At 32.4% G+C, this 72,089-nt stretch overlaps 2 protein-coding genes across 4 annotated transcripts; both read right to left on the reverse strand.

Moving 5' to 3' along the window:
• Positions 1–31,301: 31,301 nt before the first annotated feature.
• On the reverse strand, positions 31,302–34,095 carry LOC121115110 (uncharacterized). The gene is made up of 2 exons (XM_040709275.2): positions 33,739–34,095; positions 31,302–32,987 (listed from the first exon to the last, which is right to left on the reverse strand). Exons 1-2 carry the CDS (start codon positions 33,748–33,750, stop codon positions 31,950–31,952), a joined length of 1,050 nt encoding a protein of 349 aa, XP_040565209.1. The 5' UTR covers positions 33,751–34,095; the 3' UTR covers positions 31,302–31,949.
• Positions 34,096–34,436: 341 nt separating this feature from the next.
• LOC121115109 (protein hunchback) lies at positions 34,437–48,818 on the reverse strand. 3 transcript variants are annotated; one of them, XM_040709270.2, is made up of 2 exons: positions 48,665–48,818; positions 34,437–36,358 (listed from the first exon to the last, which is right to left on the reverse strand). In XM_040709270.2, the coding sequence occupies exon 2, from the start codon at positions 36,336–36,338 to the stop codon at positions 34,659–34,661; it is 1,680 nt and encodes a 559-aa protein (XP_040565204.1). In that variant the 5' UTR covers positions 36,339–36,358; positions 48,665–48,818; the 3' UTR covers positions 34,437–34,658. The 3 variants fall into 3 exon arrangements, with proteins under 3 accessions (XP_040565204.1, XP_040565205.1, XP_040565208.1); XM_040709271.2 differs by lacking the exon at positions 48,665–48,818 and adding an exon at positions 37,960–38,245; XM_040709274.2 differs by lacking the exon at positions 48,665–48,818 and adding an exon at positions 36,687–36,745.
• Positions 48,819–72,089: the final 23,271 nt, after the last annotated feature.

The following is a 72,089-nucleotide window of genomic DNA, read 5'->3' on the forward strand; positions in this document are numbered from 1 at the left end:
AGAACAAAAAAATTAAGAGGTCAAAGTCATTCCATTTTTGTGGAGAGGAAGACTCACAAAAAATATTTCCAAAATCCACACTTATTCTCAAAAAATTAATTTTTTTGGAAATTTCTTTTCAAAATTAATTTTTTTGTCAAAAAATTTGAAAAATTAAATTAAATTGTAAATATTAAATTTTCTAACATATAGCGAAAGTTCCCTAATTCCAAACTGCCCTTGCAGACGCACTTGTCAAATGAACGGACTATTAAATGAAGAATAATCCCAATGTCGGGAATAAAGGTATATAACTCCCAACTGATTTTGGGCCGTTCTTTCTGTGTCTTTTTGTAGGAAGTAATGGTATGAGATGCAATAAATTTCACATCCTGCCATAAACTTATAATGCTAATTGATCATGTACTGATTGATGTCCCATAAATTATTTTAAAAGGGAGTATAACACTAACGAACCTACTTTTTATAAGAAGTAACCAAAAATAGATTATCACTTTGATTTTATGGTTCTCTTAAATTAAATGCTTAGACATTTAATTCCGTAGATTATCTTATGAAAATGAATGAATGAATTTCAGGACTGGCCTTAGCTATTGTGGGGCTCTATACGAAAAAGAGTAAAGTAAGGCGTCAGTCTCAACTAGGTAGGCATAAGGATAATAATTAATAGCTATTTTCTTGCTTTCCTTTTTGAAAATTACATTTTTTTAGCTAACATATTCACCTTTTTTTTAAACTAATTTTTTCCAAAGGATGTTTTGTATTATATACTTTTCAGGGGCATTTTTTAATAAACCAACACATATATTAAAGGTGAATGTCTTTGTCCTTCAATCACGGCCAAACCAATGAATTGATTTTCCTAAAATTATTCATGTAGGTTCTTAACTCTCCAAAAACGGTTCTGGTAAGTTTTTTTTTTTTTTTTGCTTTTAAGGCCATGAAATCTTTTAGCACTTTACCTGTACAATTTGAGGGTCAGGGTGTATGTTGGATATTAGAAGGGTTCTTTTATGCTCAGGGAAGCAACGTGGAAGAATTTAACCTGTCTCAGGGCCACATAACCCGTGGGGGGGGGGGATTTTACCATAATATAAGGGGATCTTGATACTTACAAATGCGTTGGGGGTGTAATTTAAACTGCCTTGAGGCCCAGTACTTCACCTCTACAACTGGAGAACTGGGGTGTATTTTGGGATACTAAGAGGTTCCTTGGTGCTCAGGGAAGGGATGGCGGATAAATTCGACTTGCATGGGTGTCCACCAGTTCAACTACACAACCAGGGTGCATTATAGTTTATTAGAAGGGTTCCTTAGTGCTTAATGCATGGCGGTGATAGAGAAAAAAACTGTATTTTTTATATTTTTGCCCAGCACTTCACCTGTATAACCTTAGAACCGGAGTGTATTCCGGGATACCAGGAGGGTTTCTTGATTCTCTGTGAAGCGGTAGTGGATAAATCTAATTTGACTCGCCCCCGCATTTCACATGCACAACATGTGGCCTGAGGTGAATTATAGTATATTAGAAGGGTTCTTTGGTGACTAGAAACACGGCAGCGGTAGAGTTTGAACTGTATTTTGGCCTAGTACTTCACCTGTATAACCTGAGAGCCGAGTGGTATTTTGAAATATTAAGAGACTTACTTTGTGCTCAGAGAACCGGCTGTAAGACTGTGAGTTGGGCGTCTAACACAGAATAAAGCAACTCCTTCCTCATAGCGTGAAAGAGGAGTGTCTTTATAATGCCCATATTTTAGTATACTCATACTCATAAAACCAACATCTGAATAATTCTTAAAATTTTACGATAATTATTTTTTGTTTTATATTAGGCAGAAGAGCTCTTAATTAAATTTAATTTCTTAATGTCCCTATGTAACGCTAGGTGAATCTAGTCTAGTAAATAGTTATTTATCGAATATAATTTACTTTATTTTTAGAAAGACCATTTTTAAAAAGATAAATTCTCCATTTTTCTCAAATGGCCTTTTCTTGGAAAATTTATTATTTGTTTGTCCAATCAGCAACAGTGGTCCAAGTCCCTTCTTATGAATTTACAGTCTTGGGATATTAAGGATAGAATTGAAACACTAGTCCAATTTTTTGAGCATTTTAGTTGTCAATGAACTTGCCCTTTTTAGTTTTCTTTAAATACATAAAACAATATTGATCTAGTTTGAATCAAAGCTTTTACCAGATTTAAAATTTTAATTGGCGGTCAACAAATATTGAACATAAGAATACATTTCTATTTCGCTCCAGACATATATCTTATTTTATTATGATCTTTCTTTGACTTATAGAAATTTTCAAGTCTATATACGTTTGTATTAGGAATATAGCAATAAGGGATGGGCAAACTACTAACATATATATTATCCGCAAGGTGGTGTGACAGTTTGTAGTTTTTTTTTTTTTTAATTGCACATGCACAGAAGAATTTTGACATGCGTCCTGTATGACATATCTCTATTTTATATTATATTAAATGATATCCTTATTCAGGAAGTTGTATTATTTTGCCGCAAGCGGGAGCCACTATCTGTTGCTTTGTTTACAAACAAATATAATTAAACAACGCGTATACCTTATTTTTTTGCTTCAAAAACATTTTTAATAGGAGATAACCAGAGGTGGGGACTTGGACTGGATACCTGGAACGCGTCTTCATCACACAATCTCAAGACTTGATTTGGGTTCGAAAGCTAATACTCGATACTTGAGTTGGACTCTCAAGTCCTTTCAATTCCTCCATTGGATATAAGTTATCTTTTATTGTCTGAGGATTTGAACAGGAATTGGACCTATGAGCAAAAGACTTGAGAATCGACTTGAACTTGCCGTACAGGAACTTTTTTCCAAGTCTGGATAAACTAAAAAAGCACTCAAAAAATGTGATAGATATCAAGAAAGTTGAAATGGTTACAGAGGATTGAAATGTGGTAATTTTGAGCTAAAAATGATTTTATTTTAAAGCTAAAAGTACCAGAGCCTATCCAAAAATGGCTTATTATTAAAAACTTTGATACTTTAATTTTTTCAACAATACCATAATACTGTCTAAAAAGTATGTATGCTGGCATGCATATTGTAAGTCTTACAAATCAAAAAAAATTTAATTTTTTTTCATAATTATAGTGCAGAATTAAATTTTTGTTAGACACAGTTTTGAAAATCAAATCAGGTAGGTGACGTTCTCATGGTACATAAACCAAGCTTTGGTATTTTAATACCAGGTAATTTTTTCAATTTTTTGTTTATTTTTATATCACTTTTCATTAAAAATTTTTGGAGGAACAGTTATTTAATACGTAAAAATGTCAAATTTAACAAGTGACATACTTTTTTTATAATTGTAGATGATTAGTTGACTTAACAGTTAGTTATTAGCTATTTTGTAAAGTTCTTAAAAATATAGTTTTTTCCAGGATACATCCGATTCCAATTTCCTAATTTGGACAAACCGAACCAATTTATAATTATATCATGAGTTATTGACGTTCAAGGAACAAGAAGTACTTGTATGTATCGAACTACTTTCACCCTTGTCCTCCAAATATATATATATATATATTTTATCCAAGAATCAAACTTAACCCATGTTGGGAAACAACGACTATGTGATAATTTTTTTGGCAAAATTATTTTGATTATAAATTACTCTTTAACTAAACCAACAACGCAACTTCTATTAATCCACAAGGGGAATTTTGTAAAAAGAAGATATAATTTCCACCGTTGCTTCTTCTTTTGGATACGGATCCGAAACTACCGTTATCTTGTCTCTTTTCTATAAATTTAAAAGTATTAAGCAATCTTCTCCCACTCCAAGGGCTCTATCTAAACCACCTCTGAGCCTTCAATCGTTGTTGGAGTGTTGAAAAATACTGAATTTTGTGTATCTTAAAAACAAGGATATTAAACTAGCGTTATTCTCACACGTATCTCGGACCGTTCATGGACCCTTCAAGAACGGAGTGATCTTTTAGGATACACCTTTGAAATTGCTGGGACGGTGTATCGGTTGAATGCATTAAACTTATCTTTCCTTCCTTCAAGGACTGTCAATCCAACACTGATCTAAGGACTTTGACTATTATGTTTTAGCCCTGACTCAGACTTATGTGGTGGAGTGGGGTGGAGTGTGCATTTTGAAGAGGTTTTTTAGTTGCAAGTTACAGTTCGTATTTTTTTAGTGCTATATGATTGATTTGTTATAAATATATATAGTTAGTATTCTTAGATAACTCTTTGAGTGTAGCTCTTCATATATAATATATATATCCTTGGAATCTGATTTGGCAGGTAAACTTCTCAACAAAAAAGTATTTCTTTAATAATATTAATAAGGGAAATAACGCCCCTTTTGATGGCACCTTGAATACTGGATTCTTCACACGATAGATAGCCAAAAACTTGATTTATGTGATTATTCAAATTGAGAGTCTTTCTTCTTCATTCAGACCTATATATAAATATATTATTATTTTACTGTTGTAGTTGACCTTGAGAAGAACTATTTGATAAGCGGTACTTACGAGTCACAACAGATCCAGTTGGTTTAAAAAAAAAAAAAATAGTAATAGTAGAAAAAGTGTTCATACTATTTAATTTCCATCATGGACAATAAATAAAGTGTCTTTCTATCAGGGTTGGAGATTGAGCTGGATATGAGCGCCATTCATGGTTTTGATTCATTTTTGAGCATCTGAGTGCTTGAACCGGAAAAAAGTTAAACAATTTAAGGAATTTTTTTCCTCTAAACCTTTTCATTTCTTGCCTCTTTTTCATTATTTTCCAAAGATATATTTTGCCGAAGGACAAAAGATAACCCAAAGTTGCGAAACAAAAACCCCATGATTAAATTTTTGAGATTTTTTTTTTAGTAACGAGAATACTTTTTTGTCTGTTAGGGGATGATGAAGGTATCATGAACTACTCTTTAACTAAACTAACAATTCAACTTCCATGAATTCGCAAGGTGAATTCCGTAAAAAGAAAAATAAATTATGTGAAAAAATGATAAATTTACGTCATCTGTGCTCCCTCAAAAGTATTCCCTTGAGTGGACATATTTGTAATGAAAAAATTACGTTTAAAAATTAGAAAAGGAAAAACGGTTGTTGCGCGTGCTCTTTCTTCTTTTTTGTTCATTATTTAATAGGTCGTCGTGGAGTTTACTTCTCCCTCCGAAGTAAGCAGTATTCCCTATCTTTGGTGTAAACTGTTTTAAAAATGCATAATTAAATAAATATATATGAATCTAAATAAAATTACATTATTTTTCCTACTCTACTCCTATTTTAAATGTAGACGGTTCTCCTCTTTATAGCAGTAATTTGTTTTTGCCCCCAAAAAGCAGGGGGCTGATAGGAACAAGTGACTTAATTTCATTAGTATCATATTTCTCCTGAAGCTCTTTTTTCCTTACATAAATATCAACTCTAGTCATCGTGCAGTCGTCTTTGAGTCTTAAAAAATGACTGCTGAACGGAAATAAAAATTTAAATGAGCTACCAGTACATAAATTTTTAGCAAAATAACGTATGAACGAAAAAATTGTGAACGGTTCCAAGCCTGATCTCAATAGAGGAAGACTTGAAGCTATAAACTTTTGGATGATTTTCAAGGATCGATGAAAGGGACTGGATGGATTTCAAGTGCCATATTAAGGACCAATAAAATCTTACAACAAAAAAAAGAGTAAATTTCGTGATAACTAGCCCCTCTCCCGTCCTCCCGACCCCATCTCCCATGTCATTCTTTGTCTCCTCACACAGCAAGAAATATATCTCCTTGTATACAACATAATCATAGCAAACTACATATTATTATTTATTATAAAACCCCATCGACAAGAATTTTTATGAGATATAAAGCAAATAAATATCTCAACTATATTTATACACACATATATATGTGTATTATAATAAAGATTAATCGTTTCTACACAATGTATCCAGACGTTGGATGGTTGAAATGACGAACAGAAGCTTCAAAAATATATATGTATAGAAATAAAATACAGCCTTAAACATGTAGACAACTACGTACTTTCCAAAACAAAGTTTCAACATCATGTAGATTCTCCTAACGTTCAGTTAAATGAATGTAGGAAGAGTTCAGCCGTAGCGTTGGATCGGTCATAGGACAGATTTCCTTATCAGTCTTTCAGTCTATTTTTATTATAGGGTCCTATTTTTTTCACAATATATCGGTCCTAAGGACTGATATATTTGTCTTTTAATCCTACAGTCCTAGGCTATCTTAATAGCTATTCTTCCCTTCTCGCTAGAATGTTAGCAAAAAGATTATATCTGGTCACCCTGATAATTTGAAAAATACGTAGAAGGAGAGTAGCTATTATACAAAGGAAATAGACAATAACCCCACTCCGTATCTATCAATGATATAAGCAGGAATTACAGCGATGTCGATCCTTAATTCTTCGCCGAGTCCAACAAGGACTTTTACTTATGACTATACAACAAATCTTCCAAGTTTATCTTGGTCTTTCATGCAATAGGGATTACTTTATACTTATTGTTCTCTTTTCAAGAATAATAATAATGATAGCTTTGGCACTATCTAAAAAAAATTTAGAAAGCAATTACAAAAAGTGGGGATCTCTTTTTTATTTTTATTTTTTCATCTTTGAGTACAAAAAGCTATATTAAATGATTGATCAAAGTAACAAAAAGCAAAAGCAAAGTTTGTCTTCTATTTGCTGAGGCCTAATAACTCCGAGGAATGCCGGATACTCCCGCTAGTTATAAAAATAATTATAAGATAAAAAAATAATATAATAAGTTAGTATTATATTGCATTATTATCATAAAAATACGAATATTTTATACATGATATTTGAAATGCTCATAACTCAAGTTTTATAGTTCTTATTTAGCTCAATAAAACCATCCATATATATATGAAAAAAAATCAAGGACCAATAGTTAAGACCCGGTCACGAGAACTGACAGTCCTAAGGACCCTTCTTAAGAATTGAGAGCCCTAAGGACCGATAGAACCAGTCTTAAGACTGAACTGGACCTAATAAATTGGATTCGATACAACACATGAGATCAGACCGTTACCTTAAGTTGTTTCACAACCTTTAATAATAAAAAATCTAGAAAAAAAAGGTCCAAAATTGTAGTCAAGATACCGAAAAACAAGGTATATCAGAGAAAAGTACGCCCAATTATGTGAGATAGTAAGTACCGAATGGTACATTAAAATCTGAACACTTTTAATTTTAATCTTTAACAAGATATAATTTAATAATTAAAAATTTGAAATAGAATTTCAACAAAATTAATACCTTAACTAGATGTGTGCCTGAGCTTTCTTAATCATTAATGTAGGCTCCCTTAGCGGCAAAGATGGGATTCCAGGGGGAGAAAGAAGACCTGTTAACGGCGACGGATGTAGTCCTCTGTCATGGGGTCCTAGGGCTGACTGACAGTGGATTTGAGGGCCTCGATGTTTAGATGACGGCCACTGAAGGCCTTCCCCTTGACGTTCACGCAAAAGGTGTAGTCGAGAGGGTCAGGGCTGTAGGATGTCAAAAGTGTCAAAATGAGTTCAAAAGAACACAAAAAAACTAATTCAAAACTCATGCAAGATTCTTGCAACAGAGGATATGGGTTCCTTTCATTCATTATGTCAAAAGTGGCCTCTCAACCCTTCAAAAGGCTATTTCTACCCACTTTTTTATAGCTCTCTCAACAGTCTGGTGTGAAACCCTGAGATCTCTTGTCTGGGGGATCATGGACTTGAGGGGATTGGCCTGGGCTGCTTTCTTTAACTCCTCCGGGTCCAGTTTGGCCTTTTTGACAGAGCTTTTCTTTCTCTCCAACGTTTTGGACTTGCTGACGGCGTAGACGGTAGTCCTGAAGGCGTTCACTGTTTGGGGTGTGAAAGATATCGATCACGTTCAAGTGTCATTTTCTCAACTTGTAGGTAAGCTAAAGAGCTCTGAACTAATTTCAATCTCTCAACCTTCATTAACTATTGAATTTGTAAGTGTTTAGATTTCCATGGACCACTCGGTATAAATCATACAAATATGGGAGAAAGACTATATATGCTGGTATATCGCCGGCCATGGGACACTCAAAGCAGGATACGGTGTTAAATTACTAACACCAAAAGTTTACACTCTATTTCATTATAATCTGTTGATGTTTCTGTTTCTTTTCCGTTAACCTATGTCTTGAACGCTGATAGTATTATTGGAATTAGCTCTTGTTGTTAACCTGTCAATAATTTCGAACAATTATTGAAATTGTAAAGTAGTTTCAAAGTTGGGTTGTTAACTACCATCTGATTTTGTGTCATTCATCTCTTTCTTTTGGAGGAAAGGTTGGGAGATACAATGAAGGTAAAAATGAGGGAGAATTATATAATATTTATTTTCCTTACGCCTGGTGTGTTTGAAAAAATAAAGATTGATATACACTGTCTCTAAGAAGCTTGGTAGTATTTAACTAAAAGAATAAAATATGGAACTATTTTTCAATAATTGTTTGGAATTATTGACAGTTTAACAGTTCAACTTATAATAATCAACCTCCAGAACACTTAAGGCAGGAAAATAAGTGTAACGTTACTGTTTAAAGGGCGTCATCGATCAATAATAACATTACATATCTTTTAGTTCAAAATGCAAAAACATGTTTTTATCTTTTTTTACTTATGGTAAAAACATAGGTAAAGTTTCTGGGTCAGAGGAGGGGGGGAGGACCTGGCCCTCCTGGGTTGCAGGATTTAACCTATCCCATAAAATATACCTAATATGTACATATAAAAAAATATATATAATTCGACCACATCTAGTACCGAGGCCATCCCATTTCTGAGGTCATCAAGCCCCCTAATGTGTTCGGGAGGACCATGTTGAACGTCCAAAAACGGCTGAGGGATGGTGAAGCCTGGAGTAAAGATCCCAGGACATGTAAGCAGCCTTCAAGGCCAATACAAAGATGACGACTTTTAACAAAAAGGAAAAAATGGCAAACTCACAGTGTCCAGGGAGGTGACAAGGCTGGTGCTAAGCCTCTCAGACATGTGGAAAGCCTCTTCTAAGTCAATAACTACAAAAAGTCCACCTTGAACGTTATAAGTATTCCAAACTCGGCTTATTTCCTACTTATCTATGCTTATAGTGATTTGACAACAAATTTATTGTGTTATTTTACAGATATTAGATCTAAATATTATCATATATTTTCATTTTACAATAAATAAACAGACATGAACTATCATTTGCTAAAAAGATTATGTTTACTTAACCTATTGATAAAAATTTATATTAAACTTAAATAACACATCCGCAATTCTAAAGAAATAGAGAGCTCAAATGATATTCATAGATATTTATTGGCTTAGGAATTATTATTCAAAGAAAATGTGTTTAATTTTTATAATAACCTTTAATAAGATGATATTTTTATTAAAGCCCATTAGAAGACGGTCAAATCCCTTGACTATTAGTGGTCAGCACACTTGACCGTCATTGCCAACTCTCTGTCCATTGACACATCGAAGTATGTTGGTTACTTGGTTGTATTTTGCAAACTTTAAACAAAAAAGAAACAGAAAAAATGCCTAAAATCAATTGAAAGTTATCATTTTTAGTTCCTTTCAACTATGGAATTATTATTGAATAATTGTTCGGAACAAATTGTTTGGAACATAAAAAGAGCTAATTCGAATTCAACTAATCAACGTTTAGAAGACTGATATGAGAAAAATAAGTAGCAAAATGTACAGCTGACAACCACATAAATACTTCATTTTAATGTTTGTGAGGTAAATACGTTAAAAAACAGATGTAAGCAACACTTGGCTTACTACAAACTCATTTTTGGCCAATGAATGTAAATTATTTAGGAAAGAAGTAAAGAAAAAAAATACATTACGTATATAAAAAAACAGACTTTGTAACCATAGACAGCTTCTCTTTCGACTATGAGTGTATTTCATCTCGCAACCTATATTCCCTTAAAAAAACAGAAAAACATTTACCCAAAATCAATTTTAGTGAATTATTCCCAACAATTGAATTATTCTTCTTCTAGCTGTAGAAATCCTTGTGTAATCTCCTCAAGAATCAAAAAGAATAATAAGAGTTTTGATAAAAAAAATATAAAGTGGGATGATTATGGAACAAACCAGTGTTCTGCGTATGCTAAATACAAAATGCCTGTGGGAGTTAATTCATAACAGCGTTTATACTTATTCAAATCCTACCATATACTGTAAATACGCATTAATTATGATATATATAAGAGAGCAATAATAAAAACAAACATAAACTGTGCAAAACAGGTTTGCAATATTTCATTAATACGAGTACATTTATTATTACTTAGACTGGAAATATGTATTAGATATATATTATGGAGTACTATATACAGTACACCCTGTATACACACTCGATGCCATATACACACGCCTGCAATAGTTCATTAATACCAAGGTTAATAGAAGTACATGCCATCATGTAACCGGACTTACTAGAATTTTCAATTTGATGAACCGTGCTGAATGCTGGGCAAGACAGACAGATATGACGCCATTGATTATAACAGCGGTGCTCTAACAGTAACATTCAAGGAAGGTGATGTTTGGCTTGTCTTGGTAACAATTATACTCTTTGACATTACCATTCAAAAAACCTGGTGGAAGTCAAACATTTGTCAGAAAAGCGTTATGGTATAACCTTGTAATACTATTAACCTTGATTAGTACGACTAAATTCTTATTTCTTAGTTCAAAATGTGTTTATAATATACATCAGGGAGCACTTTATACAGTGTATCCTATAACTGTTTTTCTTGGATTCATACTTACAGATAAACTTTGCTTGATTAATAAGAAAATATTTATATAATGGTTCACAGCTTAAGAAGAGCTAATTAAATCAATTAACGTTTATAACTCTGATACGAGGGAGAAATAGAAAAATCAACGGCTGACATTTGTATATTGTTGAGCTAATGTCATATTTGAGAGAGAGAGAGAGATAATTAATTATTATTAACAAATATGAATGAAATTACGCACTACACTAAAGTGATGATGTCTCTAAGCATGACTTGATAAGACATGCTAATTCATCAATGCAACTCTGTGTGTTTAAGACACATCCTAATATGAACACGTATACAATATAGTATGAACATTGCATATACAATATTTTATAGAATAATTTTTCCAACTACGTGTTAGAGACACAAAACATAGTGTCGTTTTAACCGGATTCAAAAATGATTGAAACTTTTATAGCTTTGAAAACTGAAATGAGCCTTCATTCTTCAATCCCTAATACTACTTGGAGTTATTTATAATGTTGTGTCGGTCCTTATTTAGGACCAAGGACTGTGGGCTAGTCCGGTCCGGTCTCACCAAGTCCATTCTTCCTTGTTGAGGTCCAATCTCATCCAGTCCAGTCCGCCTCGTCGGTCGATAAAGAAGGGAAAATCGATCCCTTGTGACGGGAAAGATGGTGTTTTTCATTTAGTTATTTATTTCGATACTGACATTCCTAAGGTTTGATGGTCTTAAGGACCGGTCCTAAGACCGACCTGGACTGGACCAAATAAATAGTTACTGACACAACACTAGTTATCTACACTTCAAGATCACTAAGGAGGCAAGGCACTACATCTGTCCAAATCATGTTTTTAATGGAAATCCCTACGACAAAGATACATAAATAAATAAGACAACGCTAAGGATTTATAGATATGTACATACTAGGATTCAATGACTTAATCCTTCTTACTTATGGTACTAACTTAGGGTGACAAACCGTCCTCTTTTTCATGGACATGTCTTCTTTTAAAATACGGGGCTTTTTATCACTTTATAAAAGGCAAAATGGTGCATGTTAGAAATTGACTTAAATACAGCGTGCAGCAAAATACATTCCTTCTTTCAAAAGCAATAAAACAGGTTTTATTTGTGTTTAATAACGTAATACACTTTTAAAGTTTTGTTTAACAGTTTTGAAAATCAGTTGAGATGGGTGACGTCCCCTATTCTCCATAAACCAAACTTTGGTGTTGTAATAGACGGAAATTTATTTATTTTTAGGTTTCTCTTTAAATAGGTTTTAGATGAACAATTATGTTAGAACTGCCAGTGGGATTTGTAATGTTTTAAAACAAGTTACACCAAAAATAGACGAGAATACTTACTTCAGAGGGATAAGTCAACACCACGACGATCTATTAAATCAAAAAAGAAGAAAGTTTGCTGTTAAGTCCTCCACATCAGTCCTAAAACTGATAAAGTTTGGACTTTTATGACGTCACTATATACGCATATTTTTTTTAATCAGTTTCTAGTACTTACAGTCCGAAAGACCAATGTTTTTAAGGACTGATAGGATCAGTCTTAAGACTGTACTGGACCACTTAAATAAGCTCTGACACAACGCTATATATTTGGACAAATATTGATCACGAGTTCTTTGTTTTACTACTTAGTTTATAACTTTAAGCCACCCTAACTTACTATTAACAATTAATTCATGTTATTTACTTGTGATATATCCAATATTTTCCATTCATTATAAAGTATTTTTTTAGCCTAGTATAGTTGTATAAAATATCAAGGTCCGTCCTAGTGGACAGTAAAATGTATCTGCTCAATATTTTTATTTATTAGTATGAATAATTATTTTTGTTTTATGGGCAAAACTATCTATGTACCTACAAACAAACAAATATTACGGACGTACTAGAACTTCAAGGCAGACAAACGAAGTAAGACCTATTCATAAAGCAACTACATCAGTCAATTGAACGACCTCGTACTGATTATTTCAATTATTGGGGCAGTGAGGTAGTATTTATTACTAATTAATTATTGATCTAGTTGTGATATATGTACAGTCGAATACAGGTATTTAAGACACATAATATCTCAGTTGAGGACTTGAGCCCATACTTTGAAGAATAGCTACTTGACTTGATCTCACGATAAAAGACGTGAAACTTGAGTTGGACTCGAAAGTCATTTGAATTTTTCCACTGTTTAATTTTTTGTTTTCTAAAAACTTAAATATTTTAGAATATGATCTGCTGAATCCCTTAAATTAAGAAAATCAATATGGTAGTCCTAGTAATTTGAAGAATGTTTGAGAGATGAACAGCTATATTAGCTATTATATTATATTAGCTCCAAGCAACTATGTGAGGAAGGAAATAAAGACAAATCCTACTCTGTATTCTGTAAGAGTATAGGCAGGAATTACACGGATGTCGATCCTAAACTTTGCTCCCAATTCAACAAGGACTTGCCCTTATAACTGTCAAACCAATCATTGCTGTTACTTCTTGTCTTTCTCTCAATTGTTACGACTTTATATTTGGATATTCCCTTCTCAAGAATGAATAAATAATGATAACAGTTTTGGACAATAACAAAAACCCTGTTCAGGCTCCAACTACAAAAAGTTTTGTTCTCGTCTTTGTCATATTTTTTCCAACTATAAAAATATTCTCAGACTGAAATGTATTCGCAAATACTTGATAGTCGACCTGCAGTTTTTCCAACGCCTGCAACACATTATAGCAATCTTTATTGTATCTCTTAAACTTTCCACCTGCCTCGTAAATTATACAAATTGACTCAAAATCAGTTTTAAAGTCAGCCAATTCTTATATATTTGTAGGAAGTTCCACACAAAAAACCAGCTAATTCATGTCTACCAAATCAAAGTTTCAAGAACGAATAAAGGGACGAGGCAGTAGTAGAAAATTAATAGCATCCAAAAATACTAAAAAGTTATTTCTATTTTGAGAGGAACCACTTTGGGGAAGATCGAATCATTTTGCAAAGGACAGTGCCGGTTTTAGAAGGGACATTTGATATACTTCCTTCCGGTCTTTTAGTTTAATATAAGAAAATGGAGGCTCCTTTTGCAAACATATTTCTATTTATAAAAAAAAAAATATTCGGAATTATTTACTTAGAAAAAGATTCAAAATTAAAACAAAATTTGAAATTCCATTAAAATTTCAAAAAATAAAGAAAAGGTCTCTGCACATCTGAAGAGTGTTTTTACTATTCCAAAGCTGACATAAATTATCATTATTCTTCCATTCTTGAGATAGAGCATCTAAGTATTAAAGACGAAAAGTAATACATAAGGTTTGGTGAAGAATTGAAGATTCACATGGGACTTATTTCTATCTATGCCATTACAATATACGGAGTGAGTGGGATTTGTGTTGATTTCCTTCCTTTCATAGGCAGAGATGGTTTTTTTTATGAGTGCGAGGAGAGGGCGGGAGTAAGAATTATAGTAAATCTGAATTAGGACCCTTGTTGACATCAACTGCCCTGTTAAATGATTTTGGAGGGAGAAAATGAATTACTGCTATAGAGAGGAAACTTTCTACATTTAAATTAGCATTAATGCAGATAAAATATTGTAATTGTATTTATATTCATATATATTGTTTTTATTAAACATTTTTAAATCAATTTACAACAAAGATAGGCGGGAATTCTTCTTTTAGAGGGAGATGTTAACACACCCACGAACTATTAAATAATGAACAAAAGGAGGACACGTTGGACCGTTTTTCCTTTTTTAACCACTATACTTAGTTTTTTCTATTCATACATACGCTCTTTACTCAAAGCTGTTTGTAGTTAATCTAATAAAACGTCACGACCCAAATAATCTTCAAATTGTTAGGGTTACCAAGTCAATCTCATTGGTTACTTTCTTACGACTCTGTACAATCGGAACAGAATTTTTATTTTCTAAAACTGTCATCATTATGTATTCAATTCTTGAATACATAAACTCTAAGTATAAACAATGAAGTAATCACTAGTAATTGCTTTCATGAATGAGGGAAAGTAATAATGAGGGTTTGCTCCTTGAGACTTATACTCTGAGTCCTTGTTGGACTCAGAGTATAATTCTGTAGTGTGTTGAGAAACTACAAAGGCTCTTCTTTCCTTCCTTCTTCCCCTCATTCTTATTCTTCCTATTATTTAATAAGTAAAGTACTGTTTTAGTTCTATCTTAATAGTATAAAAGCTGTAACTCTCATGTATTTATCAGAGTAGTATCAAGTAACAAAGATGTCTATAATATAATTGTTTATATATAACTCCTTTTAGTCTCATTCCTCTACGCATTCTTCTTGTTTCTCTCGGTCGTCCTGGATTCCCCTGGTATTGAATAGTTTGTGTCTTTCAACTTCGTGCAGACACAACAAATTCAGAATCAGGATCGGAGGAATTCGACCCTATATGTCCTTACTATATTAGGAGTTGGATTTGTTTGTAGTTATTCTAATAAAAAGGTATGACCGTTATGCTCAGTGATGAAAATCCAGTGTATAATAGGGATGTTAAAAAAAGAATCCGGACATGGTAACCCTGACAATTTGATAAATGTTTTGAAGGAGATCAGCTGTGGCAAAGGAGGAAGGGGAGAAGGAAAATAACAAGGAACTTACTAGAATTACTCCAATGTCGATCCCCTATTCTACTCCGAGTCCAACAAGGATTTACAATTATAGCTCCACAAAACATTTTCAGGGTTACGCTCCGTCTTTAATATGCACACTCAAATGATCAATCATGTTTTGAATGTAATTTAATCTATTTAGGAAAGGATATTCAGGACCTAAACAATAATGACTACTGCGAAAGAAAAGAAAATTCATTCTTCTGATTACGAATTCAAAACAAAAAAAACACAGACCAGTAAAAAAATTCACAAGATTTACGTCATTGGTAAGCCTGTTCTCCCCTCTTCTCCAATATTCTTCGAATTATCAGGGTTACCATGTCAACTGTATGTTTTCTTTTAACATACAGACAAGATATATATTTTTATACAGCTATCTCCATCTCTCACTCGTTTCGAGTCTCGGTCAAAGACCGATATATTTTCCAGTAATATTTAAATTGATTTTTTCCACACCGATCTGGAATCATATTATATTTATTTTTTTCGAATTTCAAATGTTTTTTAGGTGACGTCGGTTTCTTTTGTGTAGACAGATTTTTTAATACAAAACCAATCCAAACCTAAGGTTTACGGAATTAGTTGAAATTTAACGGTCTCAAAGCAATCTATCATTTTCCGGCTGAACCCCAACACTACGGCTCACATTGTTATTATAATATTATGTAGGTACCAATAATAGATTTATGTATATAAAAGTATAAATAGTAAAGCGAATATTCAAGCATATACATATGTTAGGTAGACACAGTTCCATAGCTAAAGGTACACTTTTTATTTTCTTGTTATTTTGCACATAATGTTACAACCACCTATGAATGATACCACGACAACAACAGCGGATGCAGCAGGTTTGTTCAAAGAAAACAACTGTAATGAGTAAGTTTTAAACGCCATTCAATATATACGTTAGGGTGAGACTAATGCCCAAATTTTTTTTATATTTTCTTGGATAAACTTTTCTAGTACTGGGTTAGGGGTATCCACAGGAGGTGGGCTGCAGGAACTGGAGCCCTCCCAAATTTTTAATAGAAAATTTAATATTTAAAAATTTAATTTTTGTCATTTTTTGTTAAAAGCTCTGGATTTTTGAATTTTTTTTCCAAAAAAAAATAATATTTGAATTTTTTTTTTATAAAATTTAATTTATGAAATTTAGTTACAAAAAAAAAATTTCTCGAAATTTTTTTTCAAAAAATTTCTTTTCGATTTAAAAAAAACAAAAAAATCAAAAACCCAATGCAATATATATACGTAATACTGCATATATCCCTGTGTGTATTGACCAAATGTATAAATCATAACTATATATATTAATTTTGGGCACTTACCCGATGAAATTTTGGAAAAAGTTACCATAAAAAACAAAAAACAAAAAAACTGACTCATTCAAAAATATAATTTTAATAGTTTTTATTAATATATATTAGGATTAAGGTACAATAATTAGAACTTATGTATAAATATATTTTTTTCGAAAAGCTATTCGAATTTATTACCAAAAAAAAAAAAAAAAAACAATATTTATGTACTTCATTGTCTATGCCCAAAATAAACATATTAGTTTGACTTTCTTTTTTACTTCATATTTAAAGTGGGTACTCAAAAAATGCATTGCAATTAATTACGATTTTATCCCCATTATTTTTATATACAAGTTTTTCGTTGCACCACCAAAATGACAGCTGAAACAATCATAAACAAATATTGTTTTTATCCCATATCTCTAAGTGTACAAATGTCATAGTAACAACAAAAACGTAACTTATGTAGGATCTCCTGCACACCTGTGTCACTGCCGAGAAGGCTGCAGAGACCATTTGCGTCTTCATCCAGACTGCAGACTTCTGCAGCAACAATATGACTGATTTCTGGCCTTCCTCCATCCCTGACCTCAACTCCCGTGACTTTGCAGTTTGAGGTGTTTTGGAGAATAATGTTTGCTGCATTTATCATCCAAATGTGGATTCGCTCCTCCCTGCCATCATGACAGGATGATAGGCTATAGAAACATTATAGGAATATTCAATAGCTCCCAATCCATTCGCTAGAGTGTCCAAGATCTTGTAGCTTGTGAAGGAGGACATATTGAATACAAAGTATAGCTAAATATATTATTTAAACATAACCAGAAAAACACAGACATAAAAAAAAATTAGGTTGGTGAGGTAATGCCTTGGGATCTTGTTACGAAATTGATGGATATAATGCAATTTAGGGATTCCCAATGAAAATTGTTTCTCAAAAATCAAGAAAATACATTTTCAAGAAGTCAAAGACCCACATCCTATGTGTGAATACAATTTTTTTGCCGTAATATGTTGCATATATTGTCTATTATTGAATGAAGATTAGTCACACATTTGAGAAGAATTACTTGACCGGGAGTCTTCCTTTTTTTTTCTGCCTCTTTTTTTGGAAGAGGAATGGTTATAAGAAAGAAAGAATACAGTAGTGATGAATTCGAGTAATCATCGAACTCGAAAAAACGACTTGGCTTTACTAAACCCAACAGTTTCCTCCTGCCAAAACAGTATTGAAACTTCGGCAACTGTATCACTATCCTACACACAGGCCAGTCTGTAGTTTAAAATGTAGATGAAAGCTTGTAAACCAGGATAACAGAAGTTGACTTGGGCAAAGGAACCAATGTCAATTCTCCCCATGTTTCCAAAGTAGTCGCGATTCTCCACATAATTGAAGAAATAATTTACTCCGTCAAATGCCATCAAGTTCCGATTACAATACTTAGAGAAAAAGTCGTAGAAAGAGAGCTCCATATTTTGGGAAACTTTACAGAAAACCGACAATGTTTACTTCCTATCTAAGATTTTCAACATCAAAGAATCAAGAAATAGAATGAAGAATTTCAACGCTTTAATACCTAATACAATTTTATAATTTGTATATAAATACCTTATTTTTTCCATCGATATCCATATTTGAATATTAATTATTACATTTAGATTATTTTTTAATACCCATTTATGATATCATGTTTATTATGTTGAGTTTAGCTAAATTTAATTGATAATTTATTTTCTTTTATTCAGTGTACCCCGCATTGCCCGGAGTAATTAAGGGCTGGTTTAAAGACAAATTTTGCTAAAATAATATACAAGATACCTCTCCTGTGTTTCACGAGCACACTCACACTTAATTATCCAATACTTATATCAATTAATATCACACATGTGTCCTCTCCTCATTAATGCAAGAATAATAAAAATATTTTTGAGTAAAAAATTCATATGATTTAATGTACAAAATGCATCGTTTTGTGGCATTTATTTTAAAAAATTGAAAATTGACGTTCCATGAAAAAAACATCCATTTATATGGGTCAAATTTTTGTATATACATACAAACGAATTTCCAGATATATTTTCACAAACTTTATTTGATCTACGAATTCAATATTTCATTGGAAATCCATTTTTTTGTACCTTAAAAAAAACAAAAGTGCAATTTCCATCGATTTTCTTATTTTGCCGTTAACTTTTTTCATTTGAACCAATTTAGGAAACATTATTATTCGAATCTATGTTTTTTAAGACGCCAGTCCCTTTTGATTTATAATTGTACATCCTATCTAGTCTCCTTAAGCTCCAAAATACAGTTTTTGTGTTTTGAATGTAGGAAAAAAAATTTCATATTCGACCCCACCCACCAATATATATATATTTTTATAAATATATCGGTACCCCCGTTCATGTTTGGACAGGTTTAAAAGAGGTATCCATGCAAAATTTTAGCCTCCTAGGTTCAACGGTGTGGGCAACCATCAAAACACACAGACACACACTTTTTTATAAATATATACATACAGATAATACTCGTACACATCAGAGATTAATAACAAAAATAAAACGAAACAGTCTCTTTGTACACACATTCGATGCAAAATGCACACACCAACGATATTTCATTAATACGACTACATTGTTATTTCTTAAAACAAAAATATGTATATGATATACAACAGGAAATACTATATAAAGTTCACCTGTGACTGCTTTTAATGATTCAGACATACATATAGATAAATTTTGCTTTATTAATATGCAGATATGTTGGTATTAGTTTATTTGAAATACTTATTTTTTGTTTAAAAAAATTAATAAAATTGGCCGACAATTTTCTAAAAAAATTAGTCCAACTCGGCTGAAATACTTTTTGGAGAAATTAAACTTTATTTGAGCTTCAACAATAAATACTCCAAACATTCAAGTTATGATTAGTCAATGAATTTTCTAATATCACTCAAAATGACAGTAAAAAACTTCTAAAGTTCCTTTCTTATCAACACTTTTTCAAGAGTAGATGTATTAAAAAGGAGAAACGGCCTTACATATTATTTGGAAATTCACAAAAACTCGAAAAATGTTATAATGCAATGTTAACTTCGTATTGTCTTATCAAATTTGGTCTCTTTTTTATTTCATCATTAAAAGAAAATATTTTTTTTTGTAAGACGAAACATTCAAAATATGTTTTTTCTTGTGCCTTCGTCTCATCATCGTTATTCAAAAAGGTTTGTTGATAAAAACTTTTCGTCAAACCATTGATGACAAAATTAGAACTAATACAATGTGACAATATTGTGCTACAACAAACTCAATTCGACGCATAACTAAAAAAATCAAACTCAAAAATATTGAGTAGAATCCAACACTACAATATTGATAACAATGTGGTTCATAAAATGTGTAGTGTTGGATCGGTCCTAAGACGGAATTCCTTGGCTATCCTCTAATGAACTTCACTCCTAGCTATGATTGAAGAATATAAAAACGACAAAATAATTAATGATAGCTAGAACAAATAAAGAAAAGTTCTAGCCACACACCTCCTACTTCAAACTTTAGTAATCTTGTCTTTTTTGGAAGAGATTATGATAACACTTCAACAACTGAAATAACATAGTTAGTAACCATGTCATTTCAGCTACCGGGCGGTGCAGAATTATTTACCGATTTTTATCAGAACATATCGCGGACAATAATGACATTTCGAATGACTTGAGAAACAATTTATTCATACATTTTTAGAATAACAAAATAGTTTGTGATCAAATTTAATCAATGTAGCCACCATTTGTCTCAATGACACTGGTCAGGCGACGTTTGAAGCTGCCACAGACTTGCTGGATGTAATCGGCGTCCATCGAGGCCCAGGCTTTGTTGACAGCAGCCTTTAAGGCATTTATGTTCTTGTGTCGTTTTTTGCAGGCCTTGGTCTCCACGTGCGCCTAGATAGAGAAGTCTAGTGGGTTCAGATCTGGGCTCTGAGGGGGCCAGTAGTCCTTGGGCCAAAAGTTCATGTTGTCCTTGAGCCACTCCTGAGCTTTCTTGGAAGCGTGGGCGGGTGCTCCATCTTGTTGAAAAACCCAAAGAGAGTTGCCGACTATGGATTTGATCCACGGAAGGACCTTGGACGCCAGAATCTTCACATAATCCTCCACTGTTAATCTGTAGCCAGTGGGGAACCATACCGGCATCATGGTTTTCCCGTTGGAGGCGACGAGACCCAGCATCATCACCGAAGCAGGGTGCTTTTTTGTTGCCACATAGCTGTGCTTATCTTGCACATCTCCAAAGCTCACAACACGGTCATTTTGCCTGTTGAAAACAGGATCGACTGTAAAAGTTTTCTCATCTGAAAAAATGATGATGCGTCCAGATGAGCTCTTGATATCATTCAAAATTTTCTTGGCACGCTCAAGTCTGACTTCTCGCTGACGTTCAGTTAGCAGAGGGCGTTCAGTACGCCTCAGGGACTTTCCTCCAGCCCTTTTCAATGCCCTTCAAACAGTTGATATCGACGTTCCCATCTTTCTGGCCATGTAGGCAATGGACCTGTTGGGAGTCCTCTTGAACACTGCCTTTACTTGCCTTGTTGAGACAGTGGGCTTCCTGCCAGCCCCAGGGGAATGCTTGAGATCACCCCCCCCCCAGCCTCCAAGCGCTTGGAAACGTTGTAAATTGTCTTCAACAAGGCCCCAATCTGTTCCTTAATGTTGTTATGAGGCTCGGAGGAGGGCTACAATTTAGATCCTCTTTGTTTCCTGATTGGACATGGTCTCACGTGTGGAAGTTGTTACGCTCTCACAGGAAGGATTTTTGTTTATTTTAACAGTAAAAATACGAAACAATTAGATTGGTTGCCACAAAACCTCTTAAAAAGTATATTTACATCATCGGTAAATAATTTTGCACGGCCCGGTATTGTATTTACCATAAAAACCGAATTGGACCAGTCCTAGGGGTGATAAATTTTATTAGAACCGGACTAATAGGACTGCAGTCTTTTTAGTTTTCTATACTGATTCAACAGTCAGGAGCGTCCACGGGGGTGTTTGTATTTCAGTAACTTTAAATTTTTTGATTTTTTTTCAAAAAAAATCAAAAAACCAACAAATCCCCCCACAACCACCACCAAAAAAAAAAATATATATATGCAGAGTTAGGAAGCAAAACGTGGACTGTTAATAAATGCTAATTATGTAACTAAAATAGAGAGGCTGTGCTATTTTTTCCTGCATATTCCAAATTTCCTGTCCTTTTTTAAACAAGTAAACACTAATAAACATTTCTCAAATCTTTCATCGTGAGTGAGCAAGAAGCAATAAGGCAGAGGATCTCAGACCTTCTGGATGCCAAAATTGAGGTGGCAGAGATTATGGACATTGTGAACTGCTCCAGGAGCCTCATTTTCGAGGTGGCCAAGATGAAAAATGATGGGAAAGACCTGTCAAGGAAAAAAGGAAGTGGGACACACAAGTTGAAAAGGGATTCTGAGTTTCTGGGGGACCTGAAGAAGAAGATCAAGGAGGGCCCAACAAAATCCATGAATCGCCTCTCGAACGAGTTTGACGTGGACGAGGAGACAATCAGGATGACTGTGAAAGAGGACTTGGGGTTGCCCTCTTACACAAGGATCCCATACCACCTGTTAACAGACACTCTGAAGGAAAGGAGACTGCAGAGGTGCAAGAAAGTTCGTACGTGGATCAAGGCAAATGGATCCACAGTAAAAAAAATTCTGACAAAAAGGTTTTCACCGTGGACCAGGTCTACAACCGTCGGAACAATCTTTGGCTTAGGGGATCACCAGAGGATGTCAAAGGGGTGTTCCGTACAAAACATCCGGCCCAAACAATGGTCCTGGTGGTCGTGGCGTCCGACGGCAAGAAGATACCTCCCTTCTTTTTTAAGGCTGGGGAGAAAATCGGCCAAGAGACCTACTACAAGGTGCTGAGGTTCACCATACTGCCATGGGTCAAGGCCACCTACCCAGGGACAACTATGTATGGACCCAAGATGGTGCACCCTCACACACATCGGCCAAATGCCAGAAGCTCTGCGCCACCAACATGGCTGTTTTTTTGGCCCAAGGACATCTGGCCATCATCTTCGCCGGATTTGGACCTGTTGGACTTTGTTAAGTGGGTCACTTTGGAGAAGGAGACTAATTGGCCATCTCACCCAAACGTGGACTCCCTGAAGGCCGCCGTTGCGAAGGAGGGGAACAACTTGTCCGAGAACTTCATCATTAACTCTTGCAAGGCATTCCACCACCGTGTGGAGGCTTTGATTGCTGCTGAGGGTGGACATATTGAGTGAACATTTTCACAAAGGTCGTGTCTCAAAGTTTCGTTAAAAAAATTACAAAACTATTGACATTTTTCTAAAATCAGTCATTCAGTCCACGTTTTGCTTCCGAGCCCTGTATATACATGTAATCCTGAAGACCTGACAATGTATATGAGCGTTGTTTATTTGGTTGGTGGGTTACATGTTAACAAGACTCAGGATATCAGCGCCATCTTGCAACTAAGATTGTTTTACTATACTACTCATTTCCTATTGATAGAGGGAATAATCACTACTGTATCTGTTGTTATTTGTTTACTCATCATCTCTGCGCCATCTTGCAACTATAAATGTGTTCCTAGTTTGCTCAACATGTCCTATTGAAAATGGATATTGTAAAATAAGAAACTTCTTTACCTCATCTCAGATTGGAAGATTTTTTTATTTTGCTACATAATATGTACAATATTGAAACACATACATACGTGAATATTTTGTTTATTTCGAATTATGTATAAGTACAAAATAACAAAAACCTTTGACCTTAAGTAGTCTTTTCAATATTTGACGACATTATGATGACTATAACATTATTATTTCTTAATTTTTTTTATATGTATGTTTTGAGCAAAAATAAGGAAAATGAAGTCTCATTCCTAAAAAGAAAATGACGATGTTTTAAACGCGAGAAATAAATTGATTTTTTTATTTATATAAATGAGTTCTTTTGTTTCAAATCAAGTCAAACTACGTTTAATCCTTATTTATATAATAGAACACAAACAAACTAAGGAGACATTAAATACTGCAAAATGTAAATAGGTGTACTGGAGCCATTTTTTACGAGTCCGAGTCCCGTTTAGAGTCTTTATAGTGGAGTCAGAATCAAGTTTCGAGTCTTTATGGTCGAGTCCGAGTCTTCAAGGAAATTCTAGAGTCGAGTTTCAAGCAAGGCTGTGGAATTGTGGACTTGTTATGTTTTTTTAGGACTCGGTCTCTTCTAAATTTAATGCAAGTCCCGAGTCCTTTCTTCTGTTTGGTATTATTCAGAAAAGTTTATTAAGGTCGAAAGAAAATTCGTGAAAAATGTCAACCTAGCTCAAAAAAAATAAATATTGAAAGAACCAATCATCAATAACGAGAAGGGACCTCGACTCTGCGGGGAAACAACCTTAAACATCATAAACAAAGATCCTTCCATTAATTAATTGGACGTGCGTGCCCTTGCGTACACATCAGTTCAATACCATCGACACAAGTGAATGTCGAACAATTGTTCCCTGATATGAAACTCATTTTAACTGACCAGAGGGCATCAATTAAGGAAGATCTTCTGAATGCAATCCTTTTCTGAAGACCAAATCGGGTTTTGTAAAAACTTTTTATATAGCATTTGTAAATATAAATAATCAAAACGAAAATATTTAGTTCTAAAGATTATTGTTACCTTCCATTTTTAAGAAAATCAAGACTATTTATTACAAGATGAGGTTGTTTTTTCATATTTTTTTAGTAGTTTTCATCCAGACAGATTGATATATACACATACATACCGTATGTGTAATAATGTCTTGTGAGGGATAAATAAGATTCAAATTCAAAGTTCTTGCAAAAACATTTGACAAATTAAGCCAATACTTTTTTAACCTTTTTTATGTATCGGTTTAATATCTACAATTATTTATCAAAAACTTCTCCTTTGGCAGAAATACAGGCCTCCAATCAAGACCTAAAGGACTTGCATACTTTTCGAATATATTATTCCGACATGTTGTTCCATTCCTTTGTAATGGAAGACTTTAGGCTGTTGACTTGGTGATGATAAGTGCGACAGGCTTTAGCCTCCACATGCTGCTATATATTGAAATCAAGTGGATTCATATTTGGGGTTGATGGTGGTCAAAACTCCTTTGATTAAAATCCACTTGACTTCACTTTTTTCACCAAGTCAGCTTTAACTGTATCGCAGGTACCTATGTGCAGGAGTACCATCTTTCATCCTAACAAAGTTATCTAACCATAGGCAGCCTCAAGGAATGTAATCACTTTTTTGATGATGAGATTTTTGTATGTATACGAGAGGGAAAACTTTTCCGTCAGAGCCTAACATCATGACTCTGGAGGTTTGTTTATAATTTACCACATACCTTAATTCTGGTGGATCAGTCTTAGCCAAGGTGCATAGGTACCTGTCTGTACGAGAGTTGAAGACCTTATCAATTACAAACATCTCCTTATTACTAAATACGATGATCTTTGGTGTTTTCCTATTTTTTGAGAAAGTTTAAAATCCGCCGGCATCTTTCAAATCATTTCTCTTTTTGTAATGTAGTCAATGTTTGGATTCAGTACTTCCCAATACTTTGCATGAACCCCATAGATAATGGCTTTGTCAACAAATCTGTCCCCGTGCATATATTTTTTAAACATAGTTCGGACATCCTTGATAGGGTACTTCTAATTAATTTTGAATTTCAAGTGGGACTCGGGAATTGATATTGAATTTCATGTGGACTTGGTCTTGAAGTTCAATTCAGACTCGGAACACGGACTCACCTTGGGAAGGATTAATGTGATGAGTCCTTTTTTTATTTTTGCACTTTCTTAGAATGTTCAATGTGTGCCCCTTTTCTTTTCTTCAAGAACAAAATCCTCTTTATTTTTTTTACTTCATATATTCGGATCAGAGCATTTGCCCACGTTGCAAAGAATATCCAAGATTGACTCACTACAAACATGCCTTTCTAGGACAAAGAACTGTGGTTCCAACAATCTCTTGATTTGAATCACTTAGACTACAACATATGGTGGAAATAGATAAAAAGACATGTGCTACCCAACATCAAAATTTGTACATTTTGAAGGCCAACATCAATGAGCAGAGGACGGGTATGTACGGGCCTAGTATATTAGCAACGTCTGCAAGGTCTTTCGTTGGATTTTTTCGTGCAAAGGTGGTGGGATATATTCTTGAAATATATACCTAATTTAATGTTAATATACTGTTTATTATAAATATCCCAAAAAAATGTGGGGTTAACGTATTATTTGTAGGGATGTACTGATACCAAATTTTCAACCGGTTCCGATTCACAATATGGTCTTTATGGACGATTCCAATACCTATTATGATACCGATATCTTATTATTTATAAAGGAATTTCATACATAGATGACAAAATTGTTTACTTTTAATTTTAATTATTAATTAATTACTCTCCCTGATCATGAGTCAATTAATTTTTGGTTGGTTCATATCAGGGAATTTAGTTCCCCTCCTTTCTCAGATATTTCATGTCAATCTCGCCCTCCTCGGCCTCTGATCTAATTTCAACTCACTTACTAATAAAAAATAATACTTGCAACACTAACAAAAGGCTATTTTTTTTAAATTTGACTGGTTTGGTCCACATGAGATCAAATGGTATTGAAATGTCTTCAGTTCCTAACTGAGTTTCATATGTTTGCCCTAGGAATTGAAATATGTATAAGACAGAATCTTTTTTAATGTACCCGAGACGGATAGTGATGACTCGAACTTGACTCAGACAATATGGACTCAACTTCAGTTCAATTATAAACAATATTATTCAACAAACATACAAAAAAGAGATATTTAGTGGGAAAGTTAATTAATGGGTTCAGAGTAAACCAATTAACGCACCCGTTATGGACTTTTTGAACCACTCATGATACAATTCAAATGTATGGAGGAGTAAGAATGTAATTGCTTCTAAATATTTACTTTCAAGTAGATTTATGTACAAGCCTGCAAATTTGCATAATCTTTCAATGTACTTCCCCCCTTTTTCCTTTTTTTTTAATTCGTCTGAAGGACGTCGTCTAGTCCAGCTATTTAATTGATCTGTAACCGTGATTTTGTCTCCAAAAAGGAGGTCAAATAAGTCAAATTATTCATATAAACAATAATGCATAGATATCGTTAGAATCGGCACTATTAGGCCGATTCTGATACATAAAAACCTAATTCTTGACGATTAGGATGTATCGGTACACAACCTAGTTATTTGACGTTTAATAAAAAGCTTCAAAACTCACATATAATTATACAATCACCGGTATTTAGTAGACATATTTGAGTCAATTAAAGTCTTGGGCTCCAATTTGTGTAGGATGAGTATAGATGCCCAAGAGTTTTAACTCTAGTTTAGAACCTAGATTTGATTTAACAGACTTATATGTTTTTTGCCTTTTAAATAAAATAATCCAATTAGCATTGTTACAAAGAGTTGTTGCTAAATTAAGCACAATTTGCGGCGTCTTCAAAGGATTAATTAGAACATTTTTTTAAAAGAAATTGTCAATAATACGTTGTCCAACAATAGAAAATATATCATCAAGGCTAAATTTTGAGAAAAACCATTCTAGCTTATTTTTGTGTTTACAAGCCACATCTGTTGTATTTTATGAATTGACTAATCTCTATTAATATAAATTCATTTAATATCCTCAGAACTCAGTGTACAATAATGATTAAATATGATGACTTACTCATACAAGCAACATCCCAAATCTGATTTGTTAGTTTTTAACAAATACATAAATATTATACCCCAAGTATATTTTAAATTGTATAATCATTTTAAATAACTAGTATTGAGTTTAAAAATCATTTTTCCTTAAGTCTAAATATTGTTGCATTAAAAAAAAAAGTTGTATATTATGTCACCAGTCCCAAGAGCGGACTCCAAAGAGGGGACAGGGCATGACTATAATCCCCCCCTTCTTCCACGGGTTGACTAAATTGAGATTACAATTTAATTTATTTATTTAAAAAAGTTTCAATGATCTTTTTTATAAAAGACCAAAATTAATTTTTTGAACGACAATTTATTAAATGTTCGTCGTGATAGTACCCGGCATTGCCTGTTATTATTAAAAAACTTTGCTTTAATAATATAGAAGATACTTCCCAAGAAATTCCCAGCGTTACTCAACATTTTTCATGAGCACATTTTCACGTAATTACTCAATACTTAGAGGTTCTCTTCTCAAGGAAAAAGGATATCATTATAATTAACATCTTGAGGAGGAAAATGTAATGTAATGTAAGGGGGGCGTCCATAGGGTGTAGACTGGAGGGGCAGTAGTCTGCCCCCCAATTTAAGAATGTTTACTATTTACTATAAACTTTTTTTTGCTCAGGATAAAACAATTTATGAAAAATTAGGGGTAATTTTTTTTTCCAAAAAATTAAAATCTTATGTGAATAGCTGTGGATTTTTGAAATTTTTCTATAAAATATTTATATTTTGTGTGCATAGCTGTGGATTTTTGAATTTTTTTTTCCTAAAAATTTAATATTTGACATTTTTTTTCCAAAAATCTAATTTTTAAAATATTTTGTGAATAGCTATGGATTTTAGAAATTTTAATCTACTAATATAGATTTATTGTAATACTAGGTAGTACCCGGCCAGCATTACTTGGAGTTATTAGACGTCGACAAACAGAAAAATGGTGCTTAAATAATCTAGAAGAGTATCAATACATAGATGTTCTCTCCTTAAGAAGGAAAAAATAATAATAACAGTTTGATAATTTTTTTAAAATAATATATGATGTGATGAGCCATGGAGATCCTTAGTTTTCTAGAGACTACTCTATAATTATCAAGGTTAATACAAATACAAGGTTATACTCTAACGAATTTCCAAATGATGTTTGACCCCCATCACGCTTTTTAATAGTGACGTCAAAGAGTATAACTTTTACTAATAGTAACTATAAATCACCTTCCTTGACCAGGGGTATCCACGGGGGATGGGCTGGAGGGGATATTAGTAAATTTATTTTTTTAAAGCATTTGCATTCGGGCAAATAATGCAGCAGAGCAAAAAGTTTAATACTTGAAAAAAATTACAAACCAAGACTTATCGGGCTCGTCATTCATTTAGTTATCTGTCCCACAGTGAAATAGTTTGATGACCCCTGGTCTTGGTCAGGTTAAAACCATTACTACTTGTAACCTACGGGGATAATATCTAAAAGAAGAATTCTCTCCTATCTTGTGTCTAAATTGTTTTAAAAATGAGTAATAATATTTTCCCTACGATAATGCCATTTTAAATGTTAAAAAACAGTAATTCATTTTCCCCCTTCAAAATCATAAACAGGTTGCTGATATTAACTAGGGTCTTAATCGAGTAATAATACTCTAAGTCTCACTCCAGCCTTGTCCTCACACTTCACAGTAATCCCATCCGAAGACTCCCATTCTTGCAAACAACCAAGAACACAATGCTAATTCATTTGATCCTAAACGAAACATGACCCTTTGCTACAAACAAATCCAGTCCAATAACATAATCTTTCCTAACTAAAATCTTCGATCCAAAACATCTCTCTATCACATCGTTACTTTTTTTTTTACGCAATCATTCATGCTAAAAGAAACAGGGGAAAAGGTTCAAAATCAGTTGGTGGGTAGTCAATTCTTCCCAACTATGGAATTATTATTCAATAAATCTTCATAGCTAAACAAAGTCTAATTTGAATTCAACCAATCAACGTTCATAACACTCGTTATAGGAAAATGAAGCAGAAAAGCATCAAAATCTGACTTTATGAAGCAAATATTTGATCATACTACAAGAACGAAGGCTAATCAATGATTAGTAATCATTAAATGACAAGAATTAAACACAAACAGTGAATGAAGAGTCAATATTTATATACGTTTTTTGCTACAAAAAAAAAAAAAAAAAATAGAGACCTTGAACCTGAACCCTGTATTGATGACATCCCACACAAAACTCTTTAGTCTATATATATGATATGATGCATACATATATCATACTATGAACATATAGGGGAGATTGGGGGAATGTTGCAACACTTTTTGCTTTTGGCTCAATGTCTCGAAGTTAACTTTAAGAGGTACGGCAAAATTTGACATAGCATACCAACATGCGTATGCTATTGTATTAATTAATTTGGAGATTATTATAGTCTGTCGTTTTTCCACAAATTGCATAAGAAAGCAAATGTGACAACTGTCTTCGAAGAACGGTTGCAACAATTAAATAAAAATAATTTGAGTAACAAATAAAGACTATTTTTAAAGGAATGGATAACTAGAAATTTGAAGGTGTTGAATAATTATTAATTTTCAATTTGTTATAGTAGATTAAAATATAATAAGATTTATAATTATAGGTTACTAATCAGTATTATAGATCCAAGAAACTATCTTACACAATCCTCTTCAGGGCCTTGCCCTGGATAATAATTAATACTCATACTTACTGCCAAGTAATAAATATCTGAACTAATAAAGAAGAATTAACCATGCAAGGAAAATTGCAACATTGTTGCAACTGACCCATTTGTCCTATCCGTTACAATATCTCAAATTGTCTCCTCAATGAGTGAGTTTTGATAAAATTATAATAGCAAAAAATATTTTGTCTTATTTAGGACAGCAGACTACAGTCCCGTTCTAAAACTAATAAAAAACGTCACTCAATAATATATCCTCTATTTTTTAGTTAGTTATGGTACTGACAGTCCGAAATACCAGTCCTAGGACTGGACCAAATAGATAAGGATTGCCATAATTAGTATTGTTCCTAACATTATTTAGAACTGAAAACTACCGTTTGTCCAGTTCAGTCCTTTTCAATATATATAAATATGAATGTATCATTACTAAATCATTCTTTCCAAAAAAGTACTTGTACCCTGACATATCCGTTTTTACACAATATCTCCCAAACAAAGTTGACCAAAGTTTTCTTATTTTGCCTCAATGATTTACATTATATCAGACCATGAGGATGCGAATTTTGTGGCATTTTGTACATTGCAAGGCACCCCAATTTCACCTACGTAGAAGACAAGGAGGCAAAGGAGAGTTCCAATAAAGAAAACATAAATGATTTGACTTCAAATAGTAGTTCAAGTTCAATCAATGAGTTCAAGTTCAAGCCTTGGACAACTATGCATGATGTTAGGAAAGGAGTCTTTTGCCAAGTTTTACAAGAACAAACAAAATAAACTCGAATTATAAAATAAAATACAAATAATATAGTCTCAAATTTGAGAAAGAGATGTGCCTGACGTACTTTTTACAGACTGGCCAAAGCGTATACAAACTAGTCAGTATGTATAACATAATAATTTCATGTCATGTCGTATCTTTTGATAGCCCCAATTGATGCAACAACGCGCAGTACAGTTATATGCAAGTGTATAATATATATATATATTAAAAATAATAATTTATAAAAAAATTAATAAATAATTATATAATAAGTTATATACAGTCAGCTAGCTTTTAATTAAGGTAATATAGATAGATATAGAAAGAAAGAGAGTGTGTGTTCACAATCACCAAATTTTTTTCAATATTTTTTTTTAATGTTGTCATTTGGAAAACCCCTAAATTATAATAAATACTAAATATTTTACATTAATTTGTAATCATAATATAGTAAGGTATAATATGTCAATTATACAATCATGTTGTGAAAAATTATATTAAATTAATAATGGTTGTTTTATTAAATAGATATGAATATATGTATATATAATATATATACTTTAATTTTGTTTAATTATAAGATGAATAATAAATTATTTAGAAATTTTTTTTGTTTTTAGAGATTTAAATATCATAATATATATATATATATATATAAAATTTATATAATGATAATTTTCTTTCTTTCTTCAAGTAGAAACAAAAATTATCCAATAATATTAAGAAAATAATAATAATAATTTTTTGTGGTGTTTTTTTTTGCTTTGCTTTTTCTCATTGCAAAAAACATTCCATAAATCATCTATGTATGTAAATTTTCGTTTTGTTTAAATTTCCTTTATTTTGTAGCACCGAAGGTACTAAAGACTGGCAATCTCATCGACAATGAACAAGAGAAAGGGGAAGAAGTAGAGTTGAGAAGAAGTTGGTTGCTGGACGACTCAGTTTCACTGATGAAGTCATCATCCCCAGAAGCGGAGGATGGTGGAGAGGACCTCCCAGAAGAGGAAGGTGAAGAAAAGAAGGAGTCTGAAGGAGAGAATAGAGGCAGTGGCTCAAGGGGAGAAGAAGAAGGGGAAGTACTTGCCGTAGAGGATGCAGCCCCAGAAGAAGAAATGATGGATGGAGTGGTGGAAGGCGAAGAATTGTTACTGTGCCTGCTATTAGTGTTTAAATGAAGTAAATTTAAACTGTGATTAGGTGATGGATGTGTTTTATTAGTAGTTGAGGAGCAGGAGGATGTGTTGTTGGTGGAGATGTTCATCGAAGAAAAATTCGAGGAGATAGAATTTGTTGACGATGTCGTCTTGTGGCTGCTCTTTTTGTTATTATGATGATGATGATTCGAAGAGGAATTCGAATTGTTTAAATGGCTCACTGAGGATGAGGCGTGTACAACATTACTGTTATTATTACTTATAACATTTTTGTTCATTTCATTGAGGTTATGAATAAAATGGCATCGTGGTCCATATGGACAAAAACCGATCGAATGATAGGTTTTGCAAAGGTCCGTTTTATACTTGGGATGCCGAGTAATGTTCTTAACTTCTCCTGAGCCATGAGCAAATTGACACTTTTCACCATACTTGCAGGTGCCACTCTCTTGAAAGGGACGGCATAGCTCCGTTTTGTAGCGGCTTGTGTTGACTTTTGAAGAAGAAGAAGATGAGGCTGAAGAAGAGGATGAGCACGTAGAGGAGGAAGAAGATGTTAACTTGTTCTTATTATTGAAACTATTGCGTAGTCCGATGATTCCATCTCCAATAAGGCATGACGAATCACTGGAAGGAGACTTGGATCGTAAAGACGACGAAAACTCACTTCCATCAAAGGATATATCAAGAATGTTTTGGAAACTGTCACTCACATCGACCTATAAAAGCAAAAATAAAACATCATTCATATATCATCCGTAATCAATAAAATCCTGGGGCCTATTTTATACATTATTATATTATATTATAAAAGACGAACAACAGTGCATTACATTGAGTAGAGAAGTCAAAGAAAAGGAAAAAAGGTCAACAGACTTCGATTAAGGTATAACAAAGATTTTTATTATTTCTTTATTCGTTTTTGACGATTGCAAACAGGTTTTCTTATAACTGCGTCACACACCACCTTTTCTAGAATATATGTACATCTAGACCCTACCATTCGTCCAGTTACCTGGAACAAGCAACTACCTGCTTCTTCTAGCATTTGTGGTGGTACTGTTGTTGCCTTTGTGTTGCGCATTTAAAAAAAATCATGGATAGTCAGAGTATGAAATAAATTATTCATAATTTAAAAATAGAAAATGTCTGCTATTTTGTTATTATTAAAGAAAAGAATAAAAAGGGTTGCTACGACACATTTAAAAAAAATAGCAAACATAATATATTAAAATAATTTCGGCAAAGTAGCAGAAGAAATGATGATATTTATAAAAAAAAATTGACGATTTTTTCTTCTCCTTTTTTTATAAAAAAAAAAAAGAAGAGGGGGAAACGTGGCTATTGCTAAATAAATATAAATAATGTACAACAGTAAAGTCTTACGGACTAGCATACAACAAAAATTGAGGAAAAATATTAAGTTATTTAAATTAAATTAAAGTAAATTATATTATCCATGATGATTACCTTTCCAAACATGTTTAAGCACAGTAATGATGCCGCAATCCGTTTAACTGGAGCCGGCTACCTTAGTACTCACTACAAAGATCGAAATAGAACTGAGGAAACACGTGTGGATACTCCTTCGAAGAGACGTCTTTCGGCGTGCTCGCCTTTACTACAACGTCACGTCTTCAGTTATTAGAATCTTCTTTTTTTTTCTCAAATAACCTTGAATATTTTCGTACGTCGCCGTTCTTGGTGCTTCTGCTGTTGTTGTTCTATGAAGGCTGAAGGCAGGAGGAATCGTCGTCGACGGTCGTTGTTTCTTGTTGCTTTTTGAACTCAGTAGTTATATTACTTATTAGTTACTTACTCATACTAATAATAATTAATATTTATTAAATGTAATTTTGTTATTCTTTTAGCATACCGTTAGTCATTTATTAGCTGGGATTTCCTTTGCTTGCAAGTTGAAAACCTTTATTAAAATTTATATGAAATTGCATTTAAAAAACCCTCTTCCCTCTCAAATGGATTTAAAAGGAGGAATAGTTCAGTCGCTACAACTACAAAGTAAAATTAACAGAGAGGGAGTCTGCATTCCTGACTGGCGTATATCTACGCATTACGCATTTTCGACTTTCTTTTTATTTTACCGTTGTGTACCGTTTGTTGTTCTTTTCTATAAACGACTATTCTATATAATTATCTTTATAGAGTATATATATATTTATAATAACAATATATTTCTCGTTAAAAGTTGACAATAAATAGTAATTAATAGAATACTTTTACATAGAATAAATTGTAGATCACTCAAACTAAATGCATCATCCCCATAGATGATTGCTACAGATATAATTTACGTATATCATATTTTTAGTAATAAATACATTGTTTAATTAATATATATATATCAAAATATGAATCATTAGTTAATTAATTTAGACATGGCTTTTTCTTGCTAGATGAAGAAAGAAGCTGAGCTTGTCTCCAGCCTCTTCTCCACACATGTTACACTTGAAAGGATTCGAAAATCCATGATATCCCATGTGGATCGTATGCATGATTGGATCCTTAAATGCTACTTCACAAAAACTACAGACATGACTATTTTCCCAGACGTATCCAGGGGACACGTTTGCCTTGATCCCTGGTGTCGTAGACCCATCCTTTGAGAAATCCAGAGCCTTTTGCATCAATAAGGATCGTAGAGAGTCATTATTTTGAAGGAAGAATGGGGCAAGGTTTCGAAAGTACTCGATGTAGGCACGTGCTGGACTCTCCTTCTCCTGGGGTTGCTCTAAATGTGGAGAATGATTGGGCATTCGGTCTTGCCGCTTCCTTCTCTGAGAGGGGCGTCTCTTCTCGTCCTGCTCTGTTGTCAGTGTTACTCGGGAATGGTAATTCATATGGTTCTCAAAGATCTCTCGACTTTGGCTTTGAAAGCCGCAGAGCTCACATTTGAGTGTAATGACCTCTGCCTCATCCTCTGTGTCATCTTCGTCCTCCTGAATACTCTCCTCATTGGCATTGAAGGGAGAAACGGCTGCAACGGGGGAGGGTTGTTTGTTCTCACTACTTTGGGACTTTTGTGCTGCCATTTGTGCCATGACAAAGGGAGGGATCACGGGGTTTCCGGTGTCATCCTTTTTTGTCTTGGGCCCTCGGCGTGTTCCATAGACATCAATCACTGGGAGAGGATTCACGGAGCCATCAGAGTTAAGAACAACGTCTGGCTTATGTTTGTACTTTCGGAGATGGAGTTTGAGGCTATGGCAGTATTTTGTGGCATAGGAACAGTCCCGACATCGATACTGAAAAATGTTGTTATGAGACTTCATGTGAGAGTTGAGCATTGACTTATTAACGCAGGAGTAACTGCAATTACGGCATTTGAAGGGTTTGGAGCCAAAGTGATTTCGGAGATGATATTCCAGATGGTGCTTGTACTCTGTAACAAAGGGGCATTGGGGACAAGAGAGGAGCTTCTCTGGCTTGATGTGGCCCCGAGTATGTCGCCAAAAGTCCTCTTTCGATATTCCCACATAGTTGCATTGCTTACATTTGAGAGACTTGAGGGCTTTAGATCCGGGTTTGGAGGAGGCGGACTTGGATTCTTCCTCTTCCAGAAGATCCTCCTCCAGATCACCCTCACATTCATCTTCTTCCACGTCATCCTCAATATCATCCTCTTCTAGGGAATGATTCCAATGAGAGGATTCTTTAAGGTGAGCTCGAAAGGACTCGAGGGACGATAGCTCCACAAAGTTGCATTTGGTGCATCGGTAAGGTGGGCAAGAAATTCCCTCTTCATCCCGGAGTGGACTGGAAGAGGATGAAGTGTCCAGGTACTTTTTGACATCATCAGAGGGGTCAACTCCGAGGCTGAGTAGTGAAATGTTCCCTCCTCCCCCTAATGAGCCGGGACGGAGGAGATCATGGTGGTGAGAGGCATAGGATACACTCAAATGACCTTCATAGGTCATGGGAGAGAAAATACTAGTACCACTTCCACCACCAGTCCTTTCATGAGGAAGAGCGCTCATGGCAGAGAGAAGAAGGGATGAGGCCTGAGAGACAGATTCGGGGGCTATGACTGAGCGAAGCGTAGTGGTGTTCATCCCACTCTTTGAGGAAAGATCTGGAAATAGAAATCATTATTGGGGCTTAATTGCATATATTATGTTATTATGTATATTTATATACACGTATATGGGTCAATGAACTTATCTACAACTAACTACTGTATGTTTGTATCTACTACTATTTTGTTGAGTCGTATTTGCTTATTGATGAATGTTTTGACGTACGTACATACATACATATGTATGCAAGTATAATCTACAGATAATATAATTATTTAACTCCTTTTTTGACGATTTATTAATTTAATAATACACATATTAATATAGTTATTCCTAAAATTAAATTACAAACTGCATCATCTAGCTGTAGTATACTCTACATACCCCCCCAAGATATTGTTTGATGATCATGTCAGTTCAGTACGAAATAAAAGAAAGAGGAAAAGAGTACTATTTAGTGTACTACGTAAAACTACTACTAGAGAGAGAGAGAGAGAAACCGGTTTATTAAAGCAACAAAGTATGTACTATGTATATTTTTAAACAAACTCCCCCAATTAATTTTGTACATACATAATATTTTTATGTACTCAAAGACGACTTAAAGGGGTGAGCGCGCTCTTCTTCATTAATGGAGAAGAAATGAGGTACTGAAGATGAAGAAGACAACAGCTACAACAAAACAACTAACAAGTAAGAATAGCTGCTGCTAGAGTTGCACCAACACCAGTCACGACTGGTGAAGCCTCACAAAATATTTGGTCACGTGTACTCACTCTCCAGTGTATGTACTTCAAAGAATGAGTTTTTTTTTTTTACGAACTTAAAAATATTATTAAATGAAAAAGATGAAGGAAGAAAATTGTAACTATTTTTTTTCCTCTTCCACTTTTCCCCTGAATTTCAAATGATTTAATTTCTACTATTGTACTATAGTGTTGTGTCGAATTGAGTTGAACTCAGTTGTTAAGGATCGATTTAAGTCCATGCATTAGAAAAGGATAAAACTGTCACGATTTTGACTCATTGTTTATAAACTTTTCTTTTTTTAACAGAAAAGACAAATTTAAGCAAAAAGTTGACAACAATTAATATTGATAATTTCAAATTATGACGGAAAAAACCAAAATCTACAATATACATTCATTTTTTTATATATGAACATTGCTGTTTTTTTTCAAAAAAATTGACAAGATTTTAGTCATTGGGGGTGTAGTACCGCTACATCTATCCCCCTCCTGTTATCATATGCCTGATTGGAAGTTATGAATGATTACAAGACCAATTAGGGACAGCAGGGCCAAGAATATCAAAACATCATTTGTAGAGGTTTAGTGATATAAACCACCAAACTGACTCAATAAAATATTATGAACTTAACACGGGGTTTTTCAAATGCAAAAATAGATAGAACAAAGTGTACTGTAAAACACGGCGTCATCTCACTAACATAAAAAAAAATACACAGTATATATTGCTGTCGATGTGTCTGTTCTGAACGTTGATGGTCGAACTATAATTTGCAATTTTGAAGCTGTCAAAAATTATCAGTATTACCTCCATGGTTGGGAAGAAATTTGGGTAACCACTACCAGAGGCGTCCCCGAAATTATATTTTTGGGGGCTTTTTAAAAATTAAATTAAAAAAAATTCTTACACAGGGATCATTTTTCAACAACGCAACAATTCATTCATTTGGGGGCCAGGCTGTAGCCCCCCCCCCACCCCTACGGACGCGTTTGAGTACCAAATGATTTGGGTCTTTCTTTGGCTTCTTTTTGGAGGAAAGGTTGCGTTATATAATAAAGATAACGACGTACAAAATCTTTTGACACAAGTCGATTCAAACCTGTCCAGTCCGGTCAATTCAGCCCAGTCCCATTTGTCAGTCCTCAAAGAAGGTAAAATCCATCCTTCGTGACGTCATTTAGGGTGTATTTCCCTTTTTTTAAATTATTATGTTAGATAATAAAATATATTATATAACTAAATAACAATATAATATGTCGTTTTAAATTGCATTTTAAGGAAAACAGGAATCTTTTTCGTAAGAATGCGCAATGATCTTAATATACATACATCTTATTTGGTTTCAAAAACCATCGACATTTTTAGGAAAATCCCAAAGGCCGACAGTAGGGACAGGTCCCAAGGACGGGCAGTCTTACAGATCAATAGGACTGGGCCAATGACTGGAAGGGACCGTACCGAATAAATAAGTACGCACACAACACTAATTCGAACCAACTCGAAAATAGTTCCAGTCGACACAACACTATCTTATAAATACATACTGTACAATAATATAATATCTTAGTTATAGATCTATCAAAAGTTGTTTGACAAGTTAGCAAAATATATTATGTTATTATATGTATATATGTATTGAGAGGGGGTATGAGACGACCCCACTCTTACCCCTCCGCTTCGTACATACTGTAATATCCAGATATACAACTACAGATGTGCAATAATAAGTAACAACAATAAAATAAAGAATAGTCGTTCGTAGTACATACAATCATCCATAGTAGTCGTAATAAAGGGTGATTAGTAGAATGCGACTTTCTATGTACATCTACACTATGTACTATATAATAAAACATATTATAGCATTGGAGAGTGGAATAGGAGGGGGGTAGAAAGATGTTGTTTGAGTCATATTTTATAAATAGCAGAAGAAAAGAAATCAGATAGCAAGGGAGGAAAACGAACTTATTATACAATATATATAACTAAGAAAGAAATAGATGTAAAGGTGAAGAAAGCGCGTCTTCTTTGGGGCCACAAAATCATAACTAATAATAAAAAGAATCAGTGCCGACTGTCAACTATTTTTCGGAGTAATGCATTAATCTTTGACTCTTGTGCAGTGGTTCCCAATCTATGCCTCGCAACACCAATGCCATGGATTTTGAGATGAATTTGAATGTTATATAAAACACGGGGGAAAAACATACTAAGACATATCAATTCAATCCTTGATACTAAATATAACAGTTCCCCATCTGACTCAACAAAACGTCTGAGTCAACAGTAAATATCTTTGGTCTCTCTATTTTTTTTTTTTGTTCCACCGCTATTGCTCTTCCCTCAAGTAATCCAAATATAAATTGTCAATATGGCAGCATCTGGTCAATTTATATTAGAATTAGTTGGTATATTCTTATAAGAATACCGTGGCAATGGTGGTCAAGGGGCTAGGCGGAAGTCAAAGAAGGACATTATTTACTCGAAAGTATCAAAAATTCCCTATAGAGAATTCTAGGAGTATTCTTAATTACTTTAAACATCATGGCAAGCGGTGATTTTCTTTTCCGATGAAGAGTTATTCTGTCAAAATTGTCAAAAAAGCAACCCCCCTCCCCACCAAAAGAAAACCGTAGTCACGCATCATTAATACATATAATTCATATTTCTAATAAAGGATACCTTTTAAGAACCAATTAAACTCCTTAAACAACGAATACCCTTTCTCATTGGTACAAACACCATGACGTCACACCAAATAAATGAATCTAGGAATGAAGCCAAATACGCTTTTTAATCCTTATATGGTATTTCTATAAACAAGTTTCCTTTTTTTTTTTTACTCGACAAATTCACATTATAGTGTAAATGTAACTTAGTTAGAGCATACTTTGCTCTCCCATGAGTAATAAAGTGTACACCGAAATGATGTCATGTTGGAAGCATTTCCACAAAAATCATGAAGAGACTCAATTAAATGCCTTTAGAAATGAAAAAAAAAAAAGAAGACTTTAATACTATCAATACAATATGTCAAAAAACACAACAACAGGGACATTAGAATTAAATGAAATTAATAGGTATTAAAAATACTTAGGAATGATCTATTAATTTTGTTTGGAACTAATTATTGACGGGAAAGGTATGTTAATATGGAGAAAAAAATCTGATTCTAATGTAATGGTAAATTTATAGAGCCTTTTCATATGATGTCGGCCATTTTCGGAGATCTAAACAACCAAGTTGTTTAACAATAAAACCCCTTTTAATTAATATTAGAGAAAATAGTCAAGTATTGGCTGTCAAAATATTACTAGCAAATATAAGGAGTTGAAATTTTCTGTCCATAAACAATATATCGCTCTATTGCCCGGTTTTATTAGACCCAAAGATCTATTAAAGATATATTATTATATCGTTATAAATTAACGATAACAAAGGAAAAAATATAAGATATTTTTCTCTAATTATCCTACTTTCCTAATCGATCGTAAAAAATGACAATTGTACAAATCTAGTCATTTCATATGGATTTTCAGTACTTATTAATTTGATTTAATATAAATATTACTCAAGGTTAATAGAAATACTCTAACGCGTGTACGACTGATGTTTGACTTCCACCACACTTTTTAATAGTGACGTCAAAGTGAATGAGTGGTTCCCTGTTTTGTCAAAATTTGTTTTTCTTACCCAGCTGTCGGTACGTTACATCAGATGGATTATTTTAGCAATAGTGACGTCATCATAGACTAGGATTGCTTACGTGTTTTGTCAAAATCTGTGTGTCTTGCCGAGCATTGGGTGCAATACATCAAATTGAAAATTCTAGCAAGCTAGATGGTGGTCTATCCTGTTATTTCTATTAACCTTGATATTATTATTTATCACTCACATCAAGTAGCATTCAATGCAAGTGTTAAGTCTTTCATTCTTTAGGCATTTGATGAAGTTTCATGAAGCTTTGTCACGTTTATCTGGTAAAAATATCAATTATGAACTCGCAAGATGTCGTACCCTTCAATTATGATGCATTTATGACGTCAGTGAAAACACACTACTGTATACATAAACTACATTACTAACAACATATAATGTTGTTAGTAATATATTCTTATTAAATACTCTACAAACATTTCAATGCTCAACGCTAGCATATAGCCAGCTAAAGTATATTGAGCTTTTGAAGGCTAGTATATTAACAAGGGCGTCTGCAGGCGGTGGGCTGAAGGGGATGTAGCTCCCCCCCCATCAAGAATTTTTTTCTTTTTACTAAAAAATTTGATAATTACAATTTTTTTGTTAAAATTTAATTTTGAAATTTTTTTACCAAAAATTTTATTTGAAATTTTTTACCAAAAATTTATTTTTCTAAATAGCAGTGAATTTTTCAAATTTTTTCAAAATTTTTATTCGAATAAATTAAATTTTTTGGTAATTGCTGTAGATTTTTGAAATGTTTTTCCAAAAAAATAAATTTTTTGCTAAAGCTGTGAATTTATGAAATTCTTTTTTGCAAAATTTAATATTTGAAATTTAATTTTTCAATTCTTTTCCAAAAAAATAAAGAATATATATATATATATATATAATCCTGAAGACGCCCCCTGATTAATAACTTCTTAGGAGTCTTAAAACACAGAATAATACTATAAAAATGAGTCGACTAAACAACTCGAGCATATATAACTAAAAACGCTCTGTCGGTTATGTTAACTCATAGACAACATTGTTCGGCCTTCTACTTGCATATAGTTCGCTATATGCAAACAAAATGTTTGTTGGCATTTGTTGACATCCCGCACAAATTGCCAGCTGATGTCATGTGTTAGTATCGCAGTAAAAACTCACAGGATTTGAAAAGATAATGATGACATAAAAAATATTGAAATATAAGCTTAAAGCAATTTTTTTTTTCTATAACAAGGCAATGATGCATGCAACATTATAGCTTCCTTCAAGATTGTTGTGGAAACAGCAATATAAAGATTGTTGAATTATCTAAAGAACTTTTTGCATAAAAAAGTTGATAAAATCATTTTTACTGTTGCACCAGCTGATTTTCCTTTTATTTAGAATGTAAGTGTCTATAATATTTTAGTAAAACAAATTATGACCTTATAAAAAATAATAAAAAAATTTAATTTATTATTCCAGAAATTTCTTTAGTCTATATTGAAAGATTAGTAAGAACAGAAATAAAAGTAAAGGGTACAGTATAAACATAGACACTGTTAATCATATTGAATAATATTTTGTTGCGAAGCCCTTGGCAGGAGACATAAAGAAATGCAGTCTTTTCACCAATAACTAGTGTAGTCAATTGGATTTGTGAGGCAATAAGGATACTACTTATATATGTAGTCATTTTCAATTTAAGGCAAATAAATCTCAAAGAACACTTATTGAACATTGAAAAATGATTATTTACAACTTTTTGTTAAAGATCTCGGATCACTCCCTTTTCAAATTATGATAGATAATTCCTCTGAAAACCACTCACATTTTATAATATTTTAAGCAATTTTTACTTCTGGGCATGTTTAATAATTTCATTTTTTTTTTAGATTTGAAGGAAATTGTAAGTAACTTTTTAAACCTATTTGAGTGATAATGTCGACCATTTTGTGAGTCTTAAAAACAAAATTTTATAGCAGTGAAAACTCTTTTATCATTAATATTAAGGAAAATTGTGAACTGTTGGATATCAATAAAAAAAGGACTTGACTTTTACTCACTATAAAAAATGTATTCCCTAGTTTTATTATGTATCAATCATTATATAATTACTCCAACAATGACGGAGAAATTTGATTTTTTCGACTTTCTCTTATTGTCTACAATTTGAGATTCTCTGAGTTTCTCCAAATTGATTGGATAGAAAGCGCCCTAGTAGCCTTTCTTGTAAATCCAAAAGTCCCTTATAGAATCTGATAAATGTACCTAAAGAATTTTTAATTAGCCACACCCATTTTGACATCCAAACAGTCCCGTGAGCAGACCTATATTCAAGTAGGATTCTTCCAAATTCTAGGAAGATCCAGGACCATGACAAAGACTTTTCTTTTACATAACATTTTTATTTAATTAATCTTGAATTTTTAAAATGTACTGTTTTTGTTTAAAAGTACCAAATTTAACTTTTATAATAATGAAAAAATAAATTATTTAACATTATTGTTAAATATTACACCTCTCAGTCGTCAAAAGTCTTGAACAACAGATTTAAAAGGAACGATTGTTTAGCAATCATCGTTTTCATAGGTATGGATCACGGCTCTCCAGTCACTGCGTAGTTGTCGCAGTATTCTATGACGCCATACGATTTTTGCTGTATGACAATTATTGGACTAAAAACTTGTTGGGTGCAAATGTAAATATATAATTAATTAATCATAAAAGAGGAAAAAAAATAATAATTTAAATTTCTTATTTATGACTTTTACTGTTGCAAACTTATTGCCTAATCCAAAAACTGCTTAAATCATATATATTTTTTTTAATTAGAAGTTAAATTGTAAAGATGTTATATATGGAGATAGTCATTCATTTTTCTAATTAAACATCTATCAAAAAAAGTAAGTCAGTTACTCTTAATTAAAAAACTAAAATATATGTCTAATTTTAACCCAATTCCTCAAAAACCATTGGTTTTGACCAATTTAAAAATAAAAGACATTCAAAATGAAGAATGATTACAATATGAAAAAGTTAGAAAGTTATGACCACGGATTTGGATTTTAATTTTAAAAAAGAACGGTTACCCAAAATGGCCGACATCGACATTGCTGACGTCACATGAAAATGTGAAATTCCCTTAGATGAAAAACTTCACCATTTTCCTTACTATAAAGTAAAAAAGGGGTTTTTATTCATATAAAACCTGATTATGTATGCATCCCCTAAAATGGCCGCTATCAACAACAATACTGACGTCACAAGAAAACGCTCATCATCCCAGCTTCTGATTTTAGTCAAAGGGATGATGCTTTTCTTTCCCCCTCCTCCTCAACAACAAAAATATACTCAAACATGGCTGCACGATCCTCAGTCATCATATTCATATAAAAAAAATATATAAATTATTTTCCTTCCCGAAAAATAATACTATTTTTATTTTGCTATTGTATTATACGTTTATATATATTGTACAATGTACATCTACTGCCACGAGTCACAAATCCCTCCCTCCTTCCCCCAGCTTGGGGCTTTCACCCAATTATTATTATTATTATTTCCATCATGGATTCCCCCCTTTCTCCCCTCCATCAACCATTGGAAGCTTCACGTTTCCCCTCCCTATCATTGAATCAAGTCCATTATTATTATTGATAAAAAATACATATTCAGAATGGTTTTTTTATGCGTATTTTCATAAAAAACAAGAAAGAAAGAGGAGGTGCAAAGGGTGAACCAATCAAAATCATTCTCTTTTGCATTGATTATGTATATACATTAGACATTCCTGTTTTTCAGTGAATACTTTTCACATTATGTACAATAAAGGACTTTTCTGCTACTAAGAATTATATAAAAGCCGACTTTTAGACTTCTCAGGGCATTTTTCGTATATCCATTTTTATTTGACAAAAATAGTAATTTGGGGCAAAATTGGGAATTTTTAGTCCTTTTGTACTAACCGTTCCAAATATAAATCGCTGATGAGTCAAATATTGAGGTGGGGACTTGTACTCGAGTTCATATTTTGAAGAATTACAACTCCACTTGATACCACAATCATAGACTCTAGATTTGAATGTTACTCTAAGACTTGGACCATTTCAATTTTTGCTCTGTATATAGGGTACTCTTTGAAATATATTTTATTTCTGAGGACTTGAGCTGCACTCCACGAAAATATTCAAGGACTGAGACTTGTAAGCAAAGACTTGAGATAAGGAATTTACAGTATCAGGACTTTTTTCAATCTCTGTTTATTAGTCATTGATTTAATTGTAAAACTTCATTCTGAACCTCATTTTTAATAGTTTAAGGGGTGTTCTAAGATGCACTAAGATTTGCAGTGTCCATCGTTTTATGAATCATAAGATAAGATAATTTTGTTTCTTTTTGATCAAAGAACTATCAATTAAAGTTAGGTGAAATTTGACCGTGTTATGTTTGTAACAACAGGGAAATCACAAATCATTGAACACATCTCAGTAGAACCCCTTTTATTTAAAAAAAAATCATCAAAACAAGGTACAAAAGGTATTTTTTAACTCATAAACCAAATACTAACTAGTATTTAACTAGATAGGTTAATATCAAAAAATATATATAAGTTATGGGGCAAGGTTTCGAAAGTACTCGATGTAGGTTGCTCTAAATGCTGAGAATGATTGGACATTGGGTCTTGACTTGTACGCTTCCTTCTCTCAGAGTTTCATCTCTTTCTCGTCCTGCTCTGTTGTCATTGTTACTCGGGAATGGTAATTATATTTAAGTTAGATCAAAATCGATCTGTAACTCGTTGACCGTTGACCTTGACGTCTCAAACTTTAATGTTCTTTTACTGTGATCAATTATAAACTTCGTAGCAAGTGTGATGAAAATCGCTACATAACTTTTGGTCCAATCCTGGTGACGAACAAACAAGGGCAAAACATAAGGGTGCAAGAGCCCTACAAATGGCCCATATTGACCCAAAAATCCCATTTTTTATCAAATAAAAAAAAATGAATTATACAGCGCTAAAATGGCCTGAGAGGCGTCTAACTTTGACAAAGTCAGTCGCTTGATTGTGCCCAACAGCAGAAAAGCCATTTGTTGTGTAGAGGGGGCAGGGGGGGGGATATTAACCCGAAAATGGGAATGTCTAATACATACACTATATAATATAAATATTATATGCATCGTTGAGAATGAGCTATGCAATGTTAGTTCCTCACATACTTATAATTATTGGTACCTTTGCTCTTTGTTAAGAATCAGGGATGTGTGTAAAGAGAATGACAAACATACAATCATAAGGAGAAGAAGAAAGAGAATGTGGAACTTTGACAAAGATGATGGATTAAGAGAAAGAAAAAAATTCTATTTATTTTTTTTCCTTTCTTTTCTTATTGTTATGTAACAATAATGGAAATCAAAATATGCCAAACAGAAATTTACATTCAACTTTAATATTATCTCATATGTATTAAAGTAAAGATGTACTATTTTAGAATATTCTATGTATGTAGCATGCACTCATTTTTTTAACTTCTTTTTTTTCAACCATTGTTGGTCATTACAACTACAAAGGGTGAAAAAGTTTGATAGAGCCTTTGTCCTCATAAGGGTGGTTTGTTTTTTCGATTAAACCTAGTGTGGAAAAGCTGTGTTATGATAAGAAAATAACCTTTTCAAAATTGCATTGCCCATTTAGTCGAACATCACGGTCAAATTATATAATTTTAGAATAATGTCTATCATAATTAATAAATGCAAAATAAGGATATTTGCTCTATTTTAATCTTAATTGAGGAAAAATAGATATTTCGTACCCTTTCATGAAATTTTGAATTAGGTATTCAATGTAAAACATTTTGATTTGGTTAATTTCTTAGCATATCACAACTTTTCAAACTAAATGTTATCGAAATTCGAAAAAAAGAAAGAAAAACAAACTCCCCTAATGCGCATGCTTGCTCCAAGATTGGTTTATTTGAAATATTGAAAGAATTTATACTATAGAAGAATACACAAATGGCCTAATATTTATTTTCAACAAAAGTGAACCATTATTATTTTACAAAAATCAGAATATGATAGAATGGATCTATTTCTTTATAATGAACACTTTCCAGGATAAATTAATTTTGTGGAATTTCAAAAGGGCTCCCAATATCCCGAAAATGCATATTTAATTTAAAAAATCCTTTTAAAATGACCGGATTTTTGGTAGGAAAAATACTCCTAAAATACCCCTCCCCCCGCCATTTTTTCAGCAGAATAGTTCTTAAATAAAAGAGGGGATTGAATTAAAACAATCGTGTAGTGAATGTCCCAGGAATTAAATTATCTTTTTTTTGGGTAATTTCACGTAAATTAATTCCTTTCTCCTCTTCATTTTGTTGTTAATGTTTAAAAGCTATGCATAAAGCTACAAAAATGCACCCAGCTGTCCTATAAAATCAAATAAACCTTTTATAAAGTGCATTGACCTTGTTAGCTATTAAGGGTCAAATCCATAGTATATATAGAAGAAAGATTATCTAATAAATGGGGTCACAAGGCCGTGTTATACGGTCACAATCCAGATATATTTATTGGATTCAAGGGTTACACACTCCATATATATCAACTCCTACTAGTAAATTTATCAAGTTACAACTCTAAAAATGGGATGAATAATTTAAATGATGAATTAACAGTCCTATTTCTAACAATTTCGTAATTATTGAATATTCTATGTATAGTTGATCAATGGGTCTAATTTGTTATAATAAAACGTACTCTGTGGTAGATTATAAAATTCAAATACCCACAGTTACATTAATCGTGAATTCACCATTTGAATAGATCACAATAAAATGATAGCATCAATTAATAGTTGGGATTTAAAATGACCAAGTTTGTAATGAAATACGTGATTATGGATATGGATGGCCCTTTTGGTCCATGGTGAATACAGCCGTGCGTAAATACATAATAACCATGAAATGTGTATTAATCAAAATGAATCTATAGAATCAATTAATAGCTAGGCTAGTAATTTAAATGACTGATGCCTTTATTCAATAAAGTTCTAAATTCTAACTTGCACAATCTGTTTATGCAAGTTAGAACTTTCACAAAAGTATAAATATAAAAAAAAACCTTTGATTAATTAAAAAAAATTATAATACATTTCTTGATGACGTTTTCAAAAAAAAGGAAAAACATTTCTTGATTACTTTTAATTTTTTTGAAAGACATTTTCTTTAATTCGCTTTTTTATAAGAAAATGCATTTATTAATTTTGTCCCTGAATGTTACCATGTTGATTGCCAGATTAAATATATTTTTCATTTAATATGTATAGCTATATGTGGCCTGTCAACACAAAAACAAGCTGGAATGATTTTTTTATCAAAATTGAGACTTGATTAGATTTATATTCTTCGACAAATTATCGTCAATTTCCATCAAGAAATTATTTTTATCAACACTTTATAGGGCCTGGGAATTGCACTTAAAGTAGTCAAAATTGATTGTCACAAACAAATAATTAGAAACTTTATTTGAAAGACCATATCCGGCCCAATATGATTATTTTAAAAAGCAAATAAATGTTCTATATTATAGATATAATTGTTGTCTATCTTAAATCATCCAAGAAATGTGAATAATAAGCCTATAATTGACATAAATAACAAAATTGATCATCACAATTACAGCTATATCGTAGTTAAATTAAGTTTCTTAAATCAAATAAAGAGTCTAAACTCTAGCTACAATTCTTAGATATCTTAAATCATATCAGTAATTTGAATATAAAGGCACGAATTGAGCGAAATATGTATATGGAATATTGTTATGTATCCATATATGAAGTAAAATAATTTTCTCATTATCTTTATATTTGTTCAAGATTGTTTGTATGTTGACGCACAACATATACAAATTCAAAATACGAACATAATTACCTGCTGAGTCTTATAAATTGTAGAAAATCTTTGGCATGGGCGGCTCACTCCTTGAACGAGATGGTTACAAACTTAGTCCATGGTTTAATAAAATGAAATGACAAAAATAAACATGAACTTTCTTATATCCTGGTTTTGTTGTTGCTACTGCTGTTACACATGAGGATTAAGAAAGTAAACTGGCAAAAATATTGGATGAAAAAAAAATCTCCATTTCCCCTGCCCCTCCCCCCCCTCCTCTCCCCCACATTCGTAAGGAGTGACCGGTGCCAAACGTTTCTATGATTGTGATATATTTTTTTTTCTTCTTTTTTCTTACCACCCCCAACCACCCTCTATATACATTTAGCAGCTGCTGGCTTTTTCATTCTTTTACCCTATTATTTTTTTTGGTCCCTATGTATATATATATATGAATATTTACGGACCCACACACTATAAATCTACGTATTACCAAACCGAACTGACCACAATTTACGTGGAAGGAAAAATAAGAAAGAAATTCACAAAAAAATAAATGATTTAAACCATTTTAACTCTTTTAAGGCGAGGACTCTAAATCTCTTTACACATTTCAACACCTCTTTCTATTGAAATGATGATTTTTTAAATAAAAAATGGATCTATATGTCTCAAAATTTGTACACATATTCCCTGAATATTCTAATAGTATTTAGTGGTAAAAAAATATAAGTTCCCTGAAAAACTTATTAAAAAAATTGTTGTTCAAGTTAACTAAAATTTGAGACCAACTCTTTCCACTGTGATGATTTTTTTTAAATAAAAAATTGATCTTAAAGTGTCAAATTTTATACACATATGGTCTTAGTGTTTGGATGACAGAGACAAAAAGGTGTAGTCGAGGGGTTTGGCACTAGAGCTGTAGTAGGCCAAAGTGTCAAAAATAACTCTAAAGAGTCTTGTAGTGGAGGAGTTCTTTCATTGTTGGTCTCAAAAGTAGTCTTTCCACTCTCCCAAGGCTCTTTCCAGCCGCTTTTTTGATAGCTCTATCGATAATTTGGTGTGAAACTCCGAGATCTCTTGAATGGACCCTCATAAACTTGATGGGATGGGCCTGGGCTATTTTCTATAACTCCTCCGGGTCCATTTGGCCTTTTTGACAGAGCCCTTCTTCTTGGCCAACGTTTTGGACTTGTAGACACGACGGTGTAGACAGTGGTCCTTCTTGGAGTGAGTGTATGGAAATTTGTCGATCCCGTTCAAGCGTCATTTTCTCGACTTGTACGTAAGGTTTTTTTTGTTTGTTTTGTAACTAATATGAATATGTTAATTTCAATCACTTAACCCTCATTAGTAATTGAAATAGTAAGTGTTCAGATTTCAATGGGCCACCTGGTAATACAAAGTGTTATAAGATAAAAAAAAAGTATGTATAAGAAAACAGTACAAAGAAAGAAAAAAAATACAAAGTATCCTACGCGTTGAGCCGTACCATATTTTTTAATTAAATCCCATGAATAATTTTTAAATATCAAATATTTATCATCATCTATTTAGAAAAATAAAAAGAATATTATCATGATCAATTAGCAAAAAAACAACAACAATTTTTGCACCTTTTTCATAATAAGGCTATTATGCTATTACTTGCTATTTCCTAAGCTAAGCTATTTGCTAAGATTCCTAAGATATCGAATTATATATTAGATATTGCACATATCCAATCCGAAGAGATGGATTTGCAAGTTACGACTCCGTTACAAGGTATTCATCACCAAATCATATTGTCATGATTCATTATAAATATAAAAAGAGCCGTTAGTCCAGGCATAGTACTCAGAACCTTATAATATCCCTACATTACCTCCCCCGCCCCCAAATCCCAAGAATCAACACTGAAAATCAAGGAAATAATAATAGTTTACAGAATAATAATACAATTTGTAACTCAGCTTGAATCAGTTGCATTTTATAATACAATATCTGCTGATAAGTGTATAACATCATTTTCTGTATGTGTTCTAAGCCTATCTTTGTTTTGTTGATGTACATTTCCCTGTGCAAGATTTGTTATTAAGGCTATAAGAGGCTGCCATTTCTAATATATTATTTAGCCGCAGTTAAAACCAGACGAAACGAGAACGAGTTCTGAAGGAGCTGAAAACAACTAAACGATTAGTAAAATCTTAACGCTTTAGATAAACAAAATTTGAATATATAATTGATATATCAAACAAAAGTAATCAATTATTGTTGTATGTATAAGATCCCAAAATTTCGACAGTTTTATAAGACGTAACTTCAATATCCCAATATATTAGGATAATTTTCAAGGAGTAGTATCTCTGTGTCTGTAAATTATTTCACAGATCGAATTCGAGTGCCTTCCCCCGAAACTCCATAGGAGACGACCTCACAACCTCCTTCACATAATGAGACCTTCTATCTATTTCCAAGATCCTCCAAATTGTCCGGATAACTCGAAAGAGTCATGAGGCCTCTCCTCCTACGTCAGTAGTATGTATAATTCACGTCGCATCCCTAATTAATTATTAAAAGTTTGCAATGATTGAATTTCAACTATCCATCTACATAGTCTCCAATTTCAAGATACAAAGAGAAAATATTACGTGCTGGCAAAATTGTAAACCATATTCTTTAAAAAACAGTTTCTTTGTTTTCATAAGAAAGAAAGTACATCATCCTATGTGTTCCGTCAACACAAAATCAATTTTTCTCAAAAGGAAGTCCGGATAACAACATTTGCATTCCTCGACCAAAGTTATCATCAATTACTTTTATCAAGGATTATACGGATTAATATGTGGAGGCGTCAACAATTGAGAAGTAAAGGAAGACCAAATTCATTGAGTCTTATAAATCAAATGAAGAGTTTAAACTATAGTTGATATTCATGGGTATATCATCTCATCCCAAAAATTAGAATAAAAAACCTATAATTGGGCGAAATATGTCTATGAAAGATTATATATATGATGTAAAAATATAAATCTTTTTTTAAATTTTTTTCGAAGATTGTTTTTATGTTAATACACTATATTTATAGATAATAAGTACATAATTGAGAGTATGGTTCTAATAAAAAAAGAAAGCATGGAAAAGGGGATCCCTAAATCCTATAAATGCCTACATTTCAAAGTCAATTAAAAAAAGAAAAGAAAGTAGACTGACTATAAGCGGATTAACTTCGTCTTTTTTTGTTGATATCTCCATTACTTTATGACTTATTGGACAATAAATTACATATATTTACTTTGTCTGACTTTAGAGTCACCATTTGGTGGAGGTGGGGGCATGGACTCAATACTTGCGACTTAACATGAGTCCAGTCACAGTCCTCATATGTATTTTTAACTCAAGAAAAGCTAAAGCATTATGGACCTTTTATTATTGACTTAATATGAGCTCAAAATAAATCTGATCAGGACACGAAATGGAGTCAATAAAAAAAAATTGAACTTTTGAGAAGACTTGTGGCTTGCAACTTGAAACATCGAAAGCTATCTTATACGTAATTCAAGAAAAGCCTTAAAACTATGGACCCTTAAAAATTCAAACCCTTCAAAATAATAAATATGAGGACTCGATAAAAAAATTTCTAGTACTTTGACTTGTGAACAGAGACGTGAGGCTCCTCTTGGATTTGCAGTATAAGTATTTTTTCCACCTCCGTCTTGTGCCTGTTAGTTGGTTGAATGGGGAAGGTTTCTAACTTAAGTACGCATGGATAAGGATTGCAAATTCAAGGAGAGACTGCGTTTACTATTGTGTGGTGGAAATATACATAGCAGTAACGGGTTAACTACCAAACTAAAATCCATGGGGTATCTCAGTAAGTGGACGTGAATAGCTCTTAAGGCCATTTTTTAATATACATTTTTATTCAAAAAAGTATCTATAAGTATCGAAATACGGTTATCAACTTTAAGAAAAGGAACCGAAATGAAAATTATTGCTAGGTCTATTATACAAGCAAATTGTACAAGTTGCAGTCAAAAAAGAAGATGAGAAACTTAAAAGAACTTATGATGAGGATATTGCAATGATTGGAATTACAGTAGATGTTTAAAAAGTTTATTGCTTAATTTTATGTATGTTATGTTTAGAGTTGTCAAATCCCCAAAGTTCCATAAAAATAAAATGATGGCATCAATTAATAGTTGGCAGAGGTGGAGTCTTGGATTCGACACTTGCGACTAGACTTAATCAGTCACAATCAAAGACTATCAACTTGATATGGACTCCAACACTAGTTTATAATGAACCCCAAAAAAAATATGAGTACTCGATACAAATATTTGAGGACTTTGACTTATGAACAAATACTTGACTTGGACTTGCAGTACAAAAACTTTTTCCCACCTCAGCAAATCACGGTCATGTCACGTAATTATCAACCAAATGGAAAACGGAGTCCGAGGTATGACTGTTAGTGAATGTACATATATGTCTTTGTTCCTCCATCATTCATTGACAGGGCTCACAAATAATAATAATAATAATAACACCAACAAAAAAATGGACTAAATATTTATGAATAGAGGTATTGATGAGAATGGTGACCACTGGTTCAGGAGAAAGAAAAACCAACGTAAATTGCAGCTGTTTTGAAGATTATTATAATAATAAAAAAAATTCGGGGGAGAGGGACAAAAAAGGGACAAACTTGTTTGTCCCTAAAAAAAAATACAAAATACTACTAACTTCATTTCCGATTTTTGATTTTTTTTTCTTGATTTATTCTGCGCGTATTTGCTTCAAAAATGAAATGGCTACGAGAGAAGGCGCTCATCTCGCAGTCCCCGTTGGCTTTTCTTTCTTACAATGAATTACACATATATAAATATATGTGTGACAGATTCAATATTCCATTCTATGAATGGATATACAAAACGAAGAAGGAACAGGAGAGAGGGGGGATGGTTGAGACTGAAATGGAACGTGCCTCCTACGCGTGCAAAGATTTTTATTTATTGTTATTCATATATATTGGGACATTGATAGAAAAGAAAAGGAAAAATAAAAGAAGTAGAAAAGATTCCCCATTTATTGTTATTATTGGGTATATATTTACATATATATATAACTCAAAAAATCAATAACGGTTTTTTTCCTACAATTCAAAATGGACAGGCTTATATAAAGGAGGATTTTTTTTTGGTGGCGTTACTTTTGATAAAACTTTACAAAGTTGACCATTTTTGTCAGAATGTTATCCATAAATTAATTTTTAAATGACGTTTTTTATACAGAGTATATTTTTCGATGTAATTCATTGTTATAGCTTAAAATTTTGAACATTTTATTTGGACCAAATGTTATAAAATGGACAGTTTTCGGTAGATTGTTGTGCAAAAATTAAGTTTTGAATGATATTTTTTTTTAATAAAAGAGGAAGGACATTTTTAATAAAAAAAATTATATATTTTTTGACCTTTTTTAGAAGTTACTCTTAATAAAAATATATAATTTTACAAATTTTACGCGAATAATACCCAAAAACACACAGTAATTGCCTGTTTTTATTTTAAAGGAACATTTTTAGGCAAAAAAGGAAAATAAATGGACACATTAATTTAGTTTCTTTTAGTTTTTATAAATACATTTTAAATTTTGATTAAAAAAAAATTATTTTATTACATTTTTTTATAAATATATTTCAAATTTCGAGAGAAAAATAATCTTTTATGTCATTGATTATTTCAAATTTTGAGAACATGGCTTCATTTTTTAACAACAACAACTCTCTTTAAAACACAAAAATTTTAGTCAAGAGGGAGGAAGGGGGGTCATCCCCTTCCAAGTGTCTAGCATTTTTGCACTTTTTTTTTTACAAGAGTTATTTGTATAAACCAATATTTTTAAAAACATAATTAATTACATCAAAACATAAATTACAAAGAATTCCTCCGTCATTTGACAAATTTAAATTGATTCTTCTACATGATATTGTAGTATAAACTAATCAGTCTTTAGGAATGTAACGACATTTTTAAAAATTAGACCGTCCAAATCGGATACAAACGCCGTCCCACCATCAATCAATCTTCACCAATTTTTATAAGAATAATATATATTTTCATTAGGCCTAAATTATTTTAGAATAATGGCAAAATATTTACGTGTATGAAAGAAATTTAAAGTCGTTTAACTACCTCGGCTGGTAAAATTTAGTCCTTAATTATAATATGAGTAAAATTGATGTCGTATAGCGAGTCTTTTAAAATTGGGGACGTTTTTGAAGGACTTATATCAGGGACATCAGTTATTGTAAGACCCATATAAGACCAATACAATCCTACATTTTTATATAGAGAAGGAAATAAATTGTTTACTGAAGTGGAATTATGTGACATAATATTCTCTTTACCACGAAACTAAGTCCGGATGTTTTTATCATTTTTCACCAATATTTAAAAAAATATATTTTAATCTCGTAAATAAATAAACATTATTACTCTTCAAATGAGATGAGTAAAGGGGAGTGAAAATCAATTAACATGTTTCGTTCTAATTTAGGACTTCAGTTAGGGTTAGTTACATTTTATAGGTCAGTTTGAAGAAGGTAAAAACATCGGTCCTTGAGGACGTCATAAATAGCGTTTTTGCATCTTCTTGACAATTTAATGGGAAATATTTAATTTGGGTCAATACTAAAGTTGAGACGTGGTGCAAGGCCAATTTTTTTTTCTCGGTTCGGTTTGGTTGTAAGTAAGTTTCTTTCTAGATCGATTTAGACCGAGGTTTTGGTCTAGACTATGGCCTCAAAGCGTAGACCGAAATTTAATTGTTTTTAATTCGTGAACCAATTTTTTGGGCCTCAATATATAAACTGATATTTTTGGATCTCAGTCTATGGGCTAATTTTCTCCCATCTCCTAATTAATGAATCGTATAAATATGATTTATGGAACACGTTTAAGAGATGCAGCTTCTTAGTAATTATATCAAGATCTTGGGATATTGAGGTTATGTGAGGGAGGATTTTCGTCAATTTGTCAAATCTTTGGATTTTATTCTATATGTAACAATAATTGATTACTTTTGTTTGGATACATTAATTATATCTTCAAACTTTTTCGTTTCGTCTGATTTTAACTGAGGTGGAACGCCTCCCATAGCCTTAATAAAAAAAAGCTGGAACAAGCGAATGTTCATCAACGATACAAAAATAGGCTTAAAATAAAACCCTTTCAGAAAATGATTTTACACACTTATCAGCAGATATTAATGAAGGTGATGCAAATACTATTAAATATAACAGATTTAATGTGAATGTCAAATTATATTGATATTCTGTAACATGTTATTGTTTTCTTGGGATTTCAGTATTTATTTTTGGGATTTTTAGAGTGGTAACTAAGGAAAATATAAAATTCTGAGTGGTATCCATGATGGCGATGTTTAAAATTTGAATCAAATTTGTCATCAACAATTCATTTATAGAATCAATCTGTCTACACAGAACATTAAATGAGACCGATCGAAAGCGATTTTTTTGGTAAGACAGATCTAAACCAAATTTTTTCTTTGCGGCGAGTGCAGACCCCCAAAAAAAAAAAAAAATACAATTTTTTTTGAGAATAGTGATGAATTTTTGTATTTAAAAAAAAATTTAATGTATGAAATAATTTTTCAAAAAATTTAATGTATGAAATTTTTTTTCCAAAATTTAATATGTGAAATTATTTTTCAAAAAATTTAATTTTAATTTTTTGTTTTGAGTTTTTTGAAAAAAAAATCAAAAAACCAAGCCCCAACCAAAATATAATCCTCCAAACGGCGTGAAAGGACCGAAATAGTTCGGTCCGATAAAAATCATAACGATATCAAGCCTTTTCAAGATTTTCAGACCAAATACCAACCCGAGTAAATAAAGTAATTATGTATTTAAAATTTTATTTTGAACAATTCGATCATCTGCTTATTTACCGTTAAACAAAGAAAATATTAGGCCCGATTTGCTTATGTACAATCTAACTCATCTATACCTCTATTCATAAATATTATTAATTTCATATTTTGTTATAAATATTTGTATGTCCTGTCAATGAATGAAAGGAACAAAGGCATATGTATACATGATACACGAATAGTCCTAGCTCAGATTGTGTTTTTAATTTGAATCATATGTGGATATGTTTGTGATATATAAGTCCTTTTATTACAGTAATTCATAACTTGACATATTTAACTTAGAAACTAAAATATTTCTATCTTTTTTGTAGAGTTTTGCTGAAGGAAAACAATGCCTATGCCATCTCCTCCAGGCCGTTCTTAGTGCCAAAAAGGCTGCAAAGACCTTTGGGATCTCCATCCGGACTGTCTACAACATCAAGAAATCAATTACAACCCCATACAGTCATGAATAACCAAACCTTCTGCAGCAAAACTATGGCTGACTTTGGGCCTGGTTCCATGCCCGACCTCCAGCCCTGACTTCAATCCCCTGGATTGCACAGTTGTAGGCATCTTGGAGAAGAATGTCTGACACATCTTTAATTCAAATTTGGATTTGCTCCGGGCTTCCATCATGATAGTGTAGTATTCCATGGACAAGGCCTTAACCGTCAAGATATATCAATGTGTTTGCCTGATTGTCGAGCCTGTTATTGCCTGTGAAGGAATATATATTTTATGAAAAAATATAGCTAAATATAGTATTTAAACAAAATCACAAATAAGTTTCTATTGCTTTTTTCTTGATTCCATAAAAGTGACGTTTTCGCAATTAAGGCATGCTACTATAAGTTTTGGGTCCTCATCTGTACATTACATGACATGAACATATATTAATTGACCAAATAAAGGATATTAAGGGGGAAGAATATCATTAATATTTAGAAATTAATTACTTTAAAAATAAAGTGTTATGGATTCTGGCTTTTTTAGTAAATATATTCGGGATTTAATTTTTCGTTTCTTACTCATTTTAAAATATTTTAGATAGTTTTTTACTCATTAAGCCGATTTTTAAAATGCACTATCCCTCATTAATAAAATGGGCATTGCATGAATGCATCAAAAAGTATCCGGGCGCTCCGAACAGTTTGTAATAAAGAGGACAGGTATAGGGAAAAGAGGACAGTTGGTCACTCTTGTATAGGTAGTCCTTAATTAATAAAATGGAGATTTTGAGTTATTAATTAGAAATTAAATGTTTATAAATACTTAATTATTATTTTACTTAATTTCTAAGCCTTACAAGTTAATAAACTTATATGCCTACAAAAAAGTTAAATAACTAATCATAATTGACTCAACTTTGACCAATAAGTGTATTGTGATGGCCTTAAGACAAATGGTAAAAAGGATAGGTCTTTTTTTCAACCGATCCAATGCTAGTGAGTGGCTTCTGAGACAAATGCCGGTTTTTTGTCTCAGAAGTATGTAGGAGCAGCTCAGAAATTTCCTTTTTAACCACCCTCCCTCTGGACACTCATGCGTTACATTCTCTCTATGAAAAGGGTCTGTGGTGTTTTCATCATTTCATCATTAATATTTAAAAAAAAAAAAAAAAAAGGAAATATTAATCTTCTAAATAAATAAACAACAATTCATCTTCATGGTGTCCATGTGAGGGGAGTTAAAAAAAATAATTATTGAGGAATTTCTGCATTTTGCAGCTAACACTCTGAAGAGTATTTAGAATGTATTTTAAGTTATTATTGTTATCATTTGATTACTGAGGAAAATTGTAAGTAAAATGTGTGTCTGTTCATGAGACACGAAGAGTAATATTTAGGATTTGTTGGAGAGTCATAAGTATACGTCGTCTTGGGGCTTGGAGACAAACTGAGAATAGCCACAAATCAATAAAGAACATTCGAGCAATATATGGTCTTTTAAAAAAATGTTATCAGGGAATAAATCGAATAAAAACGTAATGACAGCTAAGCTGCTCTCAACCCTAATCATTCATAAAATTTTAATTGTTACCAATTCATTTTTGAAGATTATTTGTAACATATCGAACGTGCTTAGAATTTACAACTCCATTCAGGGGCGTCCGCACGATTATATATATACATTTGAATTATATTGGGTTGAATTTTTTTGAAAAAAAAATTAAGAAATTTATATTTTATCAAAATAATTTTAATAATCTACAGCTATTAACAAAAAATTAAATTTTTGGGAAAAAAAAAAAAAAATTCTTATATTAAACTTTTTAGAAAATTTTTTCAAAAATCCAGAGCTATTCACAAAAAAAGTTTTCAAAATCTAATTTCTTATATTGTATATTTTGAAAAAAGTTTCAAATATTAAATTTTTTTACAAAAAAATTCAAAAGTGTATAAATATTCACCAAATAATTAATTTTTTGGAAAATAAATTCAAAAATCCAATGTGGTTTACAAAAAAAATTCAAAGAATAAACTTCTATTATTAAGTTTTTGAAGAAAAACTCAAATATTAAATTTTTTCGAAAAAAAAATCCAAAATCTACAGCAATTCATAAGAAATTAAATTTTTTGTAAATTAAAAAAAAAAAAATTAGCCCCTCCAGCCCACCCCACTCGGACGCTACTGCCATCTATAGGCTTCTTTGTTACAATCTAAGCGATTCTCACGCTGAATACAAATAGTAAAATAAAAACTCAATAAATAACCAATCCATATTCGAAAGGATGGTCAATTCTTTCCTTCATTCCCTCAGCATAAGCAATAAAGTAAATACGTACATAGATTATTATGGGGAAAGAATAATGAAAATTCACAAAAAAAAAAAGAACAAAAAACATAAGAAGTCGCAGCTGCTGACCAACCAAACAACCTATTTTGGCCTTTCTTCCTCTATTTTAAAGAGCATTTTAATAATATGTAGAATGTTTCAGGGGAAACAAATGCTGTTGAAGTTGTAGTACAATAGCCAATACATAACCAATCTGCATCTGCAGAAAAGAAAAGAAGAAAAACCCATCCGGGCTAGCCATCGTTGGTAAGCAATCAATGGACATTAAGGTTATAACTGTGTGAGAAATGTCCATTCAAAAAGGAACTCAAAAGGCATTGACCAATATATATATATATATATTATTGATTTGTCGTTTGTAGACAGTGAAAAATAAAAGGGAGCAAATATATATAAAAAGTCATTTTTCATGTCGAATCCTTTTCAAATAAGGATTGAAGGACCCATAAATATTCATGGATCTATCATGCAAAAATCCCCACTCTCAACCGTTTTTCTCAGGCATTAGGATCAAACCTAACGGTGACCGTTTTTAGACTCCTTAATGCATTATATATTTGTAGCTGTGAATTTAAATATGCAAGAGGCAGGGTCGGCATTAGTGTGTGGGAGGGCCTATGTCAAGGTTAAATGTGTGTTCTCTTTTTAGGGAAATCCATACATTTTTTTTGAAAGAATTTCAAATTTTGTTTTTCTTTGAAAAGTTTTTTTTTTAAGAAACAAATTTGGAAACTTTTTTCTTCTTTTTCTTAAGTGTGAGGACCTTTTTTGTTACGTTAAAGTACAGGCAGAGGGCAAGTGCCCCAATCCCTTCTCTAAAATCTATATTGAGGGGAATTTTTTATATGAAATATTAAAAAAAAAAAAAAAAATCAAGAAATGTTTTATAATTATATTAGGTTGGGGAAAAAGGTATTTCGTATTTCCGCCCTTTTTTTAAAACTAAGTATATCTTGTTCATTATGGGTCACATCGGATCATACAATAATGTGTTGTAAGGGTATAAGTTTATACTACAAATGCTTATTAAACAGTATTACGCTTGGCGAGTTCAGTCGTGAACTATCGCGCGTCGAGTATAGGGAAATTTGCCTTATTTTACATTTTTTTACTATATAAAACCTCTTTTGGTTCGTGTTTTTCAACAGTTGTTCGATTCAGAAAAAAAATCTACTCAATTCTACTGTGAATAAATCGACTGTTTGAAGGTGGCAATCGAACAGAAAAGGCCAGTATTTGTAAATAGGAGACAACAAGTCATCTTCAAGATAACACCAGGCCACACACATCTTTGATGACGGACCAGAAGCTCTTGGACTCTGATTGGAAAATTATTCGTCCGAGTTTTTATCGCTCTAGGGACAAGGGCTTCTACGGGAGGGGCATTATGAAATTGGATTATCGTTGGCAACAAGTTATCAAATAGAACGAGGAGTTCTTGGATTGAGTTGGATGATTGTAACACTTCTTATAAAGCATTGAAATAAAGCAAAGTATTTACTTTTTCCTCAACCTATATATCTCGCGGAACCCTTGACGATTCCCCTTGGAGCACATGTGTCCCGAAGAGCCCCGTTTGTAAAACACTGGGCTATGCAAATAAGGCCATTATTTTTTTACATCCTGGCCAGGTACTTTTTTATAAGTTCTTGAAATGTCTGTTGACAATGTGACAAAAAGGCTATTATCAACTAAAAACAAGTCTAATTAAATATATATTATTAAAGGGAAGTTTTTTTGTCTCTCTGTTTGTACATAAGTCATTTTTGAGTTTGCACTTAATATCTTACTATACTGCGTAGTCATAAAATTACAATGCAGCCACAAACGTGCGTGTAGCTCAACGTGTCATATCAAAAAAGAAAAAGGAAAGTACATATCTGTTTGATTAAATCAAAGTTCATTGACACTTAATAACTCTAAGCAAGAACGGGCATCCCCATGTAGTTAGAAAAAAATAAATATATATGTAAATCTACATCCAAAAAATATTTGTTTGATTTTTTTAAATTTGTTAGTTTCAAAATATTAACATTATTTATTTTTATAATCAAAAAATAAATTGTACAATTATATTTGTCTTGCTCTTTGAAAAACAAATATGGCCACACTAGTTTATTTTACCCGTTAAACTCTTTTTTTGGGGAAAAAAAATGATAATTTTTTCGAAGGCGGGAGAGGGAATATAAATTTTATGGAAAAGACCGAATATTGCCCGAATAATAAAATAATAAGCATGGTAAATCCTAAGCATTTTTTACTGTGCGAGTTTTTTGAAGTTGGCAACCGTAACAATGTTTTTTTGTTTTTTTCTTAAGGTATTATTATTGTTCTTTAATTCTTAAGGAAATAACGTCTTATTTACCTATATATCAATACAGTTAACACGTTTTCTGTGTTTAAATGTAAGTCCTTGTCGGGCTTCGTGTAGAATTGAGGATCGAATTGAGAGTAATTCTTGCAATTGTCGTTATTTATTTATTTCCTATCCCAGTATATGTTCATGTAGCTGCACTAATGAAACGTCATGACTTCTAAGCTGTTCTTCTCCCGTCGCTAAATGTACAGAGTGCGACAGGGAAATTTTCTGCGTCATCGAAATTAATTTTTTGCCTTCAATTAAGGTTTTAGGTTACATATCTAACAATGTTCCGATACATCCATTGTTTTTCTTGCGCATTAGTTTAATTTGATCAAAATCGAACAAAAAATGAGTGAATTGGAGTAAAAAAGCCAAAAGGTTTCCGATCTTCTTGACACAGATGTTGATCAAAGAAGAATTTCAGAAAATTGTCGGCATGCCCATAAGGACAGTCCGAAACATCAGGGTAAACAAGGAGAATGGGAAAGGAGTCAAAAATGAAGGCCGGAATTGGAGAAAATGGTTTGAAGCGAGATGAAACATTTCCTAAATTCCCTGAAGGCCAAGATCAAGGAACATCCAACAGCATCAATGCGTCGCTTGGCTGACGAGTTCAACATGGAAGAGATCCCCATCAAGAGAACAATTCATGATAAATTCGCTCCTAAAAGCTTTGTCAGGACTGCAAGACATCTGCTCGCCGATAGGATGAAGGCCTTAAGCCTTGAAAGATGCTAAAAAGTCTTTAATGACTTAAAGAGTCATCCGTCTACTATGAAGATCTTCTCAGAACAAAAAGATCTTCACAGTCTACCAGGTTTTGAACCACAGAAATGACAGATTTATAGCAGCACCTTCACACAAAACATCCGGCCCAAACAATGTGCTTAGGAGTTGTGGTCTCTGATGGGAAGAAAATGGATCCCTTAATATTCAAGCCCAATGAGAAAATTTCAAAAGTCCACAGCTGCTCACAAAAAAAATCAAAAATTAAATTCGTAATATTGAATTTTTTGAAGGCACAAAAAAATATTGAAAAATTAAATTTTTGGGACATTTGGTTTTTTTTTTTGGGGGAGGCAGGGCTACCGCACCTTAGGATATCTTATTCTTACCATTTTAATTACTAAATATTGCTAGTTTTTGTGTGTGTGTATTGTTTTTTAGAGTATTTTTGCCAACCTGTGTCCTACGCCTTATGCTTAGAGATTAAATTGGGGTGTAGTTTTTAGCTCTTCTGTTTTTTGGAAGTGGCTAATCTGAAGACTGAATGTTCTTTTTCGCAAATGTTGTTGTTATTCTTTTATTCCTAAGTATTGAACTTCCTTTCTACTACATTCAATTATATTCAATACATGATAGAAAATTTGTGGGTGCTCGTAAAAGACGGAGAGCAACCATGATAATTTGTTGATGAGTTATAATTGTAAGTCTTTGTTGCACTAAAAGTAATTGACTACTTCATTGTCTCCCTCCTCCTTCCTCACAGCTGATCTAATGAAACGTCATGACAGCTAAGCTGTTCTCCTCTAAAACATTCTCAAAATTGTCAGGGTTACCATGTTGATCATCGGTTTCTTCTTTTTTACCATGTCAAAATACACACAATTTTCATCACTACCCATACTTTTCTGAGTACTATATTAAAAATAACATATTTTTGTTAAAATTGATGATATTTAATGGTAAATAAATATATTATATACATTGTACATCGATAAATAGGATCAATTTGAAATAGGTAATATTCATACTCCAAGGTTTTTAAGCAATGCTCCACAGCATTATGTAATACAAATTAACAACAACAGCGAAAAATTATACATACACAATACGAATAATGATGAGGATAAGAGGCCTTGAATGACAACGAGCGAGATTGTTCTTCCTCTTATCATGAATATAGGTACGTGTTATATTTCGAAATCCATTTAAGTATCCATCTAATAACTTGAACATCTATTATTATTCATAAATAAAATATGTCATCACCGAGCAATAACCTATTACAAACTTTCAAAGTTCTAAGGCTTCCAACAAGGGAAACAGAAGCACGTGTACAATATACATACCGGGTGGTTCATTGAAATATGAACACCTACTCATTCAATAATTAAGTAAGGTTGAGTGATTGAAATTTTTTAATTTTTAGGTAAAGCATAAACAATTTTTGAGCTTTTTAGCTTACGTATAAGTAGAGAAAGCGATACTTTAACGTGATCCACAAATTTCCGTTCGCGCACTCCAAGCAGTTGGGCGTCTCGAGGACCATCGTCTACACCTTCAGCAATTCCGAAACGTTGAAGGAGAAGAAAGGCTCTGCTAAAAAGGCAGACCTGAACCCGGAGGAGTGAAAGAAAACAGCCCAGGACAATTTCCTTAAGTCCATGAAGGCCATGCATGAGATCTAGGCGTTTCATACCATACTCTCTAGAGAGCTACCGAAAAAGTTAGTGAAAAGAGCCTTCTGATGGTGGAAATGCCACTTTTGACAGCAGCAATGAAAGAAAACCATCTCCTCTGTTGCAAGACTCTTTTGAATGAGTCTTTTGAGTTCTTTTCAAACTCTTTTTTGATACTTTTGACACCCCTACAGCTGTGATATCAACCCTACCTACCTTTTGGGTACATGTCAAGGAAAAGTTCTGCAGAGTCCGTCATCCAAACACCGAGGCTCTCAAAGCCACTGTCAGCCAGCACTTGAAAAAACCATGACAGAGGACGACATCCGGCAGGCCTTCCACTACCGCCGCCTGGAAGCCATTATTGCTGCTAAACTCTATTTATAGTATTAATTTTGTCGCAATTATATTGTTAATAAATAAATTATATCTTGCTGATTTTTAAAGCTCGAAGTGTTTAGATTTTAATGGACCACTCGGTACATACATATATTGCTTCGAATGCCTAGAAATCAGTGATTTTAAATCTGGAACAAGCTTCCCAGCGGATCGGAACTAGTGTTGTCTTGGTCCTTATTTATTTGGCCAGTCCAGTTTTAGGATATGTCCTATTAGTATTTAGGACTGCCGGTCGTTGGGACAGGTCCTGAACTGTCTGTCCTTGGCAATTTTCTTACAAATATCGATGGCTTATTAAACTAAGTAAGGTATATGAGATATCTATTATCAGTAATCCACATATTGGCAAAAAATATTCCGGGTTTCATTATAATGCAATATAATACTAACATTATAATTAATATATTATATATTACTGAATAATTAAGGAAGGGAAAACACACTAAATGTGGTAACGAGGGATCCCTTTTACCTTTTTTAAGGACTGACAAGTAGGAATGGACTGGACAGCATTCTTCTAAATTTATATGAGGGCCGATACAACCACTTGGTCTACCTTGTGTTTTGCAGAGTGAGTCTAATAAACGCGAACATAACACTGTTGACTTCTAGTGGGTTTCCATTCTCGAGGCAATGCCCGACATGGACAAGGAGTTCCTCATCAATGCCTGTGCCAGGTTGGAGGGTATGGTTGAAGATGGGGTGGTTGGTTTGAGGGATTGCCTTCACTAAGGACACCTTTGATGTAAGGTAAGAAATTTGTGAATTGCTATATAAATTTTGGGAAATAAATTGTAATATGCATTATCAGGAGCGTCTGTAAGAGGATGTCTGGAGGGGCTGTAGCCCCCTCCTCCACCCCAAAAATGGACAAATTTTTGATTCTTTCAAGAATTTAATGTTTGATTTTTTTTTTCAAAAAAATTAAAATCTGATTTTTTTTTTCCAAAAATCTAATATTTAAATTTATTTTAAATTTTCAAATTATTTTCAAAAAATTAATTGTCGGTAAATTCCTATGGATTTTTCAAATTTTTCTCCAAAAAATTTAATGTTTGAAATTTTTCAGTTAAAATATTTTATATTTGAAACTTTTGAAAAAAATTTCTGAACTTATAAAATTTTTTTCTAAACTTTTGAAAATTTTATAATTAAATTTAAAAAAAGTTTCATTTTTTGAGAAAAGTTCAAGATTTTTGAAAAAAGTTTCCAAAAATTTTATTTTTAGATAATAGCGATAGATTTTTGAACTTTTTTTCGCAAAAATTAATTTTTTGAAAGAGGCTGAGGAATTGACATTCTTTTCCCAAAAAATTTAATATCTGAAATTTTTTTCTTCTAAAAAATATGCCCCCAAATATAATCTTGCGGACACCATGATTATCCTTATATTTTCCGGATTTAAAATTCCCACCCAGTATATAACATACATATTTATTGCTTATACAAAAACAAAAACTACATGGAATCAACATGTATAAGAATTCATCTTACGTAATAAAACTCTAATAATGATTATTGTTCAACTTCATATGACGCTATTAAACAAGTCTATAAAGTTTTGCTTTTTGAAAAATCATTCAAATTCTATATTCAATGCCTTAAAATGTTTAACTAATTCACAGTGTTGTGTTCAAGACACAGGGCTCTAAACTGGGGTTGCATCAGGATTGTGGGCTCCCTGAAATTTCAGGGCGAGTCTGATGTGAACTTCAAGACCAATTCCCGATTCTAACAAGAATTTCAAGACCAAGTCTCGAGACTCACAGGAATTTCAAGTCCGAGTTCGGAATCTGGCAAATTTTTAACACTGAAGCGTCAGCAGCTATACATATATATTTTCCTGAAGGTTATTCGATTTATTTCAGCCAAAAATTAAATTTTTTTCCATACACTTTGAAAAATTAAATTTTTATGAAAAAAAAAAATTTGAATAATCAAATTTTTGTAAAAAAATTTCAAAAATTAAATTTCAATTATTGAGTTTTTTGGAAACAAATTTCAAATATTAAACTTAAAAAAAAAATCAAACTTTAAATTTTTTGGAAAATCAAAAATCCGCGGGTAGTTACAGCGACAATCTGTTCTTTAGTTTTGTGAACTAAACATTTTCATTTCGATTATATACATACATTAATAAATACTATATAAGGAAAAACAGAAAACAAGTATTTGTGTATCTTAGTTTGCTTTTAAGAAAAGGATTGCATTAGGAAGATCGCAGTACACTACCAAATCAACTACTTTTTATTTTCCAAAAAAACGCAGTTGCGTCAATAAAAACGGACTATTCAGCATCAGACTGAGGTGGTCCTTAATAAAATTTTATAAATAATTCAAAACAGAAGGAAGGACTTGATATTTGCGCTAAATTTAGACAAGTGCGAGTCCTATTACAACATATCATACTTGCAAGTAGTCCGCCCTGGTTCGAACTGATACCCACATTCCTTGCGGTCATTAAACCGCCACACATTTCAATTGTCTTTCAATCCAAACATAATATTTTTAAAGGTTATTAGTATCACACAATAAGATAATTTACATAAATTAATATTGCTGAGACTCGGTCCGAGACACATTTTGTTCCCATCACAGATGCATATATGAATTATATAAACATATGAATCTCTTTAAAATTCATTTGACGTCATCGAACCGATGTTCAAAATTTGAAAACATGAAGTCGTCAATCATTCATCTTAAAATAATTGTTCTTTTACCGAATTTTTCTTTAAAACATTTTCAGATTTAACTTTCCAATAAAGAGAAAACGTTAAAACGGTCTCAAACCAATTCATGGATTTCCAGATCGAAAACCAGGACTAAGAACACAAGTCGACAAAAAAATATGCTCATCACGAATCTGTAATTAGTTTTTTCGTATCAAATTTTTGGAGATTTTTTGCCCTTCGTATAGGTTTGTGACAATTAGGATTAATAAAAAAATCGGTAACCCATGAAAGTTAGTTAATATTTTATACTCATTTTAAATATGTGTTTATATTTTATGTGTCATCATTGCTTTCAATTTTATTATGGAAAGGATCAATCAGAGGTTGACAAAATATGTTATAAAAACTCAAATATTTATTTATTTTCCTTTTTAGTACAATATAATATTATATTATTATTATTTCAAAATTTCAAGACTTAACTTCGATAAATTTCTTCTTAACAAAAAATCAAATCGATACTGCAGGCAAAATATACATTTTAGAAAATAATACTTTTTTCTAAATGAATCTTCAAATTACTTCTTTTGGCGTCAAAACAAATTAAAAAAAAGAAGCGTTGGTTATTTTTATAAAAAAATACATTATATATTGTGGTTTTTTAACCTTTAAATGGTATTTTCTCAAGATTAGATGATTGTATATAAAATATAAGGGCATACTTTATATTAAAATAAAGTCTTGTAAATAATATATGAACTTTCATGTGGGTTACTGAAATTTTTATCGCGGAAAAGTTGTCTTAAACATATTAAAAGGGTGCAAATACTTTAAATAGAAAAATATTGGAAACCATATGAGGATATTTCTTGGGTTTCAAACATTTATGAAAGGGGTCACGGAGCCCAAAAGTTACTCTGTTTTATAAAAACATATACGTCCGTAAGATTGTACAGATGTACTAAGTTGTCATACTAATCAAATAACTATATAAATTGCTAATAGACAGATGGCGCCTTGGGTATAAAAACAAACTACTAACAATTAATTAATAAACGCTCATTCCAAAAATTTAAAAATCTTTCGCTCAGATTTCAAACTTATAGGAAAGAGGTCACGGCCAAAGGGTCAAAATGTACAATTAGAAAGGAGTAGTATCACATTAAAAAGCTTCCTCAATGAATGATATTTTATGGACGCTTAATAAGTAGTGCATGTTAATATGTCGTGCCTTTTTGAAGCAAAGTTGCGTAGTATCTGTCCTTATTTAGGACTGAAGACTGCCGTCCCATCTGGTTTAATCTCGGTCTGGCTCAGTTCAGTCTTGCATATCAGTCTTAAAACTTATAAATTTCGGTTCTTGATGACGTCACTACACTTCATTTATTCTTGTTATAGTCAGTTCTAACATTGATTGCCCGAAGAACCGAGAGTCTTAATGATCGGTCCCATGGACTGATAAGATCGATCCTAAGACTGAACTAGACTTGAATGAATAAATAAGTACTCAAACAACACTACAAATAATTATTGAAATATATTTGGAGATAAACTTGTAAATTATAATGATCTTATCATATGTATAAACGTAAATGTTTCCATGCCCCAGTCCGGCCAGACTACAAATTAATGAACATTTGAACAAGGCACTAAATTAATAACAATTGAGTCATTTTACCTCTAACAATAAATGAGAAAAAAAAATATATTTTAATCTTTTTCTGAACAGTAGTTTCTCAAACTGTGTGCAGCAAAGAATAGCCAGTCAGTTATTCCCTTAGCCACACCTATATTTCTTATCAGTTCCAGTACTTACAGTCCGAAGGACTGACAGTCTTAAGCACCAGTCCACATGATTCAAAGTCTAAAAGACCAGTCTCAAGGACTCACAGTCTAAAGGGTCTGTCCCAAGGACTGAAGGACCGATCCTAAGACTGTCGATTGTCGGGGCATCCGCAATTGGTGGTTTGGAGGGGCTGTAAACCCCTCCCCCCCCCCCCAATATAAAAAAAATGAATTTTTTTTTTTTTTTTTTTAAATTAATTTGATGGAAATAACTATGGATTTTTGATTTTTTTTCCAAAAAATTTGAATATTTGACATTTTTTTTCCAAAAACATTAACATTTATAAATGAATTTTTGAAAATTTTTTTCCTTAAAGTTCAATATTTATAATTAATCTTTTTTTACAAAAATTTAAATTTTTTGTGAACAGCTGGGAACAATGATGGGAATTTTTTTCCAAAAAGTAGCTTTGGATTTTGAAGTTTTTATCCAAAAATTTTGAATAATTGATTTTTAAGTTTTTTCCAAAAAAGCTTTGGATTTTAATATTAATATTTTTGTGAATAATTGTACATTTTTAATTTTGTTTTTCCAAGAAGTGTAATTTTTGATTTTTTTTTTTTCAAAAAATGTAATTTTTTATTTATTAAATGTAATTTTTGATATTTTGCGAGAATAGCGATGGCTTTTTGAGATTGAAAAAAAAAAAAAAAAAAAAAAAAGCCCCCCTAAAACATACACCCCTGCATAGGTCTCAGTAAGCAAGCCCCATCTTATTTCTTGGTTCTAAAGAGTACAAAGAGAGAATGTGTAACGTACCGAAGTATATAATATATACAATAAGTACCACACCCTTGGAATAAATGTGGGAAGGTTGAAGGAACTTGGGAATTGTATAGGTACATATATATGTACAAAGTATTCTTCGGCTACAAAGGGTTATTTATATAACGAATACTTATATATACACTATAGAAGTAAGGGTTTTGTACAGATTGTAACATGTACAACCAGTAGATGGCACAAGTGTTGTTATCAAAATATGATATGAAACATTATCAAAGTAATAGTTATCTACATTTTAACATTTAATAAGTCTAATGCAATGATTGAAATGTCATTAAAGGGTTAAAAATTCTGGCTGTAATGTGTAACTTTACTAAGTCACAGGCTTAAATTCGTTCCCACTTTGTCCGTCCATCCTTTTTAAACTCTCAATCATTCAAGTTAATCCATTCATTTTTAAACCAAAAAACTATCACATAATCAATTTTTGTACCTACATATTTATGCGGCTACAAAAAAAAGCAAAAAAAAAAAAACACCTCAAAATATGAATGGTATTACTTTACCATTTTTATCATGACGTCCTCTCTTCTTAGAATTAATCTTGTGAATTCTTGAAGGTTGCTGAGTTAGTTATAGAGTATCCAAGACTCACAGCGCCTCTAATGGACAAAAAATATTATTGTAGCCAATTAAGTTTGTACAAAAATTGATCATGTGGTCGTCGTTTCAACAATTAGTTTTAGTTTTTGGTCCTAGGGTAAAATATGTCTTAACACATTTTTAGAACAATAAAAAAGGATTTTAGAAATAAATAGATCAATTGTGATGAAAATCCCATGTATTTTGGGCATGCTAAAAAAAGAAACCAATAACCAACATGGTAACCCTGACTATTTGAATTTTTTTTTAGAGAAGAACAGCTGAGCTATCATGACGTTTTATTACCTGTTTCGAGGGAGAAGGAATTACTGGGACATCGATCCTCAATTTTACTCTGATTCCAACAACGACTTACAATTATAATTATAACTCCGTAGTAAATCTTCAAACTTACTGTTTATGAGCACACATAAACAGTTTTAAATATAATTGAATGCAGTAGAAAAGGACGTTCACTCCTCAGGAATTAAATAACAATGACAACAGCAACAGCTGAGGAAAAGAAATTTCATTTGTCAGATTACCAACTCCAAAAAAACCAAAAAAAACAAACCCGGAAGAGCTAAAAATAACATACGATTTTCATCACTAGGGATCAACATCCAAGCCTGGAGTAATTGATCAGTATTCGATGTCAGATTATGAAGCTCAAATGCCCAATTTTTTATATTCCACTCTAAATACATATTATGAATAAGTAATTTTATTAGATCATCATAAATGAAGGCATCAATTAATTATCGTTGATAATAATTAATATGCCTGGTGCTGTCGTAATTTAATAAAAAACTATGTGAACTTGTACACTCTACTTGTACAAGTGATAACATTTTGAACAAAATCAAAAATTGTACATGACATAATTATTATAATTGTATATGTATATATAATTATCATGGAAATAATAAATAAATATACATATATTACATAAGTTTTAATTTTATTTCTATGTACGCCTGTAACGGTAGTTTGTCGTTCACTCTGTAGTCTATAAAGAGAGGGTTTCCTTTACAATTGACTACGGAATCAAAGGATAGGAGCATGACAATGCACCGTTAAGTCAGTTTTTGGGTGGAGAATGAATTAAAGAGGTTTCAGTAGATGGAATGGATATTAGGGTGCATCAAAGGGCTCAGGATTTCTAAATTTGGGATGGAATACCCTAACTATTCTCTCAAATGTGAGGTTTGTTATTATAGAAATATGTATGCAAAAAATCAAAGAAATCGGAGGTGCCTCTGGCTGGTTAAAGGACGCTTATACATTTCCATGCTTGGGCAAATTATATCTAAAATCAACAGATTTTAGGGTAGGTAAGGAAACGCAGCTGGATCAATTGTTCTTTTTACTTTTCTGTTCATATAGTGTTAGTATCTTTCCCTAAAGGTAGAATTCCTACTTATTTGAGGTGCAATTTACTAATAATGAAATAATAAAATATATTTATTATTAAATATAATTTTATAATATTTTCGCTGCACCAATGCTATTTTTAATGTGAAAGGTCTTTATAGCAGTAATTCATCTTCTTCTACTAAAATCATATAACAGGCAGCTGATGTTAACAAGGGTATTGGTTCAGGCGTACCATAAGTATCACTCCTGACTATTTACGTTGTTCTACAAAATGCCCACCCTTATATATATATATGTGCATATATACCAAATGGGGAC

This window comes from Lepeophtheirus salmonis, chromosome 3 (assembly GCF_016086655.4).
Source record: "Lepeophtheirus salmonis chromosome 3, UVic_Lsal_1.4, whole genome shotgun sequence".
In the NCBI taxonomy this organism is placed as follows: Eukaryota; Metazoa; Arthropoda; class Copepoda; order Siphonostomatoida; family Caligidae; genus Lepeophtheirus; species Lepeophtheirus salmonis.

Coding starts and splice junctions, on each gene's coding strand:
- LOC121115109 (XM_040709270.2), bottom strand. CDS start 36,338: ATGAACACCACTACGCTTCGCTCAGTCATAGCCCCCGAATCTGTCTCT.